General features: G+C 35.1%; 2 protein-coding genes and 1 long non-coding RNA gene across 5 annotated transcripts; all 3 read left to right on the forward strand.

Moving 5' to 3' along the window:
* The first annotated feature begins 3195 nt into the window (after positions 1-3195).
* LOC109817501 (uncharacterized) lies at positions 3196-6056 on the forward strand. The gene is made up of 3 exons (XR_002241353.3): positions 3196-3921; positions 4011-4209; positions 5454-6056. It is a non-coding gene; the product is annotated as an uncharacterized LOC109817501 (long non-coding RNA).
* A 3387-nt stretch (positions 6057-9443) lies between these two features.
* On the forward strand, positions 9444-42942 carry LOC109814626 (lysine-specific demethylase JMJ29). 3 transcript variants are annotated; one of them, XM_083071076.1, is made up of 10 exons: positions 9447-9736; positions 9840-9955; positions 10330-10429; positions 10516-10654; positions 13163-13452; positions 13848-14336; positions 14883-14955; positions 15042-15127; positions 16876-16995; positions 31709-42942. In XM_083071076.1, exons 1-10 carry the CDS (start codon positions 9563-9565, stop codon positions 31712-31714), a joined length of 1593 nt encoding a protein of 530 aa, XP_082927202.1. In that variant the 5' UTR covers positions 9447-9562; the 3' UTR covers positions 31715-42942. The 3 variants fall into 3 exon arrangements, with proteins under 3 accessions (XP_082927201.1, XP_082927202.1, XP_082927203.1); XM_083071075.1 differs by lacking the exon at positions 31709-42942 and having other exon boundaries at positions 9444-9736; positions 16876-17130; XM_083071077.1 differs by lacking the exons at positions 13163-13452; positions 13848-14336; positions 14883-14955; ... (1 more) ...; positions 16876-16995; positions 31709-42942 and adding exons at positions 11197-11260; positions 11343-12983 and having other exon boundaries at positions 9448-9736.
* Positions 42943-58293: 15351 nt separating this feature from the next.
* LOC109812882 (transcription initiation factor TFIID subunit 13) lies at positions 58294-59932 on the forward strand. The gene is made up of 5 exons (XM_020376946.3): positions 58294-58454; positions 58525-58562; positions 58664-58723; positions 58809-58883; positions 59894-59932. The coding sequence occupies exons 1-5, from the start codon at positions 58346-58348 to the stop codon at positions 59915-59917; spliced, it is 306 nt and encodes a 101-aa protein (XP_020232535.1). The 5' UTR covers positions 58294-58345; the 3' UTR covers positions 59918-59932.
* The last annotated feature ends 12157 nt before the right edge of the window (positions 59933-72089 follow it).

Below are 72089 nucleotides of genomic sequence, written 5' to 3' on the forward strand. Positions count from 1 at the left end.
GATACAAATACCTCCTAGAAATCTTATTTTTATAATATTTTCTAATGGGATTTTAGGTCAGATGTACTCACTCAGAGTGCCCATGTAGCCTGCTTTGAGCGAGGTTGTGCGTGCTCTAGTGATGCTCTCTATTTTGACTCGTTCAGAGTGCTTTTGTGGTGGCTCTAAGAAAATTTCGCTCATTGAAAGTGCCTAAGTAAGTCACTTTGAGCGAGTTGGCTTAATTCATTAGGGGTATTCTCTAACTTCACTTGCTTAGAGCTTTCATGTGGTAGTTCTAAGTGAATTTCTCTGGCTCTAAGTAACATACTCACTTTAAACAAGCAGTGTTCATTTTCAAGGGTTGTTGGTGCCAAGTTCAAAGCTTCACAAATTGGCACCTAAATTTGAATTCAAATTTTCAGCCCACATGTGCTTGGTCGTGAATCTTGGTGCTTCCATGCATCTAAGTTTAATTTGGCAAGCATTTAGGGTTGATTTGAGTGTGTACATGTTCAGCCACTCATGGTGAAAAACATGTGACTCAAATGCAACTTAAATGACTTTCAAATTAAACATAGTTTTGCCTAATTAGTCTATTTAAGTAATCCTTCCATATTCCTATTCTAATGGCTTAAATACAATGGGCAACCAAATACAATCAATAGGAAAAATTACAATAATTAAAATGAGCCCCATATTGGGTACCAAAAGCCCAAAGGTCCATGAAGCCCAAAACTAAGCCCATTAAGCCTAAGGCCCAAAATTCCTATACTAAAGGTCCAAAATACAAGACCAAAAATATGAAACCTATACTATATGCAATGGAGATCTCAAGATGTGGCCCATGTAGAAATCAACTTGGGCCCACCAAGCCCAATGGCCCATTGGGCTTTGAACTAGCCCAAATCTTCATGTCTAGCTTATTCCTCTTGGATCCTTCAAAGTGTCTCCTCTTGCCCTCCTTGGCATGATTCTATGAATGAGCCCAACACGAAGAACCAAGTTCGAAATGAACGTGAATTCCAACAATTTAGAACGCGAGTAGAGCATTCCAAAATTCGTTAATCATAAAAAAAACACTATTTTTATATTCCAATCGACCAAAATCCATCATAATTACTCAAAAACACATTATAACACATCAATTTCATGTAAACATGCATCAATTACAGAAATCTCAATCTCTCATGAACCCTAAGTCACACGCACATTTCAAATAATTAGTCTCTCTTCTAGAACATCAATTTTAACATCTAATACCAGAAATGTAATCACAAATCCACATAGAAATTATCAAAATTATCAAACATACAAACAGAAACGAATATAAAATTCCTAAAAATTTTAGGGACCTCTCCCTTTACCCATTCCCTCTTGTAACTACGCATATGAAAATCCCCTTTTCTCCCGTATCTTGTTGCTTTGATCAGTACAATTCTGATGTATTTTGGGATTAATCCTGAGTACTTCCCCTCAAAGCTCCCTTCTTCTCTTCTCTTTCTCTCCTAATCATTCAGAACGCAAAATGACCCCTTTCTTAAAATAATCCACTGGGCCCAGTCAACCTAATCCACGTTTCTTTTCACTACAAGAAAAACTGTTATTATCTACAGAATATTACCTATGGAATTTTTTCCGTAGGTAATTTTTAGTTATCTACGAAATATTACGTACGGATTTTTTTCCGTAGGTAATGTTGAGTTATGTACGAAATGTTACCTACGAAATTTTTTCCGTAGGTAATATTTAAGATTTTCTTTTTCTCACATTTTTTATTATATATATTTTTTTCTTTTAATACAGTATAGAAATAAAATGCGTACATTATTTTTCTTTTAATATTTTAAAGTTTAATATTAGTAATAATTTTTTTTATAAAAAATTATAATAAAGTATGTAAATAGAATATGAATTTGTCTTTCAACAAACTTATAAATTTCATTTTATTATATAAATCAACAAGTTTAATATTTAAAAAGATAAATAAAAGTATATATAATTTCAATATATTATAATAAATTTAATATAATAATAATAATAATAATAATTATTATTATTATTATTATTATTCATTTTTATTCAAATAGATCAATCTTTTAATATATTATAGTATATATAATTTTAATATATTATATATAGTAATTAAATTTAATATAATAATAATAATTATTATTATTATTCATTTTTATTCCGGTAGATCAATCTTTTAAGTGTAATACAAGTTTTTTTTAAATAACTTGTAGCCTATGCTTTTAAACTAAATAGATATTATAGTAAAAATTTTAGTTTGACCTATTTAATTTTAAATATATGTAATTACTTTGTACGTTTATTGATTTCTGTATGTGAACGGAGTAAATTACATTATTTTAAAAAAATATTGTTTTTTGTTATAGACTATTTATATTGTTTATAATATAAATCTATTTAAATAAAGAATTTAATTGTTTTAGTAATAAAAAATTCATACATAAAAATTAAATTCAATACAGTATATAATTTAAATAAAATTAGGTATATACATACTAAATCAATTATTCATTTTTTGATATAATATTGAATTTCTTTTGGTTATAATATTTTAATATATTTTATTTAAAATATTAATTAACATATTTTATTATCTTTTTATTTTAATTTATTAATAATTAGAATATTTAATTTAGCATCATTAAAAAAATAACCATTATAAGATTTAATTTAATTAATTTCATTATTTATTATAATACTTTTAGTCACTATATTGATAAAAACATTATTTTTAATTAAAATATATTTTAAAATTTTAGTTAACTTATTATCATTCACTCACTTTATTAAAAAGTGATAAAATATAATTAATTTTAATTAATTTAATAAAATAAAACTTGAAAATATATATCTAAAATCTGTAATAATTTCTTAAATATAAATATTTAATTAATTTTAATATGTACTAAATTTAATATCAAAAAATTTATTATGATTTTATTATAATTTTTATTATCTTTTATTTAATATTGAATATCTTTTGATTATAAAACATAATAAATAAAATCTAAAATCTGTATCAATTTTTTTATAAAAATATTTAATTAATTTTAATATATAATAAATTTATTACAAAATATTTATTATAATTTGAGTTATAATTTTTATAATTTTTTGTTTTAATAATGTCTAAAGTTGGCATAAATTTGGCTTATGAGTTTTTTTCACTTTAGGGCTCATAAACCCACTATCCGAGGAACCAATGGGCTATGCATTAGAGTTGGATTTTTTCGAATTGATTGGAAGAAGGGTGTAGCGAAGAAAAAAAAAATAAGAGCTAGAAAGAAAGGGTAGGTTGAATCTGAAAAGTACTCAGTGGGGGTAACTATGTTAAGTTAATTGCGTACCATAAAAAAAAAAAGAAGAAAATGTTATGGAAAATACATTGTGTTCCTGTTTTAGGATACACACTTCAAGTATCTTCGTTGTGACGGATCGGATCTTCGGTCTCAGTTTTCTTGTTCCAATCCGGGTAGTCCGAAGGAGGGAAAGGAGTGTGCCTGCAAAGACACTCCGACGCTCAAGTTAGTGCTCGGCGTAATAAATGCGGTAGTTCAGAATTAATTACATACCTCGTTGGGGTCCTATTTATAGTGGTTCTTATTGGGCTGCAATTAGGGACTGGGCCCCGGAAAATTAGGGGTCTAATCCTGTGCATTATGTTAATTAATCTCTCCGTAACCATCTAGATGATGTCGACATACTCGGCCGACTCCGCCGACCCGTTTCACCTCATGTAGGGGTGGTCGGCGGGTTCGAGTACTCGGCATAAACAACGATCTCGGGTATTCGGGCGTTTCGGCCACCATACGGTTAACGATCTCGAGTATTCGGGCGTTTCGGCCACCATACGGTATACATTGCTACTCTATTCGATGGGCCATGAACAATCGAAAAAAGCCCAGACCTGTATGGTATCTCTTTGAATACTTACTTAATATGGTAACAATCGAAAATGTTATTGTCATTTTGATTCCTTGATTTGTCCGATGACACAGCTCCTTCCGGAAAGACTCCGCAACACAGCTCTTGCCCTAGCAGACATTCGGGAAAGACGCCTCCCTTGCCGGCCACGACGCCTCTTTCTCTATTAGATATTTCATCGCTTCTCTGTTCTGTTTGTCGCTTTCTTCGCTTCTCTGCGTTTCGTTTATGAGATGGAAACCTCGTTTCGGGAAATCTTGCCTATGTTTGAAGGTGACTCTTCCCTTGGCAGAGCAATAAACTCTGATTCTATCTTCTATTATTTATTTTCTCTGTTACTTCTTGTTTTTACTGTTACGGGGGACCTATCACATTGTGTGTTTGAATTTTGTTACTCGTGTTACTTACCAACAAACCCAAGAAGTGGTCAGATTTTATCTTTTATAAATATAAAGAAAAATCAAATGATTCAACAGCTTTCAGAAACAATTTGTTACAATTCTGTTATTGCTTTACTGTTTGTTGTGGGGTATGCTTGAGCTATGTAGTGTTGTATGTTTGACACAGGCAATAAGAATTCAGTCATTTTCTTCCCTATTATAACTTTTCTTCTCGGTTCACCCATCCAAATTTTTTATTGTATTACTTCAATTTTGTCTTGAATATTTCACTTTTTTAGGAATTTTAATGACAAGGATAGAGACTAATGATTTATGTAATACCTTTAATTTTTGCTTGATTCTACTCATCTTTAAAAGAAAGAATGGGTTAGAACAATGCTGATAAGGGACACTGCAGGTATATATTAAACATGATGTGATATGAATTTTTTATCTCTCTTTGAATTTTTTATTATCTATTTTTCCTTCCTCCATGAATTTATTGTATTCAGCCTGCTTGTTTGTTTTTATGATCACTCTTTTCATGCTCTAACCTTTGTTTTCCCTCCTTTTGATTGCAATTTTGGCGCACAATTGTTGTAGTGTGCAAGAATTTTAAGTCATGTTGGATTTATGTAGTTGGTTTCAATTTTAGCATTGCATGGAGTGTACCTTATTTCAATGTTGATGGCTTGTGGTATAGTTTTTATTTAATCAACTTTATCAGTAGATAGTACATATTTGATACCTAACTTTGTCTTTCTTATTGCTAAGTTGAGATTACTTGTATCCTTTTAAATTGTTATACTTCCCGTGAAGAAAGTGTTAAGGATGTGCTTTGCACAGTTTGGAAAATTAACGCCACTTCAAAACTAGGCATTTTGTGTTCGAATGTTCTCTAGTGTAATTTTATTACATGTTTTAGGCTGCCATGGCAAATCATAATATCGCATTGTTACATTAAGCCATACTTTTATTCCTCAATATCATGATTAGCTTCATAAGCCATTTCATTAATTTTACTTTTATTCATTTTATTGTTATTTTTTTCTTTTATTGGCAAAATAATATTAAATCTGTACTGCATGCACCTTCACAATAGCTCATGCTTATTACTTTTTTTCATTTGCCTGGCAGGTTGAGGGCTTTATGTTTATATCCTCATTCATTTTGATCATTATATTTAAATACTGAGTGATAAAGTTGAATTTTATTTTAGGAACTGCATTTAGTCTAGTTGTGTACGTGGCGGTTATTGTTTAGTTTCAGTGGAGTGTAGTTATTGTTTGGTGTTATTAGGTAGTTATTTTATACATGTGACAATTATTATTTAATATATACTGTAGAGGAAGTCAGAGAGGGGAGAAGGGTAGTTTTTTTATCAGTTTCAGTGGAAGGAGGAGACACATTGTTAGGGGGAAATATTCTGTTTGTCATTATGTGTTTGAACCTAGCCTATGAACCAGATTAAATTTCTAATATAATCCAGCATCTTGGTTTGTTTAAATTAAAAGTAATGAGTTTTTTGTTTGATGTAATAAATGAATGTGGATTTTCAGGAGACGAGATAGAAAAAAAAATTGAGGAGAAAATAATTTTTTTTTTGAAGGGACTAATTGAACAAAAAATCTGGTAATGAAAGAATAAAAAAAATATAAATAATTTATTTAAGTCGATGACAAAATTTGAATTTGAATATTTCCTAATAAATTTTTTTACATAAGTTAAATAATAAGTTATATCGAAGAGTTTATCAAAATAAGCTCAATATTTTATGGGTTACTCTTATAAGATATTTTATAAGTTCATTCAAACACTTTCATGCATTTAAAAATCACACCAAACATGTTAAGATAATGTGTTGAGATAAGTTAATAATGTGTCACACGGAAGTTTATGTTTTTAGAAACTACTCTAAATGTGCTTAGATAAATTAATAACGTGTCACATAGATGACTATGTATCATTATGCATGCATTTAAAAACTACTTGAAACATACTAAGATAATATTTGTACCTGTCTAAGGGCACACTCGTAATCTTCTAATAATTTGAGGGCCGAACGAGAGTTTCGGGCGGACGCTTTAGAAGGGGGAGGTACCTGCAAAGACACTCCGACGCTCAAGTTAGGACAAACACGAATCTCGATAGTAATAAATAAACAGTGACATACCTCATTTAACGTGACCTATTTATACTAGTTATAATGGGTCTTGAGTGTGGTGGGCCTCCTCTAACGCTTACCAAATTAGGTAATACGATGCTAAGCGATTGATTATGCGTTAATAATGTGCTTGCCCTTGTTAATCATGATTGTCGTCCTAATGACTGCAATTACTCGTATCGGCCCTTGGCCGAGCCGAAAGGATCAGAACCGAGGCTACTTATAGGTTTCGGCCTTCGACCGAGCCGAGAAGTTGTCGAGACAACCAGTTAGGCTGCTAACATGCTCGAACTCCCAATATCTTGAGTATGGACTTTGTGGTCTCGGTCCTCTCGGCCACCGACGTGTCTGAGACCCTTGATGACTAGTTGATGTAGGGCCTGTGTTTCTGTAGTCTAGGTGGCCATCATGGCCGAAACTTCTTGTGGGAAAGACCCTTGTTTTGGCCGTCTCGGTGGCCGAGGGGGCATCACGTGTCGTTCCACGTGGTTGATTCGATATTCCGGTACAATATTAATGCCCTTAGATAAGTTAATAATGTGTCACATAGAGTTTTGTGTATCATTGTATATGCATTTTAAAAACTACTCTAAATGCACTAAAATAACGGGTCAAGATAAGTTATTAATTTGTCAAGTGAAGGTTCATGTATCATTGTACATGTATTTTAAAGATAACACATTATAAGTTAATAATGTGTCATGTGAAAATTTATGTATCATTATACATATATTTTAAAAGTTACTATAAATATGCTAAAATAACATATTGAAATAAGTTAATAATGTGTCATGTGGAGATTTATGTATCATTATACATGTATTCTAAAGATTACTCTAAATGCGCCAAGATAAGTTGATGTGTCGCTTGGATAGGGGTGGACAAAATAAACTGAACTAAACTGAACTTATAAAAATTATACTGAACTTAAAAGTAGTTCTCATGAATTGAACTAAACTAAATATTAGTTCAGACGAACTGAATTGAGCTATTTTTTTGTGTCATTGAACTGAACTGAACTATACTATAAAAACATGAATTGAATTGTAATTTAAACTGCACTGAACTCTTATGATATTTTGAATTGAACAACTTTGACTTATTGATCTATCAAAATAGGACACATTTGCCAACTTTACTTTATTTTCCATTTTATTTAAATTTTTCAAAGGAAAAAAATATAAAATTAAGTCAAACAAACTCAGGATATTTTAAGCCTAAAAATAAGTAGTCCAACATAACTCAATTGATTCGTTAGATTCGACAAAATTGATATAATTTTGGCTAAAAACCTATTTTGGTCCCTTATAATAATTGTTTGTTTCAATTTAGTCCCACTTTTATTTTTGGTTTCAATTTAGTCCCAAATTAATTAATTGGTTTCAATTTGGTGCCAAATAAATTAATTGGTTTCAATTTGGGACTTTCGTCCAAATTATTTAAACGGAGTTAACTGTTGGCCACGTGGATGCCATGTAGATGCATAGGTGGATGCCAATTTTTTTTGAAAACACCCCAGAACGGGCCGTTTTGGTTGCACTTTTGGTGTGTTAATTTTGCATCTGGAACGGCCCGTTCCAGGTGTAAAATTAACGCACTAAAAGTGAAACCAGAACGGGCCGTTCTGGTTTCAGAACGGGCCGTTCTGGTTCTAGACTGCTAAACATAAACGATCAATGAATATAGTTCACGATTGTGAATCATGGAAGGAAAAAGACTCAAGGTACAAAGCATTTCAAACATTACCCCCACTAACCATATGCAGGGATAGATCTAAGTTAATCATAATGGGGGCACTTGCCCCCACTAAAATTTTTTTCATTCTTTTTTTTTATATATAAAATATTAATAATTTTATAAAATATATATTATTAATTATATTTTAATTATGTTGTTATATCTAATATAATAAATATATTAATATTTTTTTAATATATTTTATTTTATTATTTAATTGTTTTTTATTTTGTGGTAAAATTATCTTCATTTTTAATGAAGAAAACATTTACTTACTTCAAGAGTAATTAATGTTCTATATCAAATTTTTAAGAATTTAATTGTTAAATTAAAAAGTTTTTCATGTATAGATCAAATTTATAAAAAATTTTAAAAAATTAAAAATCATATGATATTTCATTAAATTAATTCAAATTAACATATAAAATATTTTTGTTTTAAATGAATGTAAAAATTTAGAGGACACTAAAAGAAAATAAATTAATAATTTTATTATGTTTATCCTATTAATTTTTATCATTTTATTCCTCTAATTTTAAATAAGTTGCAAAAAATTATAAAGTAACACTTAAATATTTCTTCAGACAGAAAAAGAAAAAAAAGTTATTACTCCATTTATAAGACAATTGTATTTTATAAAAATAAGTAATTTTAAAATTTTTACCATAAAAAAATATTTTTCAAAATTATTATATTTTTTAATAAAATTAATAAAGAATATTTTATTCTCAGTTTTGGAACGGACCGTTCTGAATCCAGAACGGTCCGTTCTGGACCCAGAATGACCCGTTCTTAAACCAGAACGGTCCGTTCTAGTTTCAGAACGGGCCGTTCAGGTTCCAGGTGTTTTCACAAATTTGGCGTTCACGTGGTATCCACGTATGCATCTACGTGTCATCCACGTAACCAACAGTTAACTCCGTTTAAATAATTTGGACGGAAGTCCCAAATTGAAATCAATTAATTTATTAGGGACCAAATTGAAACCAATTAATTAATTTGGGACCAAATTGAAACCAAAAATAAAAGTGGGACTAAATTGAAACAAACAATTATTATAAGGGACCAAAATAGGTTTTTAGCCTATAATTTTTTTTCGGATCACTTTTTTTTCTTCCAAAGTTTTGGTCATTAGACTATCAAATTAGTCCATTAAGACATAACATGTTAGATACATTTAATTTTTATCCTTTTATAAAAATAGTTCTATTTCAATTCAATTTACCATCAAATCAGTTCAATTTTTTCTCCACACCCCTGTGCTTGAATATGTATGTAACATTGTATATGTTCAAGAAGTTGTAAAGAAAAAGAGCGGCAGAAAGAGCAAAAGGAGAAGGAGGAGATGGAGAAGAGGAGGATGTTAGCCATGGAAGATGGGGTTTCCGAGCAGAGACCCAGTAGAAGAAGAAAGAAAGACGATGACTTTGGTGGTGGGTTTGAAATGTCTGACACTCAGCAACAACAACATGGTCGTAAAGAAGAGGTGACGCCAAAAGTCAACAAGAAAAAACCTAAGGTGAGGTGATTTTATTTCATCATTCAGATATGAATCTGTGTTTGAGTTTGGCTTTAGATGGTGCATTGTATTTGATGTCATGTTTCTGGTTCCCAATGATCAGTGTGGTGAAGAGGAGCCCTTAACGTGCCATCAATGTAAGAGAAATGATAAAGGTCCTGTTGTGAGGTGCACAACCTGTCAGAAGAAAAGATTTTGCCTAGTCTGTATACGGGCCTGGTATAGTTTCGCTTTTCTTTTTCTTCTTTCCATGTCATGTTTACCTCACTGCATTGCTAGTTACAAAAGACAAATCCAGTCACCGTTTTTGTGTTGCAAGATTTTGAACGGATTATTGGAATTGGAAAATCCATGTATGAGTGTAAGCTTCAGTTGTTTACCCAAATTTGTACGAGGAATTTCTAGGCATTATGCACGTTAGATATAGTATGCTACTATTTATTGTGTTAGGGAGAAAAGTCTTAATTGACAAGAACAATTGCAAGACCAACAATGCCCTGAAATGATATGTTATTACAAGTTTTGGTTTTGAATGATGATTACTCGACCAATGTTGTCAATCCTTGATGTTTTTGCTGTGTGATCTTGTTAAGGTATCTTCATTTGAAGGAGGATGATATTGCTGAGGCATGTCCTGTGTGCCGCGGTAATTGCAATTGTAAAGCATGCTTGAGTTCTGATGAACTTATTAAGGTTAGGTCTTCCCCCCTTCTACATTGGCCTTTTCCTGGGGTTTTCTGTATAGTACATTTGAAATGTTTCTGTTTGGTTTACGGTAGAAAATGAAGGAAAATGCAAAAAATGGTGAAGACGAGAAGGTTGAATTCTCTATGTATTTGGTGCAAGTACTTCTTCCATATTTAAGGCAGTTGGATGAAGAACAGATGATTGAGAATGAGACAGAAGCTAAGATACAAGGTATTTATTTATTTATTTTTTCCTTTTGGAGTCTTGATTGTGCTTATTCATGTTTGAATCAAGGTTGCTCTGCAAAGCTAGGTTTGATTGGTGTATGTTTGTTCAAATACACGTTATATTACACATAGATAAACCATTGTTTTCAAGTGATGCCATGGAGCCTCAGACCTCTTTGCATTGAATTCTGACTGCAAAGAGCAAGAATTATCTGTTTTATAATCATAGATAAACTTCTAGATTTTGAAGTCTGAAATGCCAGACTGTCACAAGTTGCAATCCATTTCTTCTGGTCATTTCCCCCTCTTATTAATGTAGTTTATTTAGTTAATATTTCCTGGTTTTGGTTCTTTTCTTAGAATTAACTCGCTCTCTCTCTCTCTCTCTCTCTTGATCTTGGACTACTTACCTATTTGAACTATTTTTCTTGCATGCACTATAGCAGCATAGCTTGAGTTTATATCTCATCTCATGCCCCAGTCAGAATTCAGTACAATTCCATATCTTTTTCATTGTATTATTTGCTTTCGGTATGCACACTACAGGGCTCTCAGTCTCCCAGCTAAATATTGTTGAGGCAGATTTCTCTAAAGATGAGCGTGTGTACTGGTTGGGATTTTTCTGATTTCTTATATTTTTTCTCCCAGTTAACCTCATATTCTTTAGTTGTTAACTTAACACTCTCTTGCAGTGACAACTGCAAAACGTCAATATTTGATTACCACAGAAGCTGCACAAAATGCTCTTTTGACCTTTGTCTCAACTGTTGCTGCGAGCTTCGTAGTGGGCAGCTGGTAGGTGGTGCAGATCCAATTGAGTGGGGGTTTGTTTGGCAAGGTCGTGGTTACTTGCATGCTGAAACAGAAAATGAAATTGTAAAACAACATACATCAAATGCTGATGCTGAGCCTGAGGTTCGTGAATGGTCAAGATCTGGATGGCATGCACAAAGTAATGGTAGCATTCCTTGTCCAAAAGTCAATGATGAATGTAACCATGGTTTTCTTGAACTAAGAAGCATATTGGGTCAAAATTTTATCTCTGAGTTAGTACGTAAAGCAAAAGAACTAGCACAAAAGTACAAGCATCAAAATGCAGTTAAAACCCCTGACAACTTCTGTTCATGTTTGAGGTTTGATAGAAACACAGATGTTAGATGTAATAATGTGAGGAAGGCTGCTTCTCGTGAAGATTCCAGCGACAACTATTTATACTGTCCTAAGGCTGTAGATCTACAGTACAAGGATTTAAGGCATTTTCAGTGGCATTGGGAAAAGGGGGAGCCTGTCATTGTCAGCAATGTGCTTGAATGTACATCTGGTTTAAGCTGGGAACCACTTGTTATGTGGCGTGCATTACGTCATGTAACTAATACCAAGCGTGGTCAACATTTGGATGTGAAAGCTATTGATTGCTTAGATTGGTGTGAAGTTTGTTTGATTTCCAAATCTACAACTTTCTTGAACTTGGAAGTGTTTTTGCACAAATTTCATTTTTCACCTTAATTCTTATGAAGCTTATGCTTAATTATTTAATGTTGGTACTTATCGTAACTGGAACCCCATACTTGAAAATGACATTTAGAGAATAATTTAACTGTAGCAATTTTATGTTGTTGAGTTTCCTACATATTTCATGAATTCAGCAACCGCACCTATTCTTGATTGAAAGTTGTTTTAATGCATTTAGTATTGTCAATTACTGAATTCCGTAGAGTTATCTTATCAGAACCAAAAGTCCTAGAAATATTTAGCAAAGTACTGAAAAATTACAATTTTTAGGTCTACGATTCTATTATGAGAAACAGTTTGTATATGTTCCGCTGTCTGGGGCATAAAGGGATACCAGTCTGACGTGGAATGTTGGTAAACAGGAAACTCATATTATGGTGGTAATTAAAAGTCATTTTTCTGAGTGTAGTTCATATATTAGTGATTAACTTTAAGCCCTTATTGCTTGCTTTATGCTGTCTCTCCCAACGTTGTCAAGAAACATGGGTTGTGTGATCAATTTATCCTGATGTCATCATCATAAAATTTATATACATAGTCCTATGTTTTTGCTATTTATCATATCATCTTCGAAACTAATCTCAATTTTTGGCTGTCTGTTATCCGGTCCCCCATTTTGCTGTTCACTCTTTGCCTGCACTTCTTGTTGCCCTTGCATCCTTTGCATTCTGTTTTCCTTTTGGTATGTTTATCTGCTTCTTAGACTTGCAGCATCTAGCTGATGTTGGGTAAATTGTATTATTTAATTTTTCTTTCTACTGTTGAAAATATTATTTTCAACTCATACTCATTCTGTTTTTTGGTTTTGTAATCAGACTAGAGTAAATCATATCTGCTTTTTTTTTTTTTTTTTTTTTTTTTTTTAACTGATTCAGTAATTCTTTACTGCTTTTGCTTGACTTCCTTATTCTGTTGCTTCTGATTTCTTCATTTTTTATATGAGTTGTTGGTTAATCGCAGGGGGAAATTAATATCCACCAATTCTTTACTGGCTATACAGCAGGTCGCATGGATTGGCTTGGTTGGCCCCAGATATTGAAATTAAAAGATTGGCCTCCTTCTAATTTATTTGAGGAACAATTGCCTCGTCATTGTGCTGAGTTCTTATGTAACTTGCCCTTCAAGGAATATACTGATCCTCTCAGAGGTGCTCTTAACCTTGCTGTGAAGTTGCCAAATGATTGTCTAAAGCCAGACATGGGGCCTAAGACATATATTGCTTATGGATATCCTCAGGAGCTTGGGCGTGGTGATTCAGTGACTAAGCTCCACTGTGATATGTCGGATGCAGTATGCTCTATTTGCTTATTTCTTTCCTGGCCTGTTATTTTCAAGGATTTCTTCTGAATTATTTGGACTTTTTAGGCTGTTATTTTTAAAAAGAGATTCACATTGGAATGTGCATAGTTCATAGGATGTATAAATTTTGTCTTTGGTAACCCATTGCATTTCTCTGCTCTGATTCTTACGAGTAGATTGTGGCTTCAATTCCATGTCAGTTTTTCTGTTCTGTGCATCGTCTTCAATTCATAAGTTGCATAGCTTTTCCTGATCATATATTTGTTAGTGTTTTGTATTTATTGCTGTATGTGGTCCTGAGTGGATGTTCATCAATGAAGGAATTGAAGTGTGTGTGTGTGTATGTCTATATATATATATATATTCTTAAAATTTGACTGTTTTAGGTAAATGTGTTGACTCATATTGCTGAAGTGGAATTGGATTCTAATAAACTTGCTGCAATTGAGAGTTTGAAACAAAAGCACTTTGAGCAAGACAAAAGGGAGCTACATGGTGATGATCAGGATGGAGAAACTAATTTTGACATGCTTAATAATTCATCTTCTATCATAAATGTTCTGGACAAGCAAAATAGTGTTCAAGTTATGGAACATGAAGGTGGATTATGTGATGGGAAAGAAGTTGATCAGTTTCATCAACCCTCTGGTAGTAATGAGGTTGCCATTGATAATGAGGATACTCTTTCATGTGGATCAGAGCTCAAGGGGGCTGACAAAGTAAAAATAAAACAAGAAAATGACTTGTTTGGAGGGGATGCTTCTGAAGGTGCTCTCTGGGATATTTTTCGGATGCAGGATGTACCTAAATTGCAAGAATATCTGAAGAAGCATTTCAGAGAGTTCAGGCATGTCTATTATTGTCCTTTAAAGCAGGTAAATTAGAAAAATGATTTTCAGTTATTTATCTGAATGCTTCTTGGCAACTTTAGTCATTTATAAGCTTGGGTCCTACCAGATACTTTTACCATTGGTTAAACTTTGGAGCTTTGCACCCTTATAACACTGACGTTCTCCCATACCCTTATTTTCTTATGATAAAAATTTCATTTAATATACATGTACCAGAGGATTGAGTGAATGATCAAATAATAAATAGTTGTGAATTTGAAAATAAAAACAAATTATTTTTGTTTATGTTTATTACGGATGATGGGCTTTTCATTAAGATGACAATAAATGTCATGCAATTTGTTCCCTTTAAACAAAGGTCAGGAATGACATTATAGTGTAATTAACAGTCTAAAATGCTCATTAGTTTTCCAAATAAATGTTTTGTTTTAATTACTTGACTTTGGCAATTTTGAAGTTTTGTTCTGGCAGATGATACCTTTTATATTATATATAGATAAGCAGTCAGTCTGAGAGTCCCCCATTAGGTTTTATTTTTTCTTAACTGGGCCATCTCTTTTGGTAATGTAGGTTATTCACCCCATCCATGACCAGACCTTCTATCTGACTATGGAGCATAAGAGGAAGCTTAAGGAGGAGTATGGTTAGTAGCACATAATTTTTCATATTTTGATATGGGGATGGGTTCAAATTGTGTCGCAACATTGACAGTTCTGTATTTTCTTGTAGGAATTGAGCCCTGGACTTTTATTCAGAAGGTAGGAGATGCTGTTTTTATTCCAGCTGGTTGTCCTCACCAAGTCAGAAATCTGAAGGTAAATGGTTTATTGTAGGTATGATGTATCCATGTTTGCCTAGAAGTGTGTAAGTGCCAAGTATTATATTATTAAGGTATGGTTCTGACATACTATAATAGTGTCTTTGCTTAGACATGAAAAATAACTTTTATTAATATAATATTTCACATAGATTACATTATCTAATCATGCTTTTATTGAGAAAAACTACTATGTAAAAATGGTTTAATACATTATTATTAAAATTTAGATTTTAAAAGAAGAATATAAAACTAATGTACAAATTGTCAAAATAACATAATTAAAAAAATATTGAATACAATTTTATATGCAGAAGACAATAACACTGCACATCTATACAAATGGCAGATTCAATATTTTACCATTATTTTTGTCACTGCTAAGTTGCTATAGCAGCAAGAATCAAAGAGAAATATTATCCACAAATTGTAGTGGAGATGTAAAACTTTTTGATTTCGTCCGAATATGTGGTTGTTAGAGTTCCTATTTTCAATTTCTTGATTTTGCAAGAACAAGGAATGTGAAACTTTTAAATGCAGAGGAAATGTCAAAAATATTGATAATTTGATTTTTTGTTTTACAAATTTATTTAATTATATTGTTAATAATGTAATATGTATATTTTTTTATTGTATTATATAGATAAATAAGTTGTCCTATTAGGTCTAATAGACTTTTTTTTTAAGTCTAAGCCTGTCTTTTTTAAATAAATAGCCTTTTTTTTTAAGCTTAAACTTGACTTTTTTTATTAATAACTCAGGCCAGACTAGACTTTAAGCATGCCAGGTCATAAACTCCTATTAAGATCTGTCCTATTTTCTTCCCTAAAACACATCCTGCAACTGGATCCATAATTAAAAGAGCAGAGGGTATTCAGGAGAACAATGATAAAAAAATCTGGCTGCTACCAGAGGTCAAATATCAAGAAAGATTGAGGAGGGGGTTGTGTTTTACCTGTGATGAGAAATTCTCACGTGAATGTGCATGTAAGAATAAGCATTACAGGGTATTAATTTTATAAGAAACAATGGATGATCAAGGGGATATGCAAAAAGTGGAAGAGAAGACATTGGTGCTTTTAGATCTTCATAGTTCATAGTATGGCTAGCATCAGTCCCAAAAGGGCTCTTAAATTATGGGCAACTCTTGGTAACCAATAGGTGACTGTCCTTATAGACACTGGTGCGAACTACGAATCAAAGCTTATTATTATTTTTTTGTTTGGGGGGGGGGGTGTTTAGTGATAGCAATCATGTAATTAAGGAAATGTATTTTAAAAGGAAGTAGTTGGGCTGCTGCTAGATGGGCTTAGTTCTTCTGTTATAAAATGTAAACTAATTACTTAATATAAAAGGGGAATAATGGGATACTATTAGGGGAATTTTGAGGAGTTTGAAAGTTGTGAAGAGTGGTCCAGACCTCTTGAAATATTGGAGTGTGTATCAGTCTCTTGGGGAGAATCGGGAGATATTTCCTATCAGTCAATAAGGATTTACTTTTTTTCCTTGCTATTTTTGTCTCGACTCATGAGTTCTATCGGATTACTTTTTTTATTATTTATTATTGTAATTCTTATTTTTATTTTGTAAGACAATGACAACATGATGTTTTGAATCTATGATTTCTTATATACTACTAAAGCCCCTAATCACCAACATACATTTTGTGGATTGATTTAATTTATTTAGAGTAATCCTTAAAATGTTCTCCATGTTAACATCATGATATATGTTTTCCTTTTGTAGTCATGTATCAAGGTTGCGATGGATTTTGTGTCTCCTGAAAATGTTGGGGAGTGCTTTCGTTTGCCAGAGGAATTCTGCACACTTCCAATAAATCATAGGTCTATTGAGGACAAATTGGAGGTATGCCAAACTACTATTCTTGATTTCGTTCTTGCACTTATTTTCTTCTCCATTGTTTTGAGATGTAACATTTCTTATTTTGTTGTTAGTCTTTGATGAGCAAGGAGCTTATCATATATATATATATATATATATATATATATATATATATATATATATATATATATATATATATATATATAGGAGGGTTCAAACGACACTGGTGTGACTTTAACTAAGTGTTACACCGCTCAATAACTTTATATTAAATGTGAATTTTGTAAATTCAACCGTTAGATTGAAAGTTCATATCTCTTAGATTATATATATCAAATTTTATATTAATTTAAGATGATTTGATACTTCATTCTCATATAAAAAAATTGACGTAATATATACATTTCAAAATATACTAAAATATGAACACTTTGATTACCTTCAAGTTGTTGTTCAATTTTAACAAAATTTGACATATATGATCTAAGAGATATGAACTTTCCATCTAACGGTTAGATTTACAAAATTCACATTTAATATAAAGTTATTCAGCGGTGTAACACTTAGTAAAAGTTATACCGGTGTCGTTTGAACCCTCCTCATATATATATATATATATATATATATATATATAGGTACGTAGGTAGCTATAGGAGGGAATAAGTTGTCACATGTAAAAATAAGTTAAACTAACTACTTTATAATTTAGAGTATTTTTAATATTTTTAAAGTTCGGGTACTCACAAGTACGAATACCTAATTATGTGTGTCCATCCCATTATTAAGCGGACATTCATTTAATTATTCATTTAAAATCCATAGTGGATTTTTGGTGTTCTGAAGGAAGAAATACCTAATTATGACACATGTAAAAATAAATTAAACTAACTACTTTATAATTTAGAGTATTTTTAATATTTTTAAAGTTCGGGTACTCACAAGTACGAATACCTAATTATTTGTGTCCATCCCATTATTAAGCGGACATTCATTTAATTATTCATTTAAAATCCACAATGGATTTTAATTGTGTATATCTGAGGATGAGTTTATTTACATCCCTAATTCTGCCCAGATTTGACACCCTTCACTCAAGTGCTGTAGTCATCACAATACTATTTCTACATTCTTACAACTCTTCTAGAATTCTTTTAGGCCATAAAACTTCACTAATTCCTTGTGTCATTGCCTTAGAGGACTATTTTGGGGCACAAAGATGGGTATTTACACTTTGTCCCTTTTCATATTTAAATTCGTGAGCCTAATAGGGTTTAAAATCCTATATATTTGACTTTGTCCCTAAACTCGATAAAAGTTGGCTACATTTACATGATGAGTGTTTTATTTAGCAAATGATGAATATGGTATATGATCCTTCTGTGATTATGCCTAAACCTGATGTCAAAAAGTAAAAAGTTGTTATTCGTTGCATTTTTTATTCACCATGAGAAAAATATAGGGTAAAAAAGCCTTATATTTGTCCCGTAGATTTTCATGCCTAGCGATGCCAAACTTGGGATCACTTGATGTTCCATTTGCTTGCGTACCTTTGGGAATGCAGGGTGTGGTTCGTTTAGTGGTGTCGAGTTTGGTGCACGTGAGGGTGTATAAGTGGTATTTGGGATGCTTTTGTTGGCTGGCTCCATGCTTGTGCATCGAACGGTTGACATGTATCCCTTTTCATATTTTCCTCTAGCCTTTATGACTTTGGGGAAATGCTCGGTTCCTGCATTGCCTACCTATTAAATTGATGGAGCTACTTGGAGAAGAATGTCGATTCTTCAAGTTCTCCATGCAAGGACCGAAGAAACTCTTGAGGAAACCTTGGAATGAAGTCCGAAACTCCTTGAAGCAAGCTCCAATGGAGTAGAAGTACTTGAAGTGATTCGGTTACTCTTAGCTTGTTGTAGAAGCTTAAGGAACCAAGTCAAAGGTAGAAGAACCTTTGAGAGAAACCTTTGAGAGAGAGTTCTCTACGATTTTGGGGACTCTTGAGTGAGAGAGAAATCTGATTTCTATTCTCAAAATGTTCAAAAGTAAGTACATGAGAGGTAATTACAAATATATAGGGAGAGGTAGCTTCTAGGAGAAGTTAACCTTAACCATGGTTCACTAGGAACCATGGTAAGGTAAGCTTAACTTCCCACGGTTTAGCAAGCTTGTAGGATAAGCTAACCTTGACCATGGTTCACTTAAGAACCATGGTAAGGTAAGCTTAACCTACTAAGGTTTAGAAGCTTGCAAGGCAAGCTTCAAAAACCTAGAGGTGTAACTTAGAAATTCGGCCAAGGAGGAAGAAGATGAGCTAGGTGGCCTTGGATCAAATTGCTCCATGATTTAATTTGAAAATTCTTGATTTGGTTTAGTTAGGTTCATCATATGATGATGAGACCTAGCTAAATCAAATCTATGAAAAATTAGGAGCAAAATGAGTCCAATATGCAAAATTTTGCCTAGGCCCAACTCAGGCCCAATTTCTAAACACACTCCCTAGCTTTGCTAAATGCCACCCCTTTTTTTCTACTGAAAAAATACAAAATGAATGTATCAACTAGGGAGGTTAAATGGAGTTAAACTCTCCAAGTAACCTACCTTAAAAACAATATACAAACACTAGAAAAAACAAATAAAGTGCCTCACAAATACAAATGCAAAAATAACCTATACAAGAGACTATGTATAAACTGTACAATATACACAAGTAGAACTAGGCCTTCTCTTCATGATAGAGCATTCCAAGTGAAGAATACCTTGGGCTTGTCAAGCCCACTAGTCTTCACAAGGTCCAACTCTTCTTGTATTCTTCTAGCCATAGCTCTGGTAACTGGGCCCTTGGCCCATGGTCTATCATAAATGCTATTTATTTGATTTAGAGGGCTTATTTTACCCGTATCTATTTTTGGGATTGTTGGGGATATGAAAGTAGTGCACTTGATGCATGCTACGTATGTACAATAATGTTCTTGTCCCCAAACTCGGTAAAAATCGATTGCATTTACACGATGAATATTTTATTCGACAAAATAATGAAAAGGTTATATGATCCTTTATGAACATGCCTGACCCTGATGTTGAAAAATTGAGACCCTTGTTATTACATGCATTTGGTATTGATTGTGAGAAAATATAGGGTGTTAAAACTTTATATATTTGTCCATGTCCCTTACTTCAGTAAAAATCGGTTGCATTTAAATGATGAATCTTTTAGTCGACAAATGATGAAAAAGGTATATGATCTTTTTATACTTGACCTTGATGTCGACAAATAGAGACGGTTATGATTCGATGTATTTGGTATTCATGGTGGGAAAATATAGGGTATTAAAATCTTATATATTTGACTTTGTCCCTGAACTCGATAAAAGTCGGCTACATTTACATGATGAGTGTTTTATTTGGCAAATGATGAATATGGTATATGATCTTTCTGTGATTATGCCTGAACTTGATGTCAAAAAGTAGAAAGTTGTTATTCGTTGCATTTGTTATTCACCATGAGAAAAATATAGGGTAAGAAAGCCTTATATATGTCCTGTAGATTTTCATGCCTAGCAATGCCAAACTTGGGATCACTTGATGTTCCATTTGCTTGCATACCTTTGGGAATGCGGGATGTGGTTCGTTTGGTGGTATCGAGTTTGGTGCACGTGAGAGTGTATGAGTGGTATTTGGGATGCTTTTATTGGCTGGCTCCATGCTTGTGCATCAAACGGTTGACATGTATCCCTTTTCATATTTTCCTCTAGCCTTAATGGCTTTGGGGAAATGCTAGGTTCTTGCGTTGCCTCCCTATTAAATGCTATTCATTTGATTTAGAGGGCTTATTTTACCCGCACCTATTCTTGGGATTGTTAGGGATATGAAAGTAGTGCGCTTGATGCATGCTACGTATGTACAATGTTCTTGTCCCTAAACTCGATAAAAATCGATTGCATTTAAACGATGAATATTTTAGTCGACAAATTATGAAAAGGCTATATGATCCTAATGTTGAAAAATTGAGACCCTTGTTATTACATGCATTTGGTATGAAGAATACCTTGGGCTTGGAAAGCCCATTAGTCTTCAAGAGGTCCAACTCTTCTTATATTCTTCTAGCCATAGCTCTAGTGACTGGGCCCTTGGCCCATGATCTATCATCCCCTCTTTCTTGAGAAGGATTTGTCTTCAAATCTGTAGGCTCATCTTCCTCATCATAACTTGCAAAGGGAATAAGATCACTCACATTAAAAGTGTTGCTTACTCCATAATCATTGGAAAGATCTAACCTGTAGGCATTATCATTGATTCTTTGGAGGACTTGGAAGGGACCATCACCTCTACGGTTGAGTTTAGACTTCCTTTGAGAAGGAAATCTTTCCTTTCTCAAATGAAGCCAAACCCAATCTCCCTCCTCAAAAATGAGGTTTTTCTTTCCTTTGCTTCTCTCTAAAGTAGTTCTCTCATTTTGCTGTTGTATATGAGTTTTAACCTTCTCATGTAATTTCTTAACAAATTCAGCCCTAGATACCCCTTCTTTATGAAAATAGTGAGAAGAATCTGGTAGGGGTATTAGGTCCAAAGGAGTAAGAGGGTTAAAACCATATACAACCTCAAAAGGTGAGATTTTGGTAGTCTTATGGACTACCCTGTTATAAGCAAATTCAATATGGGGCAAGTACTCATCCCAAAACTTATGGTTACCCTTAAGGACTGCCCTTAACATTGTAGATAAGGATCTATTAACTACTTCTGTTTGCCCATCAGTTTGTGGGTGACAAGTAGTAGAGAAAAGTAACTTAGTTCCTAGCCTACTCCAAAGAGTTTTCCAGAAATGGCTAAGGAACTTAGTATCCCTATCTGAAACAATGGTTCGGGGTAGACCATGAAGTCTAACCACTTCCTTGAAGAAGAGTCTTGCTATGTTGCTTGCATCATCTATTTTGTGGCAGAGTATAAAGTGGGCCATTTTACTAAATCTGTCCACTACCACAAAAATCGAATCCATGCCTCTCTGGGTCTTGGGAAAGCCCAAAATAAAGTCCATACTAATATCAACTCATGGAGAGTTAGCAACAAGCAAGGGTGTATAAGTGCCATGAGGCATTACTTTAGACTTTGCTTGTAAACAAGCTATACATCTAGAGAAAAACCTCTCAACATCCCTTCTCATGTGGGGCCAAAAGAATTTTTCTTTTAGAAAGCTTAGAGTCTTTTCAACTCCAAAGTGCCCCATGAGACCACCCTTATGACTTTCTCTTACAAGGAGTTTTCTAATAGATCCTTGGGGTATACAAATTCGTCCTTCTTTATATAAGTACCCCTCAGAAATATAGAAACCTCCTTGAGGCTTAACCAAGCATTGGGTATAATTTTCACAAAACTCTGAGTCATTGGAATATAATTCCTTAATGTGATCAAATCCCAAGATTTGAGATCCAAGGGAGATCAACAAAGTGTGTCTCCTAGAAAGGGCATCAGCCACAATATTATTTTTCCCTTTCTTGTACTTGATCACATATGGGAATTGTTCCAAAAACTCTATCCACTTAGCATGCCTTTTATTGAATTTGCCTTGACCCCTCAAATACTTAAGTGACTCATGGTCACTATGAATGACAAACTCCTTGGGAATAAGGTAGTGTTCCCAAGTTTGAAGGGCCCTAACCAAAGCATAGAGCTCTTTGCCATAGGTAGGATAGTTAAGAGAGGCACCCTTAAGTTTTTCACTGAAATAAGTAATAAGGTGTCCACCCCGTAACAAAACCGCTCCTATGCCAACCCCAAAGGCATCACATTCTAGCTCAAAAGTTCTTGAAAAATCGAGAAGAGCTAGAAGAGGTGCATGGGTGAGCTTATCCTTTAAGGCTATGAAGGCATTTTCTTGTTTCTCTCCCCATATAAATTCCACATTTTTCTTGACTAACTCATTTAATGGGGAGGCAAGTGTGGAGAAATTAGGAACAAACCTCCTATAGAAGCTTGCCAACCCATGGAAGCTCCTAATATCTCCAACACTTTTAGGAGTGGGCCATTCTTGGATGGCCTTGATTTTCTCGAGATCCACATGAACCCCTTTTTTGCTAATGATAAAACCTAAAAATACAACACTATGTACACAAAATGTACATTTCTCTAGATTACCAAAAAGTTGACTTTTCCTAAGAATATTGAAAACTTTCCTTAAGTGTCCTATGTGATCACTTAGGCACCTACTATATATGAGAATATCATCAAAATAAACTACAACAAATTTACCTATACAATCCCTTAGAACATGATTCATGAGACGCATAAAGGTACTAGGAGCATTGGTGAGTCCAAAAGGCATCACCAACCATTCATACAATCCAAACTTGGTCTTGAAAGCGGTTTTCCATTCATCACCCTCTTTTAATTCTTATTTGATTATAATCACTTTTAAGATCAACTTTAGAAAATATGATGGCTCCATGAAGCTCATCTAACATGTCATCAAGTCTAGGGATAGGGTGTCTATACTTCATAGTGATGTTGTTGATGGCTCTACTATCACAACACATTCTCCACTTGCCATCCTTCTTAGGAACCAACAACACTGGAACAACACAAGGACTTAAGCTCTTTCGAACCCAACCCTTCTTCAACAACTCTTGGACTTGAGACTCAATTTCTTTTGTTTCTTGGGGGTTGGTCCTATAGGAAGGCCGATTAGGTAGGCTAGCCCCAGGCACCAAATCAATTTGATGTTCTATTCCTCTTGAAGGAGGAAGGCCCATTGGACCCTCGGGAGGAAATAGATCATCAAACTTTTTTAAAAGAACTTTGACCCCCATAGGTAAAGTCTCATGTCCACTAGATGTGGCAGTGCAAGAAAGAGTTCCTTTACAGAGAAGGATATAAGAGGGTTGTTGAATCAAGAGGGTTTGTTTAGAAGTGTTCTTCTCTTGAGTAACAACCTCTAGCTAGGGAGGGAACTCCTTTCTCCCTAGATTTCTCTTTGTCCTTAGGTTTCACAGATTTTTTTTTCTCTTTTTTCCTCTTTTTTTTGAAATCTTTTCTCACTCTCTCTTTTGAGTTTCATTTGTGCTTGATCCTAAGCCACATGTTGAGGAGAAAGAGGATGAAGCACAAATTTCTTTCTTTATGTGTAAAGGTAATCTTGTTAGTAAGGCCATTATGCATGATTTTCTTATCAAATTGCCATGACCTTCCTAATAAGATATGACAAGCTTCCATTGGTACTACATCACATAGCACCTCATCTTCATAATTCCCAATGGAAAGCTTGACCTTTACCTGTTGGTCAACTGCTAAGTCACCATCCTCATTAATCCAATGGAGTTGATAAGGTTTAGGATGGAGACTAGTAGTTAAGCCCAACTTATCAACCAGCCTAGTGCTACAACAGTTGCACCATGAGCCCCTATCAACAATGAGAGAACATGCACTGTTTAAAACTTTGCATCTAGTATGAAAAATGTTCTCCCTTTGTGATAAAGTATCACTAGGTTGGTTGTTGAGGAGTCTCCTAAGCATTAAGAGCTCCCCTTCATAAGGAAAAGTAGACTCTACACCTTCCTCTTGTTCACTTGCTTCTTCCTCACTATTACTAGAGGAAGTAGTAGCCTCATCTTGGCTACTATAAATGTCATGCCCCCTCATGATCATGACCTTCTTTATGGAGCATTGGGAGGCAATGTGGCCTCTCCCTAAACATTTAAAGCATTTAATATCACTAGTCCTAGAACTAGTGTGTGTAGTGTCCTTTCCCTTTCCCTTATCTTTTTCTGTTGTTAGATTCTTGGAGGGTTCAAAGGTTTTCTTTTTCTCAAAATTTTTTCCCTCCTTCTTGGAATCTTTCTTTAGAAATGAAGAGTGGGAGCTATCTTTTTTATAACATTTTCTCATTTTTTGTTGTTCTACCCTTACACAAAGTTGGACCAAGTCATTTAAGTTCCTGTAGGGTAGTAGCTCCACTTGGTCTCTTATTTCTAAATTAAGACCACTCAAGAATCTAGCTACAGTTGTAGCCTCTTCTTCCCTTATGCATGCCCTCATCATTAAAAGCTCCATTTGTTGCCTGTACTGTTCTACAGACAAATCCCTTTGTTGGAGCCTTTGGAGCTTATTCATAAGCTCCCTCCCATAGTAGGTGGGAATGTGCCTCATTCTCATAGCACTTTTAAGATCATTCCAATATTGAATTGGAGGATCATTGTGGAGGCGTCTCTCTCTCTAAAGTTGTCCACCAATACATGGCATGCCCTTGGAAGCTAAGGGTAGCCAGAGGGACTTTTCTCTCTTCACTCACCCTGTGGCAAGCAAAGAGTTGCTCAACTTTCATTTCCCAATCTAAGTATAACTCCACATCATCTTTGCCAAAGAATTGTGGGAGGTCAACTTTGACTTCCCTTGGCCTAGTGGTCCTCCTAGGAGTATGTTGGTAGTGATCCCCTTGATTCATGCTTTCATTAGGGGATGTATATTGGGAATGTGAGCTCCTACTCTTTTTTCTATGTTTTCTCATGTCTTCTTTCAATTTTTCTTCCTCTTGTCTTAAAATTCTCAATTCTTCCTCAAGGTAAGCAAGTTGTCCTTCTCTTTCAATCTTTTCTTTTTCTCTTTGAATGGACTCTTGCTTTTTCCATAGCTTAAGTGATTTGAGCTCTTTAGTGATATATGAAAGACTTTTTGGAGAGCCATCACTTTCACTATTGGAGGAATTTTGAGACATTTTAATTCAAGAAGATTTTTTTTCACACAAAAATAGTTTTTATGAAAATAAGATTTTTGAAGTGCTTTAGACTTGGCACTTGGAGGTCTAAGAGTACAAATTAAATTTTGGAGGGAGGTGAGCTACTAAAGAACCACTTAATAACCAAGCCTCTTCAAGTAAAAATCTCTAAACCCCCTTGTACTTTTGTCTTGCATAAAACAATTTCACAAAGATCTTTTCTCAAAGAAAAATAACAAACAAGTGCCTAAGTGTACAATTATATGATGCTTGAAAACATAAAGGCAAGAAAACATAAATTGCTTGAAAACTTAAATGACTGAAAACATAAATTGCTTAAAACATAAATAGCTTGAAAACTTAAAGACAAGAAAACATAAATTAGACATTGAAAGCAATTAAACCTAGGTGAGAGCTTGAAAGGCACCAAAGACCTTCAAGGACCATCTCACAAGTACTAAACGAAATGACTATGAGAACTCTTAAGGAGAGATAGAGATACACCAAAGGCACTCAAAGAAACTCCTTAATAAAGGCATTGTACAAAAAATGACAAATAAAAAATTACAAGAAAATGAAATTCAAATTTTATTCAAATGAAATGCAAATTCACACTCCAAATGAAATGTCTTCACATTCAAATGAAATTAGTGGCTGCACTCAATTTCAAAGAAAACAAATTAGCCACTAATTAGAGATAAATTTTAGAGACGAATTTTGTAAGGAAAAACAAGTTTTAGAAACTGAAAATTCCGTCACTAAAATTAGTCTCTAAATTTTCACAAAAATTTTCACAAATAATTTGGTTCCTTCTTGCTCCAATCCAGCCACCAAGCTGCAACCTCACAAGGTGTTTCACTCCTCTTTTAGAAGCAACCTTGACTTTGGTCACTCCTAGGTGTTTTCAAGAGTCTTGCCACCAAGAAAGAACAAACTCCCTAAGCAACCACCAAAGCCTTCAAGTTGATTTCCTTTGACTTGGCCTCCTACACCTTTAAGAAGCACTCAACCACCTTCAAGACTGGAGTATTAGTGTAAAAGCTGAAAATGCACAATTTAGAATGGCTACACCAAATGGTAGAAAGAAATGAGACAAACTAGAAGGAGTTTCACAAAAATGACAAGCAACAATTAAGGCTAATTTGGAAAGCTAGCACACAAAAAATATCCTATCAAAGGCACTAGAATGGATTACAAAACAAAAGCTAAGATTAGAAACAAAAATAAGACACAATTTATGTGGCTGGACCGAAAAATATGTAAGCAAACACACACCAAAACCGAGAGCTAGTTTTACAAATTTTTTACTCCTTTTTGGCTTTTTCTTTTGCTATTTTCTTTCTTTTATTTTTGCAAAATATTTTTCACTTCTTTTTCTTTGATTAATCAGGAGTTTAGATGCCTTTTGAACAAGTATAGATCTCGGCCTTAGGCTAGAAAAATTGCAGCAAATTTTTCACACAAAACAAGAGGTGTTCACAAGCATGTTTTCACTAGTGCTTCTCAATTTTGTAATGTTTTTAGGTCAAATTTTTTAAGCACTCATTCTTTTGTGTTTCTCATGCATTTAGAACACTTATACCTCTGTTTTGTCTTTGTTTTAAGGTTCAAAAGATTGCAATAGGTTTCAGCCACACAAAATACTCAAGGAAAACCTAATAGGAATTAGTGTTTATGAATTTTTTTGACAAAACTTTTAACAAGACATAATAGAAACCTAACTCTAAGAAATTTGCTAGAACTTATAGCAAATTAAGAACTCAAACATGTAAAGCAAAAGCACATATAGTAAGGTTCATATTTAATAAGAAAATACACAAAAGTTTTGGACACAACAACACAAAGCAAAAAATTAGGTCAAACAAGCTAGTCTAGGAAGTTTCAACAAATAAAAGGACTACACATGACTTCTATGACAAAACAATTGATTCAAAAATAAAATCTGTTCAATGAATGTTGTCCAATCACGGACACATGTGAATGAATGGAGAAGACTCAAGCAAAAACAAAAAACGCACAAGTATAGGAACCTAAAGCACAACAAAACCGGTTTGATTCAAGAATTAGAAGAACAAGAAAATATGAATCAAACTTATTATGTGACATTTTGGATCCATCAAAGTGTGTATAAAATCTAGATCCATTCAGCAAACATAAGAAGACATCTAATAGAAGGAAGATACAACACAGATTCAAGTAAAACAAGTTAGAAACAAAACCTCAAGAGCACTAGGCTCTAGATACCAAAAATGATGGAAGCACTTGGAGAAGATTGTTGTTCTTCCAAGCTTCCATGCAAGGACTGAGATGCTCCTTGAGGTTGACACCTTTAGAACTCTGAAATCTCCTTTGAAGAAGCTTCAATGGAGGAGAAGTTCTTGAAGAAGGTTCGGCCACTTCCTAAGCTTGTGAAGGAAGCTTGAGGGACTAAGGCAAAGTTGAAGAACTTTGATAGAAACCTTAGAGAGAAACTTCTCCATGGTTTTTAGAGACTCTTGAGTGAGAGAAATCTGAAGTTTTATTTCTCAAAATGTTCAAAAGTGAGTACATGAGAGGTATTTACAAATATATAGGGAGAGGTAGCTTCTAGGAGAAACTAACCTTAACCATGGTTCACTAGGAACCATGGTAAGGTTTAGCTCACTTCCCACGGTTTAGAAAGCTTGTAGGGGAAGCTAACCTTGACCATGGTTCACTTAAGAACCATGGTAAGGTAAGCTTAACCTACTAAGGTTTAGAAGCTTGCAAGGCAAGCTTCAAAAACCAAGAGGTGTAGCTTAGAAATTCGGCCAAGGAAGAACAAATGAGCTAGGCGGCCTTGGTTCCAAATTGCTCCATGATTTATTTTGAAAATCCTTGATTTGGTTTAGTTAGGTTCATCATATGATGATGAGACCTAGCTAAATCAAATCTATGAAAAATTAGGAGCAAAATGAGTCCAATATGCAAAATTTTGCCTAGGCCGAACTCAAGCCCAATTTCTAAGCACACTCCCTAGCTTTGATAAATGCCACCCCTTTTTCCCTACTGAAAAAATACAAAATGAATACATCAACTAGGGAGGTTAAATGGAGCTAAACTCTCCAAGTAGCCTACCTTAAAATCAATATACAAACACTAGAAAAAGAAAGTAAAGTGCCTCATAAATACATAGGCAAAAATGACCTATACAAGAGACTATGTAAAAGCTATACAATATACACAAGTAGAACTAGGCCTTCTCTTTATGATTGTGTAGTCCAAGTGAAGAATACCTTGGGCTTGGAAAGCCCACTAGTCTTCAAGAGGTCCAACTTTTCTTGTATTCTTCTAGCCATAGCTCTAGTGACTGGGCCCTTGGCCCATGATCTATCAGGATGTGTACTTTTTGTGTATGTATGTCTGTGTGTGTGTCTAGGTTTTTGTGTTTATGTGTGTGTTTTTTTGTGGTTGCGCCTGTCTGTGCATTTGTGTGTTTCTTTGTATCTGTGTGTGGTTGTGTATTTGTGTGTTTGTGTCTATGTTTGTCTGTGTGTGTATGGATGTGAATGTATCTATGTGTTTGTTTGTCTATTGTTTGTGTGTTGCTTTACATTTGTGTTTGTTTCTGTGTATGTGTGTCTGTATCTTTGTTTATGTTTGTGTGTCTGTGTGTATGTTTGTATGTATGTGTTTGTGTGTGCGTGTTTGGGTGTGTTTGTTTGTTTGTGTGTCTCAATGTGTGTGTGTCTCTATGCTTGTGTGCGTGTCTATGTGTTTTTGTGTGTGTGTGTGGTTGTCTCTATGTGTGTGTCTTTGTGTCTATGTATGTTTATTTCTGTGAGTTTTTGTGTGTGTCTATGTCTGTGTTTGTGCATCTCTTTGTGTGTGTTTTTGTGCATGCATGTGTTTGTTTGTTTGTCTGTGCGTTATTTGCGTGTTTGTGTGTGTTTGTGTTTGTATGTGGGATGTGACTATAAGTTTTTGTGAGTGTTGTTTGTGTGTGTCTGTAAGTTTGTTTGTATCTATGTGTGTTGTTTGTGCCTTTGTCTATGTGTGTGTGTCTCTATGTTAGTGTTTGTGTGTGTGTTTCTTTTTGTGTTAATATGTTTGTTTGTATGTGAGTGAGCATGTGTCAAACTACGTTTGTCTGTGTGTCTTTTTGTGCGTGTCTTTTTGTCTCTTTGTGTTTGTCTATTTATCTGTGTGTGCGTTTGTGTGTGTCTGTGTCTCTATCTATGTGCATGTGTCTGTGTGTGTTTGTGTGTATGTGTCTATGTATGTGTGTGATGGTTCATGTTTGGGTTTATGTCTTCGTATTTGTCTGTGTATATGTTTGTGTTTGTGTGTTAGTGAATGTGTTTGTCTGTATTTGTGTGTGTGTCAATGTGTAGCTGTGTTTGTTTGTACGTGTCTATGAGATTATGTGTGTCTTTGTGTATCTTTGTGTCTCTATGTGTGTGTGTTTGAGTGTGTTGAGTGTCTCTTTGTATTCGTGTCTATGTTTTAATGTGTGTGTGTGTTTGCATATATGTGTGTTTGCATATATGTGTGTTTATTTGTGTCTTTGTGTGTGTTTCTCTATGTATGTTTATTTGTATGTGTCTAGGAGTCTGTTTATGTATGTGTAGGTGTGATGGCAAAAGCCTAGTTAAGGGACCCACGACTAGGGGAGGATGCATGAAGAGTGAGCTAGTTCAGAGAAGAAGAAACTTCGAAACATGTTTGATAATTCACTAAACACTTGGATCTAACAACTTGTAATCATAGTTTTTGTTTCCTTAATCCTTTGTTTTAGTTTTGTTAATCCATTCTAGATCCATTCTAAGTTTATCTTTTTTGTGTGCTAGCCTTTTCTTGAAGTGCTTTAGTTCTAGGAGGAAGAACTTATTGATTAACAATTGGAGACTTGAAGTGCTACACCAATTACTTTTAGAGAAAGCACTTGAGAGAAAAGTTCAAGAATAGTATCCTTTTTTATTGTTGAAAATTTTGTGTAAACTTGGCCTTTTATTCTTGTGGAAGTGGTCTTATTGAGGCTCTAGGTGTCTCCTTAAGACTTCCACTTTGTTTGTATTCTTTACATTGCTTCTTTACTTGTTTCTTTAAGGATTTAACGTCAATTTATGTTACCATAGCTTTCGGTCTTGATTAGTTAGTAAACAAGAGTTCCAAAGCTTTTTGTTTACTGATAGGTACGTGTAGGATAGTTTTTATTTAGCTTAGTTTCTTATACAAGTTGAGTTCAAATCTTCTTGTTCAACCATGAGTTGTCATTCTTATTCACATAGTGGTAGTGATTCAAGTCCTTCCAGAAATATGTTTAGATTGTATATGAAACTCTCGTAGAAAGGATAAGGTAGTTTCTACACTGAGCAAGACAAGCTTTCTTATCTTTACACGGATATTCAAATCTGAACAAGAAGAGATGTGTGATTGTTTTTAACGCTTGCTTTTTATTATTTCTTGTTGCTTCTCTTCTTATTTTCTTTTCTTCTCAGATCTTGATATTTATAGCCTTGTAATAAATCTTCTCGTTGTTTGAATTTGAATGTGTCCATTGAGGCGGAGCTTTCCGTTGGTGCAGATAAACATTCATTCACGGCTACACAGATCTTTCTTATTTAATGCTTTTGATTTTGCATTAAATGCTTTGCTTGCTAAATTTGTGTTACGTGAAGTCTTTTGCATAATTTTTTCCCTTTTATTTCTGACTGCTATCATGACCTAGGTATGTTTGTCCTTTTTTCGTCATTGTAGCTGCGGAGGCATTGCCTTTCTCTGAAAAGTAGATGTACTTGCCCTGACACATGCAGCTTTGGCTTGTGAATTCGCGCTCTTAAAAATTTCTTATTTCTTTTCATATAATATATGATCTTCTTCTTTGTGACTAGTGGACTTCAGACGCTTTTCATCATGCTTCGTTTGCGTATGGAATTTTAAGTCTCCGTCTAAGAGTTAGACTTTGACTTTTTCATCTCGTCTGATTGGTCGTGAGAGTGGATGCTACTTATTCCGTTTGAAATATTTCTTTGTCTGGTTTTGTCCAACGACTGATGTTTGTTTTGTTGTTGTCCTTTGCAGGGCTGATCAACGATCTTCATTTGATGTTTATTTGACACTGAGCCAACTTTTTCTTGGTCTAGTTTTTCTCCCATTTCTGATATCTTATGTTGCGCTTTGGGTTGCTCTTGACATTTCTTCGTTTGATATTTGTCGTCTGATGCACAATTCATGATCCTTCTATGCATGTGTGTTTGCCTTTTTGTGTTTATGTCTGTGTTGTTGTGTTTGAGTTTGTGTCTATGTGAGTATGTTTATGTCTATGTTTATGTTTGTGTTTTTGTATGTGGTTGGGTTTGGTTGTCTTTGTGTATGTGTTTGTGCTTGTGTGTGTTTGTGTCTGTAAGCATCTCTTTTTGCATTTAGGTGTTTGGATGTCTTTGTGTGTATGTGTGCATATGTGTGTTTGTCAGTGTGTGTTTATGTATCTATGACTCTATGTGTTTATGAGTGTTTGTGTGTCTGTTAGTGTGTGCCTATGTGCGTGTATTTATGTGTCTATGTGTATGTTTGCGTGTGTTTCTTTGACTGTGTGTGTCTGTACGTATATGTGCCTTAATGTGTCTATTTATGTGTATCTATATTTGTGTGTGTTTATCTTTGTGAGTCATTGCATGTGTTTCTCTTTCTAAGTCTGTGTGTCTAGGTGTCTTTTTGTGTCTTTAAGTGTGTCTGCGTGTGTTTGTGTGTCTACATATGAGTATATGTTTGAGCGATCATGGGTTCGTGTGTGTGTGTCTTTGGATTTGTGTGTTTGTGTTTGTGCTTATGTGTGTGTGTGTCCATCTAATCATATGTGTTTGTCTGTTTGTGTCTATTTATGTATGTCTATTTTTGTGCAAGTGTGTCCATGTGTCTATGTGTCTATGTGTGAGTGTTTGTATGTGTGTGCCATTAGGCATGTGAGACTATGTTTGTCTGTGTGTCTTTGTGTATGTCTCTTTGTGATTATGTGTGTGCTTGTCTTTATGTGTGTTTGTGCCTATCTCTGTGTGTGTTTGTGTCCATGTGTGTGTTTGGGTGTGTATCCGTGTGTGTGTTTGTGCGTATTCGTGTGTGTCTATCTACATTTGTGTGTGTGCATGTGATTATGTGTGTGTTGTGTGTGCGTGTGTGTTTGTGTCTGTGTATGTGTTTGTGTACCTGTGTGTTTATCTGTTTATGTGTGTCTTCGTGTATTTGTGTGTTTGTTTGTGGTTGTGTATGGGTGTGAATGGTTTTATGTGTGTCAGTCTCTTTTTGTGTGTATTTGTGCGTGAGTATTTGTATGTCTTTATGTGTGCATGTGTTTGCCTTAGTGTGTGTCTTTGTGTGTATGCACATGGTGTGTTTGTGTGCCTCTATGTGTGTTTCTCTATTTGTGTGTTTGTGTGATTATGCCTGTGATTGTGTGTCAGTGTGTACGTGTTCGGGTGCACACATTTATTTGTGTGTTTGTGAGTGTCTATCTGTGTTGGTTTTCATTTGTTTCTGTCTGACTATGTCTTTGTATGTGTATCTCTTTGTTTATGTGTTTGGATGTGTACGTTTTTGTCTATGTATGTCTATGTGTGTGTCTAGGTGTTTGTGTTTATGTGTATGTTTTTGTGTGGTTGTGTCTGTCTGTGCATTTGTGTTTCTTTTTATCTATGTGTGGCTGTGTATTTGTGTGTTTGTGTCTATGTTTGTCTTTGTGTGTGTATGGATGGGAATGTATATATGTGTTTGTTTGTCTGTTGTTTGTGTGTTGCTTTACATTTGTGTTTGTTTCTGTGTATGTGTGTCTGTATCTTTGTTTATGTTTGTGTGTCTGTGTGTATGTTTGTATGTATGTGTTTGTGTGTGTGTGTTTGTTTGTTTGTGTGCCTCAATGTGTGTGTGTCTCTATGCTTGTGTGCGTGTCTATGTGTCTTTGTGTGTGTGTGTGGTTGTCTCTATGTGTGTGTCTTTGTGTCTATGTATGTTTATTTATGAGTTTTTGTGTGTCTATGTCTGTGTTTGTGCATCTCTTTGTGTGTGTTTTTGTGCATGCATGTGTTTGTTTGTTTGTCTGTGCGTTATTTGCGTGTTTGTGTGTGTTTGTGTTTGTATGTGGGATGTGCCTATGAGTTTGTATGAGTGTTGTTTGTGTGTGTCTGTAAGTTTCTTCGTCTTGTTTTGTCCAGCGACTAATATTTGTTTTGTTGTTGTCCTTTCCGTGGCTAATCAACGATCTTCATCTGATGTTTATTTGACACTGAGCCAACTTTGTCTTGGTTTAGTTTTTCTCCCATTTCTGATTTCTTATGTTGCGCTTTGGGTTGCTCTTGACATTTCTTCGTTTGATATTTTTCGTCTGATGCACAATTCATGATCCTTCTATGCATGTGTGTTTGGCTTTTTGTGTTTATGTGTGTGTTGTTGTGTTTGAGTTTGTGTCTATGTGAGTATGTTTATGTCTGTGTTTATGTTTGTGTTTTTGTATGTGGTTGGGTTTGGGTGTCTTTGTGTATGTGTTTGTGCTTGTGTGTGTTTGTGTCTGTAAGTATCTCTTTTTGCATTTAGGTGTTTGGATGTCTTTGTGTGTATGTGTGCATATGTGTGTTTGTCAGTGTGTGTTTATGTATCTATGACTCTATGTGTTTATGAGTGTTTGTGTGTCTGTTAGTGTGTGCCTATGTGCGTGTATTTATGTGTGTCTATGTGTATGTTTGCGTGTGTTTCTTTGACTATGTGTGTCTGTACGTATGTGTGCCTTAGTGTGTCTATTTATGTGTATCTATATTTGTGTGTGTTTATCTTTGTGTGTCATTGCTTGTGTTTCTCTTTCTAAGTGTGTGTGTCTAGGTGTCTTTTTGTGTCTTTAAGTGTGTTTGCGTGTGTTTGTGTGTCTACATATGAGTATATGTTTGTGCGTTCATTTTCTCTCACCATAGCAAGATTCCTTAGTGGGATCAATCATGAGATAAAAGATAAAGTAGAACTTCTACCTTATAGGAACTTGAATGACTTAGTACAACTTTGTATTATGGTAGAGCAACAAATTTTGAGAAAGTCTAAAAGTTTCCACTCCAATTCATAACAAGAAGGATTTCAAGAGGCAGGGAAGTTCTTACAAGAACCATCCCAAGGGTGAAATGACAAAGGAAAAGTAAAAAGAAGTTGAAAAAGGAAAAGAAAGAGAAAAATGAAAGGTCACTTCACATACTAGCTCTAGGACTATTGAAATCAAATGTTTCAAATGTCTAGGGGGAGACCACATTTCTTCTCAGTGCCCCACAAGGAAAACCATGATAATGAGTGATAATGACGTAGTAAGTGAATATGAGTCTTCTTCTTCTTCATCTTCAAGTAAAAGTGAAGAAGAGAAAGTGATGTGGAAATAACTAATCCTTATGATGGAGAACTTTTAATGGTTCAAAGGTTACTTGGGAGCCAACCTAAGGAAGATCCTATATTTCAAAGAGAGAATATTTTTTATACTATATGTAACATTTCAAATAAAGTTTGTTCTCTCATTGTTGATAATGAATCTTGTTGCAATTGTTTTAGTAATAGGTTGGTTGACAAGCTTATTCTTCTCACTATTTCTCATCCAAAAACTTATCAACTTCAATGACTTAAAGATGATGGGGAAATAGTGGTTGACCAAAAAGTAAAGGTCATGTTTTCCATAGGAAACTATGAAAATGAATTTTTATGTGATGTAGTGTCTATGGATGCTTGTCATATCTTGTTAGAAAGGCCTTGACAATTTGATAAGAAATCTATACATAATGGCCTTACTAATGAGATTACCTTCAAGCATAAGGAAAGGAAGTTTGTACTTACTCCTTTATCACCAAAACAAGTGGTAAAGGATCAAGTTCAAATGAAGAAAAAAAAATAAGAAGATAAAAAGAGAAAAGTAAAGAAATCTTCTAAGAGTAGTACTAAGGGGATGGGAAGAGTTGCGGGCACTACTTCCACCTTAGAGGTTATTCATAAGGAAAGTATTTTAGCCAACAAACAAGAAATTCATAGAACTTTCCTTGTTGAACAACCTCCTTTCCTTCTTCTTTGTAAGAGTATGCTTGTATGCATTGCCACAACTCTTGAAGGTGAAACTCTACCTAGTGAGGTTAAAGAAATTTTGAAAAGGTTTGATGATATATTCCCACAAGAAGGTCCAAAGGGATTGTCACCTCTTAGGGGAATAAAGCATCAAATGGATCTTATTCTTGGAGCTAGCCTACCCAATAGGGTTGCTTATAGGACAATTCTGCAAGAGACTAAAGAAATAGTGTCTCAAGTTCAAGAGTTATTAGATAAGGGTTGGATTCAAAAGAGTCTTAACCTTTGTGCTATTCTGGCATTGTTGGAGCTTAAAAGGATGGGAAATAACGAATGTGTTGTGATTGTAGGGCCATCAACAACATTACTATTGAGTATAGCCATCCTATTCCTAGATTAGATGCCATGCTTGATGAGTTGCATGGTGTTACCATATTTTCTAAAGTTGATCTTAAAAGTGGTTATCATCAAATAAAGATTAAAGAAGGAGATGAATGAAAAATCGCTTTCAAGACCAAATTTGGATTATATGAGTGGTTAATTATGTCTTTTGAGCTTACTAATGCTCCTAATATTTTTATGCGTCTCATGAATCATGTTCTTAGGGAGTATATAGGTAGGTTTGTAATTGTTTATTTCGACGATATCTTAATATATAGTAGGAGCCTAAGTGATAACATAGGGCAAGTCTTTTTTAGTCTTAGAAACAGTAAACTTTTTGGAAACATAGAAAAATGTACTTTTTATGTAAATAGTGTAATTTTCTTAGGTTTTGTTATAGGAGTCAATGGGGTTCATGTGGATCCCGAAAAGATAAAGGCCATCCAAGAATGACCTACCTCTAAAAGTGTGGGAGATATTAGGAGTTTTCATGGTTTAACAAGCTTTTATAGGAGGTTTGGTCATAACTTCTCCACACTTACTTCACCACTCAATGAGTTAGTGAAGAAGGATGTTCCATTTCTATGGGTGAAAAATAAGAAAAAGTTTTTCAACTCATTATGGATAAGCCCACCATGCTCCTATTCTAGCTCTACCTGATTTTTCAAAAAAATTTGAGCTAGAATGTGATGTATTAAGGACAAGTACAAGGGTTGTTTTGTTGCAAAGACGACATCCAATTGCATATTTTAGTGAAAATTCACATGGTGCCTTCCTCAACTACCTTACCTATGATAAGGAGTTATATGTTTTAGTAAGGGCCCTTCAAACTTGGGAATACTATCTTGTTTCTAAAGAGGTTATTATTCATAGTGATCATGAATCATTCACGTATTTGAGGAATTAGAGAAAGCTTAACAAGAGACATGCAAGATGGATATAATTTTTGGACAATTTCGTTTTCTTTTGTCATCTCACCTGGTGGAACCTTGTCTTCATTGATGGATTGATGACCCAAGGGGAGAGACTCTTTACTCCAAGGATCATGGATCACCAAGAGCTTCTAGTTTCCATGGATGAGAGTGGACGTCCAAGAGAAGAGATGAAGGGCATGAAGTGTGGATTCTTTTAAGGTAGGGTTGGCTCACTCCAAATGAAGGTGGAGGCCACTCTAGGGTTTTCACTCTCCAAGGGTGAAGATAAGAGAAGGTTGGCCGAAAATCTCAACCTAATGTCTAAGGAAGGGATGTTGAGGCATGAAATGCTCACTCAATATCATAGATTTCAAAGTATCTACGTGGTGGGAGGCCTATGGTATATATAGAAGGAAGAAAAACATCTAGGGTTGCATTTGGAGGTGCTTGATCGAGAAATGCAAGTCAATTGCACCCTAAATAAACCCTAAATGTTGTGTGGGTTCCTTTCTTCCTAAAAGACTAAAATACCCTTTGACCTAAAAATAGAAAAAAAATTGCACTTTAATCTCACAAGTCAAGGTTTAAGCCCAAAAATAAATCCTAATCTAAAGGCTATATGAAAATACAAAATAAAATCCTATCATCTAGGATACCCCAAAATACAAGGGTAAAATGAGAATAAAAGCAATAAATCCTATATTACTCAAAATAGGCCTAGGAGAGGGTCAATATTCTACACATGATGAATATAGGCATGGTGTCTACTCCATCCTCATCCACTCTCCTAGCCATGGACCTAGTAATGGATCCCACATGAAACTCTAAGGGTGGTCCTCCATCATCCCCTCTTTCTTGTGAAGGATTTGACCTCAGATCTTCAAGTTCATCCATGTCATTAGTCCCTACAAAAAGTGTAAGATCACAAGCATTAAAGGAGGAACTAACTTCATAATCGGAGGGAAGATCTAGGATGTATGCATTGTCATTGATCTTTTGGAGAACTTGAAAAGGTCCATCTCCCCTAGGACTTAGTTTTGACATCCTTTGAGTAGGGAATCTATCATTCCTCAAGTGAAGCCAAACCCAATCCCCAACTTCAAAGGTTTACCTTTTTTCTCCCTTTATTATTGTATTTGGCATACTTTTGGGTTTGCTTCTTAATTTGGCTCTTGACTTTCTCATGATATTTCTTTACAAAATTAGCCCTAGATACTTCTTCTTTGTGAAACAAGGAAGTAGTATTAGGTAGTGAGAGCAAGTCAAGATGAATGAGAGGATTAAAGCCATATATAACCTCAGAAAGGGATAAATTATTGTAAGCAAACTCTATATGGGGGAGATAGTCATCCCAATTTTTCTTATTTCCCTAATACGACTCTCAACAATGTGGATATGAACCTATTCATTATTTCAGTTTGCCTATCATCTTGTGGGTGACGAGTAGTGGAATAAACAAGCTTTATTCCTAGTTTTTCCCGTAGTAATTTCTAAAAGTGGCTAAGGAACTTAGCATCCTTATTGGACACATTAGTCTTGGGTAGACCATGCAAATAGACAACCTTCTTGAAGAAAAATTTAGCAATATAGCTAGCATCATCTACATTATGGCATGGTATAAAATGAGCCATTTTGCTAAAACGATCCATTATCACAAAGATAGAATCAAATCCTTTTTAAGTCCTTAGGATACCAAGCAAAAAATCCATACTAATGTCAACCTAAGGGGAATTAGCTATAGGGAGGGGTGCATAGAGTCCATGAGGCATCACTCTTGATTTTTCTTGAAGACAAGTGATGCACTTAAAACAATGCCTTTGGACATCTATTATTATATGTGACGAATAAAATTTAGATTTTAAAAGGCTTAGGGTTTTGTTAACCCCAAAATGGCCCATGAGACCTCCCTCATGACTTTCTTCCTTAACCAAAAACTTTCTAATGGATCCTTCAGGTGTACAAAGTTTTCTTATTCTAAATAGATATCCCTCAAGAAGATAGAATCCATCAAAAGGCTTTTGGAGGCATTTGGCATAAATGGATTGAAACTCCTTTATATTATCAAATCTAAGAATTTAAGTGTTCAAGGTGAAGAGTATTGTATGCCTTCTAGTGAGAGCATTGACCACTACATTATTCTTTCTTTTCTTATATTTGATAATATAAGGAAATTGCTCTAGATATTATACCCATTTTGCATGCCTTTTATTCAACTTTCCTTGCCCTTTAATGTACTTTAGTGACTAACGATCGGTATGTATGATGAATTCCTTAGTCACTAAGTAGTACTCCCAAACTTGGAGGGCTCTAATAAGGGCATACAACTCTTTGTCATAGGTGGAATAATTCAAGGTGGCCCTATGAAGTTTTTCACTAAAGTAAGCAATTTGGTGGTCCCCTTGAAGTAGCATGACACCTATGCCTAAACCGGATGCATCACATTCTAGCTCAAAGGTTTAAGCAAAGTTTGGAAGAGCTAGAATGAGTGCATTGATGAGTTTCTCTTTTAGATTTTTAAAAGCTTTTTCTTGGGCTTCACCCCAAATGAATGGTACATCCTTCTTAACAAGCTCATTAAGAGGGGATGCAAGTGTGGAGAAGACTTTCACAAATCTTTTATAGAAGCTTGCTAAACCATGAAAACTTATAACTTCTCTAACACTTTTTGGGTGGGCCAATCTTGGATGGCCTGAAGTTTAATGAAAAACATATAGAAGGGGGGCTTGAATGTGTGTGAACGAAGGATCTTTAAAAATGTTTCCGTAAAAGTGCTTCTTTTTGTTAGAAAATAATATTTTAGGTGCTTGAGGAAAGTGCAAGGTTGGTTAACAAAAGTTTTGCATCTGAATATTTATCGTCTGTTCGAAAATGGTTTCTTAAGTTCAACAAATATAAATTCGTCTAAATATGGTTTAGAGAATGAGTAGTAGTAAACAAATTTTTGCGTGATAGATCAATATAAGAAAAAATTGCATTTTTAAAACAAATAATAATGCACAGTTTTTATATTGGTTTACTCATTCTGAGCTACGTCCAATCTCCTTCAACTGAAGGGTTCTACAAATCACAACTGATTAAAAGTATTCTTAACCACTTCTGGTTCGTCAACCTCACTCGTTGACGCTAGTATTCTTAAACCACTTCTGGTTGCTCAAGTATTCTCAACCACTCCTAGTTCGTTAACTTCACTTGCTGACGCTAGTATTCTTAAACCACTTCTGGTTCTACAAGTATTCTTTTGCTAGCCTCTTCAGGCTTCACAGACGATGGATGTTTTGAGTGTATATGTGACTCTGACAGAAAAGATAAAATGATTTCTACACTCATTAAGGTATTCAACCTTAGTTATACAAAAATGTGTTTAGAGTGTATATGAAACTTGTAGACACCCAATTTCGTCCGGGGGGATACAAACAAGGAAATGGACCTTTGTTATGAAGGGAAGGAGCTCCCGAAGCATGCAAACAACAAGACAGGACTTTAGAAGGCCCAAAAGCCCAAACAAGTTAATTTTAGAAGACTAGAACGGGCTGTTCCAAAACCGGAACAGGCCGTTCCCAATTTGGAACGGGCCGTTCCAAGTACTTAAAAGAGCCAATAACCCTAATTTGGAACGGGCCGTTCCAAGATTGGAACGGGCCGTTCCAAGATTGGAACGGGCCGTTCCAAGATTGGAACCGGCCGTTCCAAGATTGGAACCGGCCGTTCCAAGATTGGAACGGGCTGTTCCAAGATTGGAACCGGCCGTTCCAAACTCTTCAAAAGAAGGCTAAAGCTTTAACTGGAACGGGTCGTTCCTAAACTGGAACGGGCCGTTCCAAGTTATAAAAAAAGCCTAAGGATCCTTGTTTGGAACACCCGTTCTAACATACCAAGTGACGTGTTAATTTTATCTCTGGAACGGGCCGTTCCAATTTCAGAACGGCGTTCTAGTTACAAAATTTACACGTAACGGCCATAACCAGAACGGGCCGTTCTGATTTCGGAACGGGCCGTTGTGGACCCTGTCTGAAGCCTATAAATTGACAGCTTGGGCACATTTTTGAGGGACTCCAAAAATTTCGTCCAAACTCCTTAGAGCACGAAATTTCTCTCTCTTTCTCTTTTTCCCTCTCTTTTATATTTCTTGAGATTTTGTGAGGCAATTGTAGTGCGAAAGGTTGCCACAAAGCACCTAAATTTTCCATATCTAAAGATCTAACAAAGCTTGTTACGAGGTATTTCATTTAATCTTCTTATTCTTAATATTCATTGTTATAACAAACGCAATCATGTAGATATTTTAGGGTTAGTCGTATAATTTAAATCTTTAATATGTAAATAAATATTAATAAAGGGGAGCCAATATTTAATTTATTAATTTTTATCGTATTAACTTCATGATAGGGTACCGATTGAGGGCGCTGTAGGGGTGCTTAATACCTTCCCTACAGGTAACCGACCCCCGAACCCAATTTTGGTTATCAAGGCCATTATTGGATCTTTAAAAACCTTTTCTTTTTCCTATGTTTTGAGTAAAATATTGGTGGCGACTCCATGAACCTATTTTCAAAATCATTAATTAAGGATTAATCTGGTGTCCGAGCATTCCTTAATTGATAAGATCTTTAAAAGGATGTTTAAACCATAGGTCGCGAGATCAGAAATTTTCAGGTTGTGACAGATGGCGACTCCACTGGAGACGTTTAAAGAGGGTCAGACCCATTTAATTGATGAAGTTAATAAAATAAAAATAATAATAATATAAATATTTTTCCCCTTTACTTTATTTGTTTTATTTGTGTGGCTTTAATATCTATTTGCCTATTTAAATTCTGTATTTGTTTGAATAAAAATTGTACACAAACCTTTGTACACAACAGTTCCTCCTACACCGGGGGGCATGAGGGTAATAAACATAGGGAGTGATTGACGTACGACCGGCCCAAGTTTGGCCTTGGAGCCTACGAGCCTTGTCGGAAATCACACTCAAGGTGATAACCGGTTACTCTAGTCCGAAATACTACGACAGACCTTAGAGTTTGTCAGGTGACGGCGACAGAGATACTGGGTCCCTATAATGGAGGCACCTTGGGGGCCTTAAGACCAGTGAGATTAGAACTTTCCTATACAATGCACTTTTCTTGCAGGCACCACAAACCAAGGATTTAAACGTGACTGTCCGCGGGTGTACATTTGTTTGAGCATATGTGTGTTGCATTTGTTTGTGTTTATTTATTTTAAATAGATAAGAATTACAAACAAATAGATATTAATAAAAAAATATGATGAAAATTTAACTCCCTTCTATATACCCTAACTCTAAAGCATCATATAGGGTAGTTTATTTAAAAAAAAAAGTAAAAAAAAATATAGCAAAAAATCATGCATCATAACCCTTAGTAAAAAAAAAACATGATAAAATTTAGGCAAAAAATAAATATCATGCATCTCCTAGGATAGTGCATTAGCACACATTCATTAGAAATGGAAGGCACACATAATAGTATGCAAAGAATGTTCTCTAAACAAAAATCAATGAGAATGATATTCGTTGAATTTCTCATATGTCTTTGTATCCTACTTTACGTTTCATATAGATAATACGCCTTCCTTGTAAATAATAAATAAGAATAAAAAGGGAAATCTAAATTGTGCGTGTTAGCCGGATAATGGAAATTACTGTAATCAAATGCGAACCTGACACATCAAATCGGGGAACACTTATCAGTAATTGGTGGCATCACACGCCCAAATTGACGATTCAAACATCGAGACTTTCCCATGCGGAAACAACAATTGCCGGGATAAGAGGAATGATCAAGAATGGACGAATCCCTGCTTTTTAGGGAATTACAAGACAAAACCCAATTCAAGAATAAAGGCATTGCATACAAACACCCGTTAGGATGAAAACCCGTAAAGGGCGTCCTAGGCAAAAATTAGGGTGAAAAGAAAAAAAAAAAAGAATCAAGATCCCGATAGGATACCTCCTATGCAAAAGTAGGGACATATAAAAATAAGAAATGTCTATCTGAGTTGGAATCGAAAGGTGGCTCGAGTATTCCCTTCGAAAGCAAGAATTCACAAAGGTTTCACTCCAAATGCAAAACACTGACGTTCAAGCAAGTGGAAAGGTTTTCTTTTGGAAATTATCAAATCATTCATGACTCTCTAGGGGGAAACCTCTGTCTATCTTGTTGTGTATGAATCACGAACTCGGGGCATGCCCGGGCCTTCGAGCTTTGTTAAAGGGGCACGTGTAAATTGAAAGTACTGTTTTAAATGCCATAACACTCTTTCATTTCTCTTCTCCCTCCAAATATCCACTCTAGGCCTCATCCATCAACCCTTAACAAACAAAATGTATTTGCAGCAAAGATGTTACTCAATAATAGCATGGAAAGGATAACAAAGGAACAAACAGGAATTCAAACATGACTAGGGTTTGATAAAATAAAGACATCCTATACCTCATGAGTGCTGCAAAAAAAAATGAAGGCCCAGCAGGAAACCCACTAAGGGGGCTGTGCAAAAGTTAGGGCAAGATCTGCTAGGTAACCCACAAGTAAAAATGGGTAACCTAGGCAAAAGAAAAGATCAAAATAAAAATTTCCGCTAGGGAACACATCTCAAGTGACCTAGGCAAAAGTTAGGACGTTAAAGCAGCAACCTGAGTTGAAAACTGAAAGGCGGCTCAGAGGAATCATCCAATTAGTGTACGACCCCGAGTCATCACTTCACTTTCCAAAAAAGCTAAACACAATGATAGCTTCTTTGTAGCAAATATGCTTTGTTTAATAGCCATAAACACTAAAGCCCACCTTAGCCAGCCATTCTTCTAAAAACCCCTTTTGAAAAAAAAAATCCCTTCTAACAACCCTTCTCAAAAAAATAAATAAATAAATAAATAAATAAAAATATACAAACATCCATTCTTCTAAAAAATCCTTTTGGGAAAAAACATTCATTCTAACAACCCTTCTGAAAAATACAAACATCCCTTTTTTTCTTTTCTCTTGACCCTTATGGCATTAAAATGGTACTGAAAATATATACAGAGAATGCACAGTGAATACTCACAGAGGAAAGATCGAGATGTCCCCGAACGGAGTTGGGAGACGCTTGACTACACATCGACTAGATAATTATGGAGCCACTAAAACCTTGAGTTCAAAAGAACATATCCCGGCAATAATCACAAATGGCAAGGATAAACAGGAATCGTCAACATTAACCTTAACGCGCACAGGTTAATTTTCCAACAAAAAAATTGAATTGAATCGCATGCATATGAGTTAGGGGCATATGAAAGGGCGTTAGAAAAAAAAAAGGAATAAATAAAATAATAATAATAAATCACTCTTGTCTTGCATTGTCATTGCATCCATACATCCATGCATTTTTCTATGGATCAAAAGGAGTCATCAAGACGAAGCACAAGCTAAATAGCCAACCATGAGCCAAGTAGTGGCAAATGACAAAGTGATTCTATGTGCCCACTAAGCAAAGACATATCAACAGTGGAATAGGATATAATCGACCAAACAAGCAAGTCTGTAAGCATGAAGAGGCCATCGCGCCTTACTCCTCAACTAAATGAAGGATGATCAAAAATGTCAAGACCAGGAATGACTTCCTAACCAAAGCCAGAAGTGGCTTCCAAAATAATACTCATCAATAAAAATTGAGCAAATAATATCATCATGGGATGGGATCCCTCCACCAATGATGACAACAAAAGATAAAATAGAAAAAGGCAAGCTTCGTATATGTTGAAAAAGTCGAAGCATAAAAAAAATAGCAGAAAAAGGCAAGCTTCAAATATGAAAAAGCCGAAGCTAAATAAAGATACAAAATTAAAAAAAAACCTACCACAAGAAGGCGCCTGGAGAGGCATCACAATACTCACTGTGGCAGGGGGCAACACCAGAATCTCTGTCAACCATCTACTCCTTTGCCCACCAACACAAGGGCACCACTTACCAACAATCCTCGTCAGAGGGCAATCACATCATCAGCACCAGCAGAGGGCCTGTAGAGGCTATGAAAATACTACGGCCTGTAGAGGCTATGAAAATACTATGGCCTGTGGAGGCTATGACAATACTACGGCCTGTAGAGGCTATGAAAATACTACGGCCTGTAGAGACTATGAAAATACTACGGCCTGTAGAGGCTATGAAAATACTACGGCCTGTAGAGGCTATGAAAATACTATGGCCTGTAGAGGCTATAAAAATACTACGGCCTGTGGAGGCTATGAAAATACTACGGCCTGTAGAGGCTATGAAAATACTACGGCCTGCAGAGGTTATGAAAATACTACGGCCTGGAGAGGCTACGAAAATACTACGGTTTGGAGAGGCTACAAAAATACTATGACCTGGAGAGGCTATGAAAATACTATGGCCTGGAGAGGCTACGAAAATACTACGGCCTAGAGAGGCTATGAAAATAATCCCTCTTAAAACAAGCTACAAATGACGAAACACATTATCACAAGGGAAACAACGCAGAAGCACCGAAGAGACAAAGAGAAGACCCGGACGAAATGTCTACGTCTTTTCTTGCCTTTGGAAAAGCAACAAATTACTATTCTAAAGGACAAGTAAAGAGGGGCAGCTGTAGACACCCAATTTCGTCCAGGGGGATACAAACAAGGAAATGGACCTTTGTTATGAAGGGAAGGAGCTCCCGAAGCATGCAAACAACAAGACAGGACTTTAGAAGGCCCAAAAGCCCAATCAAGTTAATTTTAGAAGACTGGAACGGGCTGTTCCAAAACCGGAACAGGTCGTTCCCAATTTGGAACGGGCCGTTCCAAGTACTTAAAAGAGCCAATAACCCTAATTTGGAACGGGCCGTTCCAAGATTGGAACAGGTCGTTCCAAACTCTTCAAAAGAAGGCTAAAGCTTTAACTGGAACGGGTCGTTCCTAAACTGGAACGGGCCGTTCCAAGTTATAAAAAAAGCCTAAGGATCCTTGTTTGGAACGCCCGTTCCAACATACCAATTTACGTGTTAATTTTATCTCTAGAACGGGCCGTTCCAATTTCAGAACGGGCCATTCCAATTACAAAATTTACACATAACGGCCATAACCAGAACGGGCCGTTCCGATTTCGGAACGGGCCGTTCTGGACCCTGTCTGAAGCCTATAAATAGACAACTTGGGCACATTTTTGAGGGACTCCAAAAATTTCGTCCAGACTCCTTAGAGCACGAAATTTCTCTCTTTTTCTTTCTTCCCCTCTCTTTTGTATTTCTTGAGATTTTGTGAGGCAATTGTAGTGCGAAAGGTTGCCACAAAGCACCTAAATTTTCCATATCTGAAGATCTAACAAAGCTTGTTACGAGGTATTTCATTTAATCTTCTTATTTTCTTATTCTTAATATTCATTGTTATAACAAACACAATCATGTAGATATTTTAGGGTCAGTCGTATAATTTAAATTTTTAATATGTAAATAAATATTAATAAAGGGGAGTCAATATTTAATTTATTAATTCTTATCGTATTAACTTCATCATAGGGTACCGATTGAGGGCGTTGTAGGGGTGCTTAATACCTTCCCTACACGTAACCGACCCCCTAACCCAATTTTGGTTATCAAGGCCATTATTGGATCTTTAAAAACCTTTTCTTTTTCCAATGTTTTGAGTAAAATATTGGTGGCGACTCCATGAACCTATTTTCAAAACCATTAATTAAGGATTAGTCTAGTGTCCGTGCATTCCTTAAGTGATGAGATCTTTAAAAGGATGTTTAAACCATAGGTCGCGAGATAGAAAATTTTCGGGTTGCGACAAAACTCTCGTAGAGAGGATAGGGTAGTTTCTACACTCACTAAGATAAGCTTTCTTAGCTTTACACGGATATTCAAATCTGAACAAGAAGAGATGTGTGATTGTTTTTGACGCTTGCTTTTTCTTATTGCTTGTTGCTTCTCTTCTTATTTTCTTTTCTTCTTAGATCTTGATATTTGTAGCCTTGTAATAAATCTGCCCGTTGTTTGAATTTGAATGTGTCCGTTGAGGCGGAGCTTTCCGTTGGTGCAGATAAACATTCGTTCATGGCTACACAAATCTTTCTCATTTAATGCATTTGATTTTGCATTAAATGCTTTGCTTGCTAAATTTGTGTTACGTGAAGTCTTTTGCATAATTTGTTCCCTTTTATTTTTGACTTCAATCATGACCTAGGTATGTTTATCCTTTTTCCGTCATTGTAGCTGCGGAGGCGTTGCCTTTCTTTGAAAAGTAGATGTACTTGCCCTGACACATGCAGCTTTGACTTGTGAATTCGCGCTCTTCAACATTTCTTATTTCTTTTCATATATTTGATAACTCCGTGTGCTTTTCTTGTGAATGGAAATAATATATGATCTTCTTCGTTATGACTAGTGGACTTCAGACGCTTTTCATCATGCTTCGTTTGCGTCTGGAATTTTGATTCTTCGTCTAAAAGTTAGACTTTGACTTTTTCATCTCGTCTGATTGGTCGTGAGAGTGGATGCTACTTATTCCGTCTGAAATATTTCTTCGTCTTGTTTTGTCCAGCGTTTGATGTTTGTTTTGTTGTTGTCTTTTGTGTGGCTGATCAGCGATCTTCATCTGATGTTTATTTGACACTGAGCCAACTTTGTCTTGGTCTAGTTTTTCTCCCATTTCTGATTTCTTAATTGTGCTTTGGGTTGCTCTTGACATTTCTTCGTTTGATATTTTTTGTCAGATCTACAATTCATGATCCTTCTATCATTTGGCTTGATTTTTCTTATCTTTGTCTTGCTTGACCATGCTTTAATTTTGCCTGTTCTTATACACATCTGAAACACTTTTTCTCTGGTTAGTAATAACAATGTGTATTATATTTGTCATATTCAAAACTTTGCTAGGAATTGCTTTGCCTGACTTAACATGACATTTATTTTCTTGAGGTCAACATGTACTCCCTCTTTGCCAATTATGAATCTCAAAAAATTTACTTGATCTTGACAAAAAATGCATTTCTCAAAGTTGGCATAGAGGTGGTTGTCCCTAAGAATTATTATGACTTGCCTTAGATTTCCAAGATGTTCATCTAAGGTTTTGCTATGTACAAGGATGTCATCAAAATAAACCACTACAAATTTTCCTATGCAGTCCCTAAGTATATGATTCAATAGATGCATGAAGGTACTGAGGGCATTGGTGAGGCCAAAAGGCATCACTAGCCTATGATTTATTCTCCTTTCTTTTTCTAAGGAGGTCCACCAATACATAACATGCCCTTGGAAGCCAAAGGTTGCTAAAGAAACATTCCTTTCTTCACTCACATCCTGGAAAGAGAAAAGTTGTTAAACTTTCATTTTCTAATCTAAGTAGGTTTCAACATTATCTTTGTCATGAAATGAGTGAAGATTGATGTTAGGTTCCTTATTGGAGGACGCCTGATGTCTTTGTGTTCTAGGGTTTTTTTTATAGTAATCATCATTGTGATGACTACTATAGAGACTTTCACTTGGAGTTTGAGTGTGATGACTCTCCTTCTCATTTATACTCTTAGGGACCTTTACCCCTTTGCCTTTTTGAGACCAAGTTGGAGAGACCCTTGGTTTTGACCCACTAGCTTTCCCCCACCACAACTAATTTTGCAAGTAATTTTCTTATTTTGTCATTTTTTTCTCATTTCTTTTCTCTCCTCCTAAGCTCTTCCTCTCTTTTTTTTGTTTTCTTCCTCTATTTTTCTTATGTATTCTTTCAACTCCTTAGGTTCATCTCTAACACCAGGTCTACTACTATAGGAGTTACGTCCATATACACTAGAATGATCACTCATCTTTGATCAAGAAAGGTTTCAAGAGAGTTTGAAAAGTTTTCATAAAGAGTGAGTGATAAAAGGTTTTCACAATTGATTTTGAGGTGCAAGATTAGTATTAGAAGGCCCGAGTGTACAAATTGAACTATCAAGGGAGGTGGACTATAAAGAATCACTTAATAACCAAGCCTTTTTAAGTAAAAATCACTAAGTCTCCTTATACTTTTCTTACAAAACAATTTTTCACAAAGGTCAAGTGTGTGTGTGCACGAACCTCTAATAGGAAACTTATAAAACATATGCTAGTCGAAGTTCTTAGGTGAAGGCTTTCAAATCACCTTCAACTACACAAAAATTATTACAAGTAAAAAAAATAACCAACCAAGGGGAGATGGGATCACACCAAAGGCTTCCAAAGACACCCCTTAAAAAGGCATTTTACAAAGTAAGAAATAGGTGGGAAAAATTAAAACAAATTTACAAAGAAAATTGATGAAAAAGTTAGTGACAAAATTGGTAAAACCAAATCCGTCACCAATTCTTGGCTAGTTTGCCTTCTCTTCAATTCCTACCACCAATAAGAAAACTTGGCTAAGCCATTCCAAGTGTTTAATCACTCCTTTTAGTGGTTGAAATCCCTCCAAAGGCCTAGGTAGAGATTCAGATGGCTTCTCCTCTCAATCCACCAAAGGTTTGCTAGTTTGCCTAGGAATATTCTTCACCTACAACCAAATTGAAACCAACCCAAGAGCAGGAGTCCAAGAAAATAAAATTGAAAAGGGACAATTAAAGAAAGGCTAAACTCAAAGAGAATTGATTAAGACAAGACACAAAGAGGTCAAGAAATAACAATCTAAAATTAAGGCACATTTGAAAGGAAGCACACAAAGAGAATAGTCTTAGAATGGTTATAGAAAAGATTAAGTGTTTTAATCCACTTGATTTGGTCTTTAATATGGTTCGCTCCAGCCACTTATAAGGTCTCAAAATAAGTCCATGAAGGTCATAAGTCCAACTCCAAAAGCATAGGTAAGGTAAGGGTCTAGGTTCACAAGTTTAGCAATAAGTCTTTTTGGCAAACAATTTCTTTTTTCTTTTTCCTTTCTTTTTCACGTCAGATATTTCCTTTCTCTTGGTCCAAATTTTTTTTTAATTTTCATTCCTATTTTTTTGCTTGGATTTTGCACTTTTGTATGGTTAGATTTTAGGTCAAATTTTGGATAAAGAAGGTGACAAGTTGTGGTTTCTTAGAAGGTCTTAGGGAATCTTTTGAGTGGAAAGTGTATTGTACTAGTTGGTACAATTTGTTTTGCAAAATTTCTAGCACATACTCTTAGATTCTTTTAGGTATAACAAAACATCAAATATTGACCAAATTCAAGTGGGAATGCATGGAAAGTGGGCTGAAAATTGAATGAATGTGCAAGGAATCAAATTACACATCGATGCTCAAAAACACATGGAACATGCTAGGACTAAATAGCATGATGGAAACTTTCTAGAGAATTTGGAATGGTGTTGGCTTCTCCTTCAAGTTTCTCCCTAGGCCTTTGGCTTCTTGAAACTTCTCAAGCTTCACCAAATCCTTCAATGGTGAAAGAAGCTTTAGATTTCACCTTAGGAGGTGAAGAACACTCTTCAAGTGATGCCACTCCTTGGAAGAATATGAGTCACTTCAATCCTCACCACCCTCTTGTATGAAGAGGATAAGAGAATTGAATTAAAATAAAAAAGGTTTTAAACTTTTTGGAAGAGAGAATTCAAAGAAAAATCTCGGCAATGCTTTCAAATATCATCAAAAAGTGTCTAAAAAGTAATAAAAATGCCTTATATAGAGAATAGGTAGCTTATGGTGTAAGCTTGTCTAACCGAGGTTCAAATAGAACCACATTTAGCCTTCTTACACTTAAATTAACTATCCCTAGTTACCTTCCTAGAAGCTTGTGGAACAGGCTAATGGAGGAACAACCTTGGAGCTTCATGTGGGACCAATCACTAGGTCCATGGTTAGGAGATTGGAAGAAGATAGGGGAGCTAACACCCCTAAAGACATGCTTCTCATGGCTAAAGAATATTACTCACTCTCCTAAGCCTTGTTAGCATAAAATTTATTTCCTATTTTTCCCTTGTCATTAATTTTCCATTTTTACTCTTGTATTTTGGGTATCTTAGACATATGACTTATTTTACTTGTATTTCCATTTTACCCTTGTACTTTGGGGTGTCTTAGTCATAGGATTTATTTTTACTTGTATTTCCTATTTTACCCTTGTATTATGGGGTGTCTTAGATTATAGGATTTTATTTTGGACTAAGGTATTTTATTAGGGTGAGAAAATAGGCTAGACGTATTTTTGGTGAGCATTGGATCTATTTTTGGACTTGGCAAGGCTTAGGCCCAAGAGGAGGGAACCTAGGTTGCATGGTCTTATCATGCACCTAGTTGTAGCATAACCAAGCCAAAGATTCCATCCTTGGTCATCAAGTAGGCGTCACATTAGGATTGCATGTGGCATGAATTATTTTTTTCTTTCAATAATCTGAATGTGTTGTAGTTTTGGATGTCTCTTAATTCAATGAAACTATGGAAGTGTAGCAAGTTGTGTTGTATTTGCTAATATTTAGCTTGAGTGCCTCAAGCTATTTGTTTTTGTATGGTTGTAGTTGTACCCTTTTCTTAACCTGACATGAACACAACCTGAGATGTAAATTGCCTCTCTGAAATATGGTTAAACCCTAGGAGTTTAGACATTGAGAAAGATTAAATCAATAGCACATGGCATGAGCTATTGTTCTGATTGAAAGAATTGATTTTATGTCTTACCGTTTAAATCAATAAGACATTTAACATGTAATTTTTTTACTTTATTTTTATCTTGCCTTCATATTGTGAGCATGGTAGTCAAAATTGCGGTTTACCGTGCAAGATCGGACGCGTTCACGATCTTCTTCACCAATTCTGTGCTCGCGCCTATTTTGGATCGCAAATTCTGCGGATCATAGTGGATCGACGAGGAAGAACGGAACTCGCATAGAAATGGCGCTCTTTTGCAGCCTAATTTTAGGTTAATTTGTGGGTCGGACTTGTGACCCGGTTTTATAACCCAGAAGTCAAAATACATTTCAGCCCAAAAAAACCCTAACGTAAGCCCATATTTATTTTCCCTCCAAAGCCCAATAACTTATGAAACATTGAAAGGGGTCCTCTGCCCACATAGATTAAAAAAAATAAAAATCTTTCCGCTCTCCCTTTACGAAAACAGAGAACTAGAAGCCGCCACTCCCTTGACTGCTGCTCTTCTTGGTTCTTCTCTTTACGAAAAGAGAGACGACTCCTCTTCTTCCATGAACAAAAATTAAATCTTCTTCCCTTTAAGAAAGTAGAGACTCCCGCTCTTCTTTCGTGAAAAAAAATAAACTACCGCCATTTCTATTCTTCTAAACCTATTTAGTAAGTTCCAATCACTTATATTTCATTCCATCTTTCTTATTTTCTCTTTGTGTGGGTGGTGAAATGCTGATTTCCTTCCCTTGCTTTTGTTCTCTCTTGCCCTAGAAGTTACAAACTGATTCAGAATTAGATTTTGTTTACTACAAGCCTGCTGTAACCGTAAGCCTACACCTTCTCTTATTTGTGCCATCTAATTCTTTTATTTTTTTTAAAAGACTGTTACATAAATTATTAACTCTTCTACTATTTTTTTATCTTCTAGAAAATCATTAAAATGACTTCAAATCCAACTCCAAATTCCTCTGCCACTGTGCCTACCAAAAATACTCCTGGAAATAGGAGTGATGTAGCTTAGAAGCATTGTATTTCAGTTGGTGGCGATACAAGGAAGCTTCAATGTAAATATTGTCAGAAGATAATAACAGGGGGAGTTTATAGGTTGAAGCATCACTTGGCTGGTACTCAAAAGGATGTTGGTGCTTGCAAGGTTGTTACTGATGAAGTGAAGAAGGAAATGTGGGAAATTGTTGTTGGTTTGCAACAAAATTTGATCAAGAAATAAAGCCTTAATAAGGAGGAGGAAAGTCTAGAAGTTGGTGATAAAAGAAAAGGTAATGAAGCAATTGACACGGGCAATCCCATAAATATTTTTAAGAAGAGAGTAATTAGTACACAAGCCACCATCAATACCATGTTTAAGAAAGGTGTGAGAGAGGAAGCATGTCAAGCAATTGCTAGATTTTTCTACAACAACGCAATACCTTTCAACGTGGCAAAGAGTGAGGAATTCTTTGCTATGTTTGATTTGGTTTCAAAGCATGGCCTTGGATTTAAGCCTCCATCATATAATGAGATTGGAGTCAAACTTTTGAAGGAGGAAGTGAAAAATACATCAATTACTTTGCAATCATATAGGGAGGAATAGGAGAAAACTGGATGCACAATTATGACAGATGGCTGGACTGACAAGAAAAGAAGGACAATAATCAACTTCCTAGTGAACAGCCCAAAGGGAACTCTGTTTTTAAAGTCCATAGATGCTTCTGCAATATCCAAAATTGCTGAAAAAGTTTTTTGAGATGATGGATAGCATTGTTGAAGAGGTGGGGGAAGACAATGTTGTTCAAGTTGTAACAGATAATGCAGCAAACTATAAAGCTGCTGGTCAAATGTTGATGGAAAAGAGAAAAAGGCTATTTTGGACACCATGTGCAGCACATTGTGTTGACTTAACGTTGGAGGATTATGAGAAGAAAATCCCAGTTCATGAAGAGACAATTCCAAAAGGTAAAAGAATTACAACCTTTATCTTATGGTGATGAGCATTCAAAACTCCAAAAATTTGCAATACATGTATTAAACTTGACATGTAGCTCATCTGGATGTGAAAGAAATTGGAATTTCTTTGAAATGGTAAGTTAAGTAGAATTAAAATATATTATATATCTATAAATAGAATTACTAGTCTACTCATATTAGCTAGCTTCTTATCATATTTGCATTTGTTTAGGTCAACACAAAGAGAAGGAATAGGCTAAAGCAAAGCACAATGAATGATGTTGTATATGTTATGGCTAATTCAAAATTAACTAAGAAGAAGCAAACAAGGAAACCAGTTCAAATTAATTTTGATGATTTCTCATCCGATGATGAATGGATTATGGAAGATGAGCATGGGGAGAATGAAGGATTGGATTTGAATGTAAACAACTTGGATTCGGATGAGAACTTGGCTCCAATACAAGTTGGGGAGGATGAAACTGCACTTCTAGATGATATGGAAATTGCTTATTTGAATGGTGAACGAGATGGAATTGAAAATGATGGAGTTGAAGATATCTTAAGCGATTATAATTTTAACTTGCAAGATTATTTGCTTTAGAGTTTAGATGGATTGTTTTTTTTGTAACTAAGATAGAATCTCTATTTGATAACTAGGATGGGGCTACTATTTTGTAATTGGGAACAATTAGAAAGAGTTACAGTTTTGTAACTAGGATGGGGTTTTTACTTTAATATATATTAGTAATTTGGCTTACTACTTTATATTATATAAATATTATTGTTTTTTGCTTATCTAGTTGAATTTTTATTGTTTTTTACTAGGATGAAGCTGTTTTTTTTACTACAAAATTTATGTGTTCGTATATATGAGTTTCATAAGTTTTGTAGGATCTTACGATCCATGTTACGATCTTCCATTTTACGATTCATATTTCCCTTTTCGATCTTGAGTAAGATCTCGATTTTGACTACCTTGATTGTGAGGCGAGAGTACTCATAAATGAGGAATATCCACTTGTCATTTTATAGTTCCTGCATCAGTGCATCTTCTTTTTAGTGCTACTTAAAAATAGACTTCCTAATTTGAAACATCAAGTAATATTTGATTTACATTGCAATGCTAGTCATTTTTGGATACTTTTCATTGAAAATATTCATACAACATATGTCCTGCTTCACCTCCTCTTACATTACACCCGGTCAAATTTTGCAAATTCTATATAATTTGCATTATTTTTTGTCTATGGACATAGTTCACACAGTGTTCCAAAAGTGACAATTAAATACTAATCTACACTCATGAAAGGTGGTTTTCGTTGGCTAATTTGCTTTTAACGGCTAAAAGCTTGTAAATTTTGGGGGGACTGGTGGAACAATTGAATTAGTGAGATGATATTTTTCAATTGACAACTGAATTGATACTGATATTAACATATCATGACGGAAAACTTGGTGGAGAATCCGGATTGATGTGAATCCTCTTCAAGTTCCTCCCTAGATCTTCGGCTCCTTGATTCTTCCTAAGCTTTGCTAAGGTCTCCAATGGAGGAGGAGACCTTAGAACCACCACGGTTTGGTGGAGAACTCTCCCAAGAGGCGCCACTCCTTGATGAAGAGATAAGCCTCTTCAATTCTCACCACACTCTTCTAGTGAAGGGATAAGAGAATTGGATGAATATCAAAGAGGTTTAGGGACTTTTAGAAGAGAGAAATCTGAACAATATTTCAGAAATGAAATCTTAATACATCCAAAAGTGTTTTACAATGAAGGAAAAACGAAAATATAGGAGTAGGAAGCTTGGAGAGCAAGCTAGCCTTAACCATGGTCCACTAGGAACCATGGTGAGTGTGAACAAGCAATGTGAACACAAATCAAGGTGGGCGGCTCATGGACTTTATTTTACTCCAACTGGTTTTGAAAAAAATGTTGATTTGGTTTAGTTAGGTTCATCCAATGTGAATGAAACCTAGCTAAATCAAATCTATGAAAAATTAGGAGTAAAATGAGTCTAATATGTAAAATTTTGCCTAGGCCCATCTCTAGGCCCAATTTCTAGTAACACTCTCTAGCTTGCTAGTTACACTCTCTAGCTTGCTAGTTACACTCTCTAGCTTTCTAATGTCACTCCCAATCCTACTACTAGAAAACTAAGAAAAGAGTGTATTTCTAGATTAGGTTAAATGGAGTCAAAGTGTCCAAGTAACCTACCCTCGAAACAATATACAATAGCTAATAAAAGGAAATAAAGTGCCTCACAAATACAAAGGCAAAAATACACCTATACAAGTATCTACTATATATAAGGTACAAGAAATCAAACTATACAATGTATGTACAATAGAGACTATGAGACTAAAAAGAGGAATCATACTCAATACTCATATTGAGCATTGTCGCCACCCGCCGAAACGGACATTGGCATTCGCGACGATGGTTGGACTCTTTTTTAGTTTTGAAAAATGATGGATTGTTAGAACGACTTATTCTCAAACTGAGACCTCATCGAACTAACAATTTTGTTAAATGATTCTCACCAATCCGTGTTAATCCCAAACGGGACCCTCCATGGATTAGTGGTTTTCGCAAAAAGGGGTTCTTGGAGTCGCCACCAATGTTTTACTCAAAACATTGGAAAAAGACATAAGGCAATTGATTTTCGCAAATCAACTTTGGCCATTACAACCAGAGTTGGGTAAGGGAGTCGATTACGTGTGGGGAAGGTGTTAGCACCCCACAACGCCCCTTTCGGGTTCCCTATGACGGATTATTTCATAAATAATAGCGTAAAATTACTAAACTACCCCTATTTATTAGAACGATTATAAGTAAACTATCTACATGATGAAACCTTTAAAAGTGCAATGCAACAATCAAAAAGCGATAAATGAAAGCGGTAAAAGAAAGGATTTGGAAAGAAACCTTCGAAGCGGGCTTTTATATATTCAAAAAGGAGTTAGGAGGCTTTTTGGCGCTCCTTCCCACTACACGTTCGCTCGCTCCTTTCCCTAAAAATAAATATTAACTATGGAAATCAAAGAGATTTCCCTTCGACTTGTTCGAGTCTCAAGCTAAAGGCTCGTGAACTCAAGAACTTAGTCGGATCAGCTCTCGGAGAGATTTCTAGGGCAGAGAATAGCTCAAAAACCCATAAATACTCAGCCAGAGGGTGGAGAAATGCTCCAAATGTGTGGAAGGACGAGCCAATGACGTCCTATTTATAGGATTGAGGCGCAGTACGGCCTAAGGAGTCAATACGGCCCGTACTGAGTTTTTGAACTACAGTACGGCCGTACTGAATTCAGTACGGCCGTACTGAAGTTCAAAAACTTCAGTACGGCCGTATTGATTTCATTATGGCCGTATTGTAGTTCAAATGGCTCAGTACGGCCGTACTGAACCTCTAGGAGGGCGTATTGAGCTCCAATCCTCACACACCCTTATTCTAAGCTACTCTAAGACTTCTAGACCTACAAAGAATCATCCTAGGGTCTTCCAGGAGTCCTTCCGGCTGACTTTCCTTCGGTCTTCGAGAGTCTTTGAGTCTTATTTCCGACCCGGACAATTTTAGGGGTCTACAAGCATAGGTCTAAGAAGCACCTCCTCTCTAGAAGCCTCCTCTAGCCTCATAACCATGAACCTAGTTAAAGGCCCAATGGTCTTCAAGTGTGAGCCTCCTTGGATCAACCTTCACCCTTCTTGGTCTTACCTCGTCCAAAGGGATCCTTGGGGATTAGATTTCCATCATATCATTAGGACTTTATTATCATTTATTACCATACCCAACTCATGTAAGCATAAATACAATAGTGTGTGGTCTGCATTAGATACACATTAGCATTATGAAATTTCTTAAATTCTATAAGGATATTTCAAATTTCTTATTTTTTTCTGTCTCTCATTTGGTGGATGAGGGTGTTCAGCTCAAGTCAAGACTTTTCAAGCTGTGTTAATGTTTTCCCTTTACTTTACTAAATATAAACTATATTGTAGCTTGAGCTGAGAGTTGTCTGTTAAGTTGACTGCACTCTGTTATATATGATAGATTGATCTTATTAAATAAAAGGTGTAATAAGCTTAAATAAGGATTATAATATATAGTGTAACATGGACTGTGTGATACATTTAGCACCTAAAATGCATAGATACAATATGTTTAGTTATTTCAGTACATATTTGTTGGCCTTGTTTACGGTGCCACTTTCAGCATGATTTGTTTTCTGGTAAACTAGCAGGAACAATTCGTGTTTTAGTCCTCTGATCAGCAAGACATTAACCCAGAGTTCATATTTTGAAGACCTTACTCTTCATCAAGGAGATTCTTGTAGATATTAGTTGCTGCTTGTTATGTTCTTGTATGTATGCTTGAATCTTGTTAAATTTTTATGTTGCAGTCATGTATCTTCATGAAAATTTGGATATGAGTGAATGTGAATCTGTTAATATCTGGATGTATGAGCGAATCTTGCTGAGTTTTATATTATAGTCATGAATCTCAATGAAAATTTCAATATGGAAGATGAGTTAAATACAATGGAAACTCTACCTAATAGTACTAACACAGAGGCTACTCCAACTAGTAATCATTCTTTTAATCGAAGAATTAGTGCTACTGGTTATAAAGTTAAGAGTAGGGATAGTGACCAACAAACTGTAGAGGCTAAGAAAGCTAAGCCTAATACCCCAACTATTTCCCCAAATTTCTACTTAAACCTGTAGAAATGTGGTATGGTTCCTTGGATTGGGAATTATTTGAGACTTTTTATATGTTGTGGTTCTCTAATTCTTTTCATTTTGTGTAGAGCAGAACCCTCACTATGCAAGCATTGGGTAATTGCAATGAGCAATTCCTCCACTAGAACTGGAACATCATCAAAACCGAGGGCAGCTTCCTCGCAACCATCAGAAACTTCATCCAAGCGCAAAAGAGGAGTTTTCCAAAAAGAATGTAAGCTTTTTTCTTCCTAATTTTCTACATTTAACCTTACTTTCTTATCAGTCTCCTTTGGGTGCTATAGTGCAGCACATGATGTATGGCTTTGGAGATGACCCTAATGTAAGTTTCAAGTGTTATCATTCTATACATCTTTTCATGTAAATTTTAAAGAGCAATGTCTGTTGACTTGAACTTTTATTCTTGTTTGCCACTGTAATTAGCCACTTCCTGAAAGTGTGGCACTTATGGAGGACATTGTTGTGGAATATGTCACAGAATTGGTAAGACTCTTAACTTTTTAGTTCTTCAGCTCAGTTTGAGTAGTTAGTAAGCTTTGTTGTCCTCATGCTAATTTTCTCTGCAAAGGTACATAAAGCCCAAGATATTGGATCTCAGAGGGGGGAACTATCAGTGAGGGATTTCCTCTATTTGATTCGCAAGGTAAATTTTTATTCTCAATAATTATTATCAAGATTAAAAATTATTGGGGAACCTTGAATTCTCTGCATCTCTTTTCATATAGCTATAGGGATGTCACAATATCAAAGCACACCCACAATTCAATTGTTGGCATTCTAGATGTCACTCATAGCCGGATCTTTCTCGCCTAAAGCATCCATAAATTGTACGGTGAGAAAAGAAAACATCTATATGTAAAGTACACAAGGAAAACACAACACTATCTCATGACTTAGTGAAATATTTACAACCATCTCTATATGTCCTAATTCTATCAATCGTGCATCAACTTCACATCACAATTTCACAATCACACCAATCCTTCACAAATCTTGCAATTAACACTATGCCAAGGTCACGCCACCCCTGTAGTAGCCCAAGGTCGTGCCACCCCTGACATAACACTGTGCCAAAGTCACGCCACCCCTGTAGCATCTCTTGCCCAAGATCGTGCCACCCCTGACATGTTATACCAAGGTCACGCCACCCCTGTAGAATATCTTGCCCAAGGTTGTGCCACCCTTGACATAAGTAATACGTATTAATTGCCTCACACATCCCACACTATGTCAAGGTCAAGCCATCCCTATAGCATCACTTACCCAAGGTCGTGTCACCCCTGGTCATAAATATGAGGAACCACAATCACATTCACATTCACATTCACATTCCATAACTCAATTCCACAACACATACACAAAATCCACACAAAATAGTGGTTCATATACTCCTCAAGCAATTCACCATGAATCCTCATCTAGATCATCAGTTCTTACTATATAATATGACAATAATATTTATAAATTAATATAATACTCAATTGAATCACCAAATATTATTATATTTTTATAACAGTCCAGATACATCGAAATGAGAGAGATCTAGAGATAGTACAAGTATGAAATTGTATAGTTGAGGATGACTTAAATGAATTAATTTGTACTACCTATGCTAACAACATGCATTTACTTTTCGATTGCTTATTTCATCAGAACTCTACAACTAAGCGTGCTTGACTTGGAGTAATATCGGGATGGGTGACCTTCTAGGAGGTTTCCCAGAACTTGTGCAAGTAAGGACAAAGCGTGCTAAAAAGTGAAGTGTCATGAAATGAAACCCTCGAGAGGCCAAATATAAGAGGTATTACATTAATAAATTTGTTAAAATTAAATAGAAATTTTTCGATAGATAAATCCGTCGAAATCACATAAAGATTTTCAAATAATTTTCAATGGATAATTATCGACAGATATATCCGTCATAAATCTCCAACAGATTAAATTGTTTCCGATGGATTTTTTTTCTGATGCCCCTTTTCCCGACGGATTTGCATCCATAAAAAATTCTCTATTTCTGACGGATATTCCTTTTTATAGATGGATTATGTCCGTCGAAAATTTGTGTTTTTCTTGTAGTGACATCATAGGCCTTGATATACATGATAGATAACATATGCTCTAATAGACATTTGAGACTCTAATGTGCTCTGTATGCCCGAATGCGAATAAGTCGATATGTTCATTTTGATAGATTCTAAAATGAATAAGCATGCTAATATACACACCTACTTATGTTGAGTCAGATGAAGCAATTCCCAGCAAGGTTTTGAATGAGACAAATATAATACATGTTGTTATTTCTAACAAGTATGTTAGTGTTTAAGAAAAACATAAGTACAGGCAAAATCCAGAACGAAGCATGTGCGACTTCCCACACCAGAACTAAGACAATGGGTAAAAACTACAAGGCATCAGATGGAGAGATCAAACGAAGCCAAGCCCAGCACAAGAAGGAAAATAATGAAGCCTCAAATGATACAAGACCACAGACGATGGGTAATCTAAGACGAAGCATCCTAGACGAAATTAAAAGTCTTCCATCTGCATAGCTAACCAGACGAAAGGAAAAGTCAAACCAGACAAAAGGAAAAGTCAAACCAGATGAAAGGAAAAGTCAAAGTCTATCTCTTAGACTGAGGCTCAAATTTATAGACGTAGACGAAGTATATTGAAACGCGTCTAAAGTCCACTATTCACAATGAAGAATATCATGTATCGTCTACATTTATAAGAAGAGCACATGGAGTCATCAAACATATGAAAAGAAAGAAGAAAAATTGAACAGCGAATTCACAAGTCAAAGTTGCGCGTGTCAGAACAAGTACACCTACTTTTTAGAAAAAGACAACACCTTTGAAACTACACTAACGATGAGAGATAAGAAATACCTAGGTTATGATTGAAGTCACACATAGAAGTAAACAAACGGTACAAAAGACTTCACATAACACAGATTCGACAAGCAAACATTTAATGCAAGATTAAATGCATTAAATACAAGATCTACGAAACCTGGACGAACTAAACAAAGACATCAGATGAAGGATGGTCAAGCAACAAGACTAGGTATGATCAAAAGCCAGAAGAGTATTCAACAAATACTAGATGAGGCTTACTACAAGTCGAAACCCCGAAGTATCAAACGAAAGGCCAAAACAAGGCTAAATCTAGAACAAGACAAAAGTGGGTTATGCACCGAATGAAGTCCAAACTAATGAAGGATAGCAGGTGAAGCTAAATGATCAAACAGAAGAAGATGAGTCAAGGCAAGTCTCAGCGTAAGGATCACACAAAGAAGTAAACAAAGTTGAATGATAGAAAGAACATGAGATGTGTGCCAGATGACTATGAGTCTAATATCAGACGAAGGTGTGTCAAGGACAACCTAGAGCACAACATAAGGAATCAAACGAAGCATTGGTCAAAGATAAAAAAAAGTCAACTACGTATCAGACAAAGGACAACACAGACTGAAAAGTATTCCAGATAGAAACAAAGTCTGTCTTCAAAGATGACCAGACCATAAAAAGTCAATACATTATTGACTAATGCTCAGACAAAGATAAAGACATGAAATGCAAATGGAATAACAGACGCAGACGAAGACTACCACGCAAGCCTATGAAGAATCAAGTCTCAAGGGACAAACTAAGGCATCGTCTACGATCATATAAATGCTCTCAACATGATAGCATGTGTAAAGGAAAAGAAGAAGAAGAAGAAGAAATGGACACAAAAGTAAAAGCATGCATGTGTTAGAAAAAGTGCATTACTTTTTCAGAAAAGGAGAACGCTCTGAAGCTACCATGACCGGAAAAGGACAAAAAGGTTCCTAGGTCTTAGCTAAAGTCAGACACAGCAGCTAACAAACATAGAAGACTTCACGCAATGTCTACAAACAGGAAACAACATTTAATGCAAGATCTTAAGCATTAAATGAGAGATCAAATTAGTCATAAACGACTACATCTACTTCAACGGACACTTGCAACGGGAAAATTCTATAAGACCTTATATATATCATTACTTCAAACCTTGAAAGGGGGCTTTTGCAGAGATAAGAAAAGAGTGATATCAAGCCCATGAATCAATGAAACTAAAGACAGAACGTATATCATCAAATCTACCATAGTGTATTCATCTCTGTAGACTAAGGAGTTCTAAGTGTAATTTAGAAACATGAACCTTAGTGAGTGAAGAAATCTTTGTATCCTCTCTATGAGAGTAAACCACATACTCAATTTATGTAAAACTAAGGTTGCATACCTTAGTGAATGTACAAACATTTGTATCCTCTCTGTGAGAGTAAAGCAAACACTCAAACCAAACCATATATCTATCATTTGTAAAGCCTGAAGAGGCTAGGGAAATAATACTTGTAAAAGCCTTGAGAGGCTTGTCAAAGAATACTCGTTGCGAGCCAGAAGTGGCTGAACAAAGAATACTAGTGCTAATGGTGAAATTAGTGGGCCAGGAGTTGGTCGATAATACTCACTGAGAGCTAGAAGTGGCTGAGCAAAGAATACTAGCGTCCACGAGTGAAGTTGAAGAACTAGGAGTGGTTGAGAATACTTGGGACCAGGAGTGGTCGTGACCTAGGTGGTCTAGAATACTCATTGCTAGCCTGAAGAGACTGATTAAAGAATACTAGAGCCAATGAGTGAAGTTGGCCGACCAGGAGTGGTCGTGACTTGGGTGGTCTATAATACTCACTACGAGCCTGAAGAGGCTAATTAAATAATACTAGAGCCAATGAGTGAAGTTGGCCGACCAGGAGTGGTCGTGACCTGGGTGGTCTATAATACTCACTATGAGCCTGAACAGGCTGAACAAATAATACTTGTACTTCATTGAATATCTAATGGAACCCTCAATTGAAGGAGACAGGACATAGCTCAGTCTGAGCGAACCAGTATAAAAATACTTCCAGTATTTTTCTTTGTTTCAGACGTACTTTTATTTAGTCTATTTACTATACTGAAAACTTCATCCAATGCTTATCGTCCATTACAATTGTTTTCAAACGAAAACCATCCTTGTTTGATGAACTATCTTAAAGAACGATTTTCGTTTAATAATCATTTTCCTATGTAGACGATAAACTCTCAAACACAAAATTTTTTTGGTTAAACCAATCCTGCATAGTTATTATTAAGCATTCAAAGTAATATTTTTATTGGACGAAGAAAGAGTCTCTTGCAAAAACGTTTTTAAAATTCTTTTGTTCACACACACATATATTAAACCCCCCCCCCCCCGTTCTATGTATTTTTCTGCATACTTCAACTTAATCATCAATAATGCTATGAAATGTTCAACAAGATCTAAAGAATATGCCAATATACATGTCTTAAATGAATGTATGCATAAAGCTACAAGCTTGTATGATCTTATACATAACGTCTGATAGATGCATTCTTATACTACTCTAATAAATTTATAATGCTTCCACGTCTTAAAGAAAATCCCATTAAAAAAATTTCTCTAATTAAGTTATCTTTGCAAAAATCATTTTGTCTTAATCAACGAAAATATTTTCTAAGACAAGAAAAATCTTTGTTTCAAAATCATGTTTGTCATCATCAAAAAGAGAGAGATTGTTTGGTTAAAAGATGATCTTAGATCCCTCAAACTTTCAAATTTTAATAATAAAAAATATAATATTTTTCTAAAGGGAAAATATGAAATTAGCGGAAAAACACACAGAAGGGGGGTTGAATATGTGTGTGCGAGAACGAAGAAATTTTAAAACCATTTTCATAAAGAGACTATTTTCCGTCTAAAAACAATGTTATCTTGAACACTTGAAAATTGTGCAAGGTTGGCTCAACAAAAGATTTTCTGTCTGAAGGTTTATCGTCTGCACAAGGAAAATGTTTCTCAAGGGAAATGTTCTTTAAAATGATAAGTTACACAAGTATATTTTTCGTTTAAAGATAGTAGTAGTGAAAAATAATTAGTGGACAAAATTTTCAGTATGATATAACAGTTAAATAAGGTTGCGTCTGAAAAATTGATAGACAATGCAAAGAATTTTATACTGGTTCGCTCGACCTGAGCTACGTCCAGTCTCCTTCAACTGAAGGGTTCCACTAATCACAACGGATTACAAGTATTCTCAACCACTTCTAGTTCGTCAACTTCACTCGTCGACGCTAGTATTCTTAAACCACTTCTGGTTCCCCAAGTATTATCAACCACTCCTGGTTCTTCAACTTCACTCGTCAACGCTAGTATTCTTAAACCACTTCTAGTTCACCGAGTATTCTCAACCACTCCTAGTTCTCTAAGTATTTTTTCAAATAGCCTCTTCAGGCTTTACAATAGATGAATGGTTTGAGTGTATGTATAACTCTCACAGAGAGGATAGGATAATTTCTACACTCGCTAAGGTATTCAACCTTACTTTTACAAAGATGTGTATTTTGAGTGTGTGTGTGTGTGTTACTCTCACAGAGAGGATAGGATAATTTCAACACTCACTAAGATAAGTTATCTTAGATCTACACAAATATACAAGATTGTACAAGAAGAGATGTAGGTTTGGTTTGACGCTTGCTTTTGCTTATTGCTTGTTGCTTCTCCCCTCTTCTTCTTCTCTTCTTTGGTCTTGATATTTATAGCCTCGTAATAAATCTTCCCGTTGTTTGAATTTGAAAGTGCCTATTGGCGCGGAGCTTCCCGTTGGTGCAGATAGAAGTTCGTTCATGACTATGTAGATCTTTCATTTAATGCATTTGATCTTGCATTAAATGTTTGCTTGTCGAATTTGTGTTACGTGAAGTCTTTTGCGTAATTTGCTCACTTTCATTTCTGACTTCAATCATAACCTAGGTATGTTTGTTCTCTTACCGTCATTGGAGCTGCAGAGGCGTTGTTTTTTCCTGAAAAGTAGGTGTACTTGCTATGACACACGCAACTTTGACTTGTGGATTCGCGCTCGTCTATTTTTCTTCTTTCTTTTCACACTTTTGATGACCTCGTGTGGTCTTCTATGAGTGCAGACGATATATGATATTCCTCGTTGTGAATAGTGGACTTCAAACGCTTTTCAATATTCTTCGTCTACGTCTGGAGTTTGAGTCTCCGCCTAAGAGATAGACTTTGACTTTTCCTTTCGTTTGGTTAGTTATGAAGATGGATGACTTTAATTTCGTCTGGAACATTTCTTTGTCTGATACTTTTGTTGACCTTTGACTTGTAGTACGCCTTGTCTTGTATGTGTTGTGTTTTCGTCTGGCTTTTGATCGTCTAATGTTTTGTATAGCTTAACCAGGCTTCGTTTGCTTTGACCATAGTATTTGTAATGATGCGTACTTCACTCTTCAGTTTTCCTTGTTCTTATATTTATCTGAAACACTAACGCATATATTAGTAATAACAATATGTATTATATTTGTCATGTTCAAAACCTTGTTAGAAATTTCTTCGTCTGACGCAACAAAATATTTTTTACAAAATACAAATTAGACAAAGCATAAGACACAAACCTTTAAACAGACGAGGTGTCATCAGATAACATAAATTCTTAAATGCGTATCATTTACAATAAGTAATGACTACTTGGGGCATGACTAACCAATTTTTTAATAGATCGAATAAAGAAAACTCATTGAAACTTACAAATTAATTAAAGTGGATGAAGCCATGTTGTGCACAAAAAATGGGACAAGCGAATTCCTAAAATCATAGAGAAAATCAATAAAAATTGATGCAGAACCTTCTCTTCACTAACACAAGCCATAAAAATGTCAATAGTTGAGACAAACTAGTATAAAAATTACCATATGTTTCGTCCATCTATATTTCTACACTCTTTATTGTTAATGTTACTACTTTATTTCTCAAAAAATTGAAAAAAAAATTATAGATATTATTCAACCCCCATTTTTAGTGTCTGTGTTTTCTCTACAAAAAAAAATTGTTTATTTAATTATCATTTATTTTAAAATTATTAATATTTAATTTATAAATATTTATGATAAACAAAATGTTGAATTAGATGTGAAAGTAAAGAAAAATCACTAAAATCGTAGAAAAGTCACACAATATAATTGTTTGTATTTTATGTATAAGGGTTAATACAATTTTAAATACCAAATTCTTAATATGATTTGAAAATATTTATCATTATATTTACAATATTAATTTAATTATCTATTTTATTATAAAAATATTCAAGTCATAATTAGTTGATTAAAATAAAATTATGAAAATATTTGAAGACTAAAGTTATATCAAGTTAAAAATTTTAGGAACTAATTAAAGTGACATTAAGTTATACTTTTAGGTATTAAAGTGACATAGTGTTGCAATTTTAGGGATTAAAATAATATTGTGTTATATAATCATATGCTACATGGAACATATATGTCACATGACACATCACGTGACACGTCACACGTGTCATTCTATATATGTACCACATATATGTTATATGACACTATTGTATCACATAGACATTTTTGTTTTAAAAAATGGAGCCTATTCAATGGAAGGACTTAAATAAGTGGCGTATTACATTTTTAGGATTTTTTTTAGTTTCATTAGAATTAGTGTCTAAATTGTGAGCAAAATAGAATTAGTTTCATTAGAATTAGTGTAATACAAGAATTACAATAACTAAGGTTAGAAGCTAACACCTAAGAATGATAATAGGTTAAGCCTTAAACAAAATTTTGTGACCTAACCTATTTAAAGTCTAGCTTGTACTAACCTATTTAATAAAAAAAATTATATTTTTAATAAAGTCTATTTATTTAAAACAACTGAACTTAGGCTTATAAAAGAAAAAAGCATGTTAGACATAAGCAACCTATTTATCTATATGATATATAATAATAAAATAATATATATTTTATTTTTAACAATATAATTAAATAAATAAATTTGTGATACATAAAATTAAATTATCAATATTTTTAACTAGAGATGGCAAAAATACCCGCACCCGTGAGTATCTGCGGGTAAAATTCGCTACGGATAATAAATGTACAGGTTAATTGGGTACCCGCGGATAATGAGAATGGATAAATTTTTACCCGTTTATAAACGGGGCGGGAACGGGTATGATGATATCTATACTCGCGGGTACCCATTTAATAATATTTATTAAATATCATAATTATCTTTGTATCACTTAACCCTAAAATTACACTCTCATTTTATTTTCTTTCCATAGAATTATGTTGGATGTAATTTGATTAATTTTCTAGCTTTGATTGGACCAATAAGATTTATGTATTTTAAGTTATTTACTTTCATTTGGAATTATGAGATTAAATTATTATAACTTTGTGATATGAGACTTTCATTTACTTGTGTGAGATTAATGTATTTTAAGTTATTGATTATCTTGCATTTTTATTATTATTTCAACAAAATTAACATTAAATACAAGTTCAAAATTAATATTGGATTTTTAGTTTTAATATTTCAATGACATTAAATATAAACTTAAAATTATTTGTAATACAATTTTTTTAATTTCTTAAAAAATTTATAAATATTCATGGATATTCGTGGGTATTCAAGAAATTCATGGATACCCGCTTAATGGATACTCGCACGGATATGAGGTGGATATGGGGTTAATTTTCATCTAGCGGGGTAGGGATGGGTTTACTATTACCCGCCCCATGGAGCCCCATTGCCATCTCTATTTTTGACATTTCCACTACACTTAAACATTTTACATTCTCTGTTTGTATAAAATCTTATAAATCAAAAGTAGAAATTCTAATAGCCACATCTCCACTTGCTCATTTCCTTCATTTTCATGATTGATTATTTAAAATATTTCAAATAGGATATAGAAAATATTTAAAATATTTTTTGTATAAGATTATCTTCTTTCGTCATAACATGTGGATGAGTGTACATTAGTATATATAGGGTATGTATGAGTTGTCCTTCTTAGATTATTTATTTTTTATTTTAAACTTTAAATTTTAATAATAATATATTAAATAATTTTTTTATCATGCAAATTTTAAAAATATTTGCATGCGTAATTTAAAATAGATTTATTGACTTATTGCATCAACACTCCACCCAAACCTATCTTAGAAGCACTACTATATACCACATAAGACTTACTAAAATCTGGTAACACTATTCAATCTTTCCTTAAGAGTTTGAAACCTATTCTCACATTTTTTATCCCATACAAAGGCAACTCTTTCTTAGTCAATCTAGTCAAAGGTAATAGTAAGCAACCTAGAGAAGTAAGCGAGGAAATGCTTTGGGGAGTTGAAAATAAGCATAGGTTCGGGGATTCCCGATATAGGTTAACCTTTCGAACTACTGTTAAATTCATGGGTAAGCAAGAGACAACCTGGTGAACTGAAACATCTTAGTAGCTAGAGGAAAAGAAAGCAAAAGAAATTCCCGTAATAGCGGCGAGTGAAATGCGAGTAGCCTAAACCTCAAACTGTTATCTAGAAATTTACTCAATAAATCTCCTATAAACTATCCTAAGAAAACTTCTAACCTCACTAATTGACTTTTGGTATCTCCCACTTAAGCACAACTTCTACCTTAGGTATATTTACGTTATACCTCCGCTAGAAATTACAGGGCCTAGAACACTTATCTCATACAATCAAAAATCACACTTAGATAACTAGCATAAAACTGTCTAGTATATATCCTCATCCTCATCTCTAATATGATAATATCACACCTTAAAGTCAATCTTACTAAACACACAAAAATCCATTAATTAATCCATAAGGTCATCCATCTTCATATCAACATACATGCATATCAAAACATATTAGAATACCTACTTTAAACATTTGATATATATCATCCCTAAGCATGTATGAATCAATCACCATTTACTCCATATAGCATGTACATGAACCAACTTTACCACATAGCATCATACAACCCCAAACACCCTTTCAATTCATATGACAATGCCTCAGAACATCATAACCAAATCAGTTTTTATCCTTGCATAGCCTAACAATTCAAAACATCACACCGTACGTATGCCTTCAACAACTCCCAAAGAAAATGATACCTATAGAGTTATACTCATCCAAATAATCTCAAACCTATCTTAAAAGAAAGCTAAGAGAATAAGCTACAACCCTTATGAAGACATGAGATTCTAAAAAGATCATCTTCTTAGCTAGAAATTCAAAAACCACAACAAATATATTCAGGGCTTACAACTAGACTTCTAATCACCAAAGCAACTATAACTATAGTTTTAAACCTTCGTTTTACTTTATTCCGATGCCATTAGAAAGATAACATCCAAGGCTACAACTTTTATGAAGACCACAAAATCTAATTATATCAATATAACACTTGTATTGGCACAACAAAACTGCAGTGCAACATCCCCTACACCAGACAACAATAGTGTATCAACACCTAAGCCCACGAAAATATCTCGATCCTTCCAAACCCACTCCTTTCCACCTCAACTAATATCCAAGCTTCCCACTACAATCCTAAACCAAAACAACTCACATATTCATCACAAAAGACTTAGAAAATAAAACTCACATGCTACCTAAACCATAAAAGGTTAACATGCAAGCATCAAAACTCAAAGAAATCACCAATACTTCAGCCTTTTATCAAGAACACTCAAAACACTAATTCTCAACATACAACCTTTTGGATTCAATCACTATAACTATAGATTTCAGAAACTCCATCAACCCTAAACACTCAGTACACTCGATAATTCAATGCCTCACCCACATCCAAGGTTCCAATAGTTTATAATTTATTAGAACGATACTTCATCCACTACTACTTGCACCTACGCTCGCAACACGAGCGATACCACTCAACCACTACTTCTTATGTAGGCAAGAAGTATCAAAATAATGACGAAAAGTAATAGAAATAGCATCAACCAAGCTATATCATGTCTATCAGCCAAATTCTAATAAAATAATAGACATAATTAAATAAACAACCAACATAATCAACCATCACACTAGCACATCAATAAAATCAATTCATTCCATCATTTATCTACCAAACAAGCGTAGTAGACTCATAACTCACGGCCGATTGGATTGACCTGCTCTGATACCACTAAATGTGACACCCTTACTACCCCAACACATATATTATAATAATGTAAACAAACTAAGGAAATAATCTTGTTAACATTGGTAAAAGGGTTCACATAAAAACCTTTAGAAACATTCTTCAATATCCAAAATAATTTGAAAATGAAACTTGAAAAATAAAACATAATAGATTACAAAATGTTTTCAAAATAATAAGTACAACTCCATATGTAAATAAAATCCATGTCCTCTAAATCCTCTGCCCCGATGTCACAATATCATAGCATACCCATAGTTCAACTGTTGGCATTCTAGATGCCACTCATAGCCAGATCTTCCTCACCTACATCATCCACAAATTGTACGGTGAGAAAAGAAAAACATCTATATGTAAAACACATAAGGGAAAAGCCACAACATAATCTCATCATAACTCTACCAATCATGCATCATCTTCACGTCATAATTCGCAATCACACCAATTCATCACAAATCTTGCAATTAACATTATCGTTTTCACACTCATAATCCACACAAAATCTTACAATTAACACTATGTCAAGGCCACGCCACAACTGACATAAGTGATACGTGTTAATTGTCTCACTAATCCCACTCCATGCCAGGGTCACACCCTCCCTGTAGCATTACTTACCCAGGGGCCGTGCCATCCCTTGTCATTGATGTGAGGAACCACAATCACAACACAATCCACACAAATCTTGCAATTAACCTTATGCCAAGGTCACGCCTGTAGCATCTCTTGCTCGAGGTCGTGCCACCCTCGACATAAGCATTAATTGCCTCACACATCCCACCCTATGCCAAGGTCACGCTTGTAGCATCTTTTGTCCAAGGTCGTGCCACCCCCGACATAAGCATGAGAAATCACACTCCTACATTGTGCCAAGGTCACGCCTGCAACATCTCTTGCTCGAGGTCGTGCCACCCCCGACATAAGCATGAGGAATCATCCATCCCATACTATGCCAAGGTCACGCCTGTAGCATCTCTTGCCTAAGGTCATGCCACCTCTGGTCACAAGTGTGTGAAACCACAATCACATTCACATTCACAACCACATCCACATCCACATCTCAATTCCACAATACATACACAATCCACACAAAATAGTGGTTCACATACCCCTCAAGTAATTCACCATGAATCCTCATCTAGATCATCAATTTTACCAAATCATGTAATAATAATATTTATAAATTAATATAAAACCAAATTAAATCTCTAATTTAATATAATCTTAACCCAAACAATAAAACCCTCAATTTTTCCAAAACCTAACTCACAGACACTTTTCTACAATTTCGTTCTCTCTCCCAGATCATCATTTGTACAAACTAATCATATATTCACAATCCTTAACACATACAGAATCTAAAGGGATCATCAATTTCTCAAACAGAATTAATTATAAAATTACCCATAATCCTCCTCTACCCAATTCCCTCATGTAACTTCGCATAAAAATAATCCCCTTTTCCCCCGTACCTGGATAAGCAGTAGCTGAAACTAAAACAGAGATCTCATTGGTCTCCTCCTCTGAGTGCCCCTTGGTCTTTAGAGAGTGTAGAAGGAAAAGAAGAGAATGTAGAAGAAAGGAGTCAAAACTGAAAGAAGTCAGAACTGAAAGGTGTGCTTTTTGGGAGTGCCAGAGCTCTCTATTTATAGGCATCAAGTGTCACCAGAACGACTCGTTTCAAATCCGAAATGGCCCATTCTGGACTCTGACGCCATGTGTAAAATTCACATCCAGAATGACCTGTTCTCAAACCAGAACGGCCCAT

The sequence above is a fragment of the Cajanus cajan genome, chromosome 3, assembly GCF_000230855.2.
Source record: "Cajanus cajan strain Asha chromosome 3, NIPB_CcT2T_4, whole genome shotgun sequence".
Lineage (NCBI taxonomy): Eukaryota > Viridiplantae > Streptophyta > Magnoliopsida > Fabales > Fabaceae > Cajanus > Cajanus cajan.

Bases quoted from the DNA above. Each gene is read 5' to 3' on its own strand.
- LOC109814626 (XM_083071075.1), top strand. From the start codon at position 9,563: ATGGAGAAGAGGAGGATGTTAGCCATGGAAGATGGGGTTTCCGAGCAG. The intron at 10,430-10,515 runs GTTAGGTCTTCC...GGTTTACGGTAG, and splicing joins GTTCTGATGAACTTATTAAG to AAAATGAAGGAAAATGCAAA. The intron at 15,128-16,875 runs GTAAATGGTTTA...TTCCTTTTGTAG, and splicing joins ACCAAGTCAGAAATCTGAAG to TCATGTATCAAGGTTGCGAT.
- LOC109812882 (XM_020376946.3), top strand. From the start codon at position 58,346: ATGAGCAATTCCTCCACTAGAACTGGAACATCATCAAAACCGAGGGCA. The intron at 58,563-58,663 runs GTAAGTTTCAAG...CACTGTAATTAG, and splicing joins GCTTTGGAGATGACCCTAAT to CCACTTCCTGAAAGTGTGGC. The intron at 58,724-58,808 runs GTAAGACTCTTA...TTCTCTGCAAAG, and splicing joins TGGAATATGTCACAGAATTG to GTACATAAAGCCCAAGATAT.